We start from the raw sequence: 72089 nt of genomic DNA on the forward strand, positions 1-72089 counted from the left end.
GAACCCGCTCGCTGCATCCAATGATGTGAACCACTTTGACCCGGCGAGCCGTGGCATTATTTCCTCCATAGTAGGCAGTACGTACTTTTAACGTTTCACTGCCCGGTTCAGCCTCCTGAGGTCTGCACAGCAGCGGACCTCCCTCTTATTGGGTTTTTAACACAAGCACCATAGCAGCGCACCATTCTGTTGGCTGGGTAACCTTTTCAATTGTGCCTTCATTTTCCATGCGCTGCAGTTCTCTCTTAACCAGTGGCACTAGAGGCAAAGGTATTCGCTTGGCTGTATGTACTGCATATGGCTGCGCGTCTTCCTGTATGGCTATTTTCACCGGCTCTGTCTTCAGCAGTCCACTTGTTCCGAAAAGGCCGCTGACTTCCTCCACCCGCTTCACTAGGCCCATCGCTAGAGCCTCAGGGTGGCCTAGTAGGGCGTTGCTTTCTCCTCTTATGACGTACACAGCAAAGGAATACTGTTTCCCCTTGTAGCTGGTGGTGGCCTGAAACAGTCATACACAGCTGAGGTTTCCCTCTGGGCTTATGACGTATGTGTCAGGAAGTTGCAATCTTTTTTTTTCAGCGTTTTGAAAGTCCCTTGGCTGATAACTATAGCATCGGCTCCCGTGTCAATTTTGAAAGTTACTGGCATGTCACATATCGTCAAACTAGTCCAGTCATCTTGGCTTTTCTTACTGCCCACCACTCCTAGGAAGTATAGCTGTTTGACTTCTGTAATTTTTCTTACTGCTTTTGAGTGGCATGCCCGCTCCCAATGTCCCTTTTTATGACGTTTATGGCACTTACTTTTCAATGCAGGGCACTTTCTCTCATCAGGGTGTTGAGGCTTGCCGCATCTTCCCACATTCCTTCACTTTGTGGGTTGCGGGGCTGCTGCTTCCATAACGCTGCCCGCCCTTTTTCTTTTGATGGCCTTCCCACCGTCGAACAACATTAACGTTAGCCAGTTGGGCCTCTGGTTGGTTGGATTGGAGACTAACCTGTTTAGTTATCTCCTCCGCCTGACGCACCTGTTCAATGACTTGTGTCAGCGTTAAGTCCTCCATGAGTTGGAACCGCCGTGAGAGCTCTTTGTCCTTTATGCCCACCACCAGGCGATCTCTGAAGTGCTCGTCTCTCTTATCCCTGAACTCGCGGCGTTCAGCCAGCTCGTACAAATGCCCGGATGTACATCTCCGCCGTTTCCCCTGGCTGCCGGCTCCGTTGGTAAAAACATGCTCTTTCATGTATGACGTTACGGCGACGAACGAAGTAGTCGTCAGACTGTTTCATAACGACGTCATAATCCTTCTGTGCCTCCGCTGTTAAGCCGAAGGAACTGAATATCTCTTCAGCCTCGCTTCCCATGGAATAAATCAGCGAACTCACTTGTATCTCCCCGTCGTCCTTATGCAGCTTCGCAGCGAGCCTGAAGCGCGAAACTCTTTTGTCTCCACCCCGGCCATTCTGCGGGGCAGTCAAACTTGAACTCGCTGGGCGGGTTAAACTTCGGCACGGCTTCACGTTGCACTGATATGCAGACTACTTCGACGCCATGTAATGTCCGTAGAAGCGTCTTCTCCACATAAAGAATACTTTCCGAATAGAACGAGCCGACTCCGTGAGCTCTTTTTAACACGTGTAACTTTTACTGCTGTGAGGCATGTTTTTACCCGGCACACTCCACTTCCGTCTACCGCAACAACTAACAGACATGCGCACTTCGCGTCATGGTAATAGACAGTACAAGTACAACAGTGACACCTACTGGTCATATTACTTTCACCTATCACAATTACGAGTTGAGAGAACTGTTTTTTGGGCTGCCGGGATGGGAGCCCACATTTTATAAATATGAAAGAGTCTCCGTAGAGTTTCCTTGAGAAACCACGTGAACGGCGAGGATTCGCATTCTCAGCCACCGGCGTGCAAATAACACAACTTGGACGTGTCGTACAATGCTTACGCAGAAGGTGATTTTTTAGCGGTTCCGTTGTCGTCACGTAATCGCTGGGTTTCTGAGAATAAGAATGGCCTACATGCAACCCGAAAAATAGTTTTATCAGTGCTTTATAACGTCTTAGTACTGATTCATAACACATTAATTAACGAGTTGATTAATACTATTGTAACCGGTTATTTTTTTTGCCCGGTGCGGGATTCGATACGGGGTGTACTGCACCACAAGGCGACATCACTAACCACTCGGCTAAAGGGTCAGACCCGTTAGCTAAGGAATAACGTGTCTTATTAGTAGTTTACAGTCGTCAGCCTCCCCGGAAGCGCGCCCTCGCGCTTTGTTATTCCCGCACTCCGAGGAGACCTCTGAGGATCTGCACACTTCCGGATCCCACCGCTGCCACCAATGTAACCGGTTATTTTTTTGCCCGGTGCGGGATTCGATACGAGGTGTACTGCGCCACAAGGCGACATCACTAACCGCTCGGCTAAAGGGTCGGACCTGTTAGCTAGGGGCTAACGTGTCTTATCAGCAGTTTAAACTACACTGTACTGTACGTATACTGGTACGCTCTGTCATGTCCATCTACCTCAGGTATGTATGGAAGTAACCTGCTAGCATCTATTTCAGCATCTCTGATATATTCTCTGCACCACTACGCCTTATCACCTCTTATTTCGCCTGTATATATGTCAGCCCTTGTGTATATATCTGAATATTGTTGTGTTGTAGTGTTGTTAAGTACACCGAGAGACCCACGAAACCGGAGTCACAATCCATGTAGTGCAAACCTACATGGCCAATAAACATGAAACTGATTCTGAGTTATTAGCGATCCCCCCTTCCCCATTTTCTCCGGCCAATTACCCCACTCTTCCAGTTGCTGCTCCACCCCCTCTGCCGATCCGTAGAGGGCTGCAGACCACCACATGCCTCCTCCCATAGATGTGGAGGTGCCAGTCGCCGCTTCTTTTCACCTGACAGCGAGGAGTTTCGCCAGGGGGACGTAGCGCGTGGGAGGATCACGCTATTCCCCCCAGTTTCCCCATCCCTCCGAACAGACGCCCCGACCGACCAGAGGAGGCGCTAGTGCAGCGACCAGGACACATACCCACATCCGGCGTCCCACCCGCAGACACCGCCAGTTGTTTCTGTAGGGACGCCCCACCAAGCCGGATGTAACACTTGATTCGAACCAGCGACCCCCGTGTTGGTCGACAACGGAATAGACCGCTACGCTACCCGGACGCCTCGTTATTAGCAACTCCTAAAGGAGTTATTAACCAGTTATGGACCTTTTATAAAGCCTTATTGGAAAGTGGTGCCAGCATGAAGTAGCGAAGCGTTTCTTTGCTGCTACTGATTCGGACACCTCGGTGCCTTTTGGTCGCTACACTGTGAAACCAGAGGTCATTCTGCAAATGGAGGAACGACTAACATTTGCAAGAGCGGTGAAATGAGACAACGACCCTTTCCCCCTATTGCTCATTGAATATGGCAGTCCCTCGTTCAACACACTCCCGTCAGGGGATCCTGGCGTGGAAAAGTTTGAGAACACCCCCCCCCCCCACTGTGAGGAGGCGAGAAATAAGCAGGCTGACGACATCATACACCGATGGCACCTCGACAAACCAAACTCCTGAACCCCTGTAGTTCACTAGTCTGACAAAACAAGCTCCTCATCTGCTCTTTCCATTTGACAGTCCATGTGTTGGCTGAAAGCAGGACAGAAAGGAGAGCGAGAGAGAGACTGAAAGAGAGAGGGGGGGGCTTCTCAGACGGATGGGGGGGGGGGGTTGCTGTCATATTTTCGAGGCAGTCGACTGCATAGGTTTGTTCGCGTGAGGCAACCACAACACACTGCAACAGGATGATGTGGCGTGAGGAGAACATAGAAACCAGGAGAGAGAGGGATGGCATGACACACAGAGAGAGAGAGAGAGAGAGAGAGAGAGAGAGAGAGAGAGAGAGAGAGAGAGAGAGCTGCTGGACGCTGATCCTAATTAAAACAGAGACGCATTACACTGCAGCTGCCACCATTTCAGCATGTACACACACACACACGCACGCACACACACACACACAAACTTGTTTGATTTATTTCCCTTCAGCCAGTATAGACTACTGTGCTTCTCCGTTTACAGAATGGACACCTGCTATCTTCCTCTGGCAGCCAATACAGCTCTGAGACTCTGTGCGCGTGCGTGCGTGCGTGTGCGTGCATGTATGAGTGCATGTGTTTAAAGTGCACATCTGTGTTTCTGCTGCAAAATCCTGCATCCTGTCTGCATATTTCAGTTTTCTTACCTCATAGGAGGGTTGATTACATCTCACACGATTCCTGCTCCGGTAACTCGTTGTCAGTCTGCCTTTCTTTCTTTTCTTTTTTTTAAATGAGTTGCATCTTCGTCAAAATATCTTCCTGTTCTTCCTCCCCCCCCCTCCTTCCTCCTCTCTGTGTCACATTGGTGGCTCTCTTAAGATTCCTGAAATATCACCTCCCTAGCGCTGCCTCCTCTATCTGGAGCTGAGGAGAAATTGGCACAGACTGATTCTCTCTCTCTCTCTCTCTCTCTCTCTCGCTCTCTCCAGCTGAAGGGGAGATGAGGTGTATTCAGCAGCAGAGTCTCTTTCCCCTTCTTTCTGCCCTTTGCCTTTCCCTTTTTTTAATGATATTCCCTCCTACCTCCCCCCCCCGGTCCTTTTTCCCTTTGTCACATGATGACATGATGATGGAAACCAGTTGTTTTGTTGTGGCTCTCCGTTAAGTTGCCTTTGGCCTGTGTGTGACCATATCACCCTCACACTCTTCTGCCGGCTCCTGCAGATGTGAGATCCATCCCAACGCCGTCCTCCGTGTCGGCTCATCATGTCATGGCCTTGTCCCGCTGCAGCGAGCAACGCAGAACTTCCTAAAAAAAAATAAAGTGGAAACGTTATTTGACAGTTCCTCTCTTTTCCTGTAGGGAACTACGTATCTCTGCTGCCGGTATCCTGCAGTATTCATATACTGTGTGTTTTATCTTGTTTACAGCCACTGTTCAATGCTATGTTCAGTTTCACCCTACGTGCATTTTCCCCACCTATCAAGGCGCAATAACCAAGTCGTGCAATGATATATGCAACGGGATCTGTGCAATTTAGCTCCAAGATCCGGACTATTTTATTGATAGAATCTGTGCTGAACTGTTTACTGCTGTCTCCTATCTTGTTCACATCCGCTATTTAATTCAAGGACATATTCACTTTCATCCTCTTTACGCTCCTGCACCAAGGGCAATTGCTAACTTGTGCAATAATCTATGCGACAGGATCTGTGCAATTTAATAACAGGATTTGTGCAATCTTATTTCCTACTGTGTGTAAAACTGCACGCCTCACAGGAAGTCGTCTCCTCATAGATTACTTATAGCACATCCCTGCTCTGTCATTTTCTATTCATGTTCTTACTTTTCTCCCTTGTTATTAGTGTTTGATATCTATGTAGAGCAATGTACCGAGTCACATTCCTCGGATGCGACTGATGTGATGATACCTGATGACTATGAAACGACGCTCGGCCTTCAGTTCAACCCTGAACACAAAACCTCTAAAAAGAGCCGACACTCTTTTACTTCTACCTGTGTTGTCTAAATTTTCAGTTGAATGTTGAGATTCTATTTGGTTCTATTGGCAGATTGTTCATAGCAATCCTAACGGACCGTGCAACCGTTTCGGGTTCAGTGATGTTCTTATTTTCTCCTTAGCTGTGCAACACGCAATATTGTAACGTGCATGGATAAGTAGACACGTTGGTCCTTGAATAACGCGTCGGACCCTTTAGTCGACTGGTTAACGTTGTCGCTTGTGGATTGGGAGACACGGGTTCGCGTCCCGGCTGTGGTGGTTCCCGGACTGCCCCCTGAATTCGCTGCAATATTAAATGGCTTCCAGAATAGCGTCTGTTTTCAATAATGGAAAAAAATCACCTTAAAAACCAGGAACCTTCACTCTAATTCAACTAGCACCACAGTTGAGAACAGAAGATGCAGTATAGACACACAGAGAGACACAATATCAGGAAAACGTGCTCTTCCACTGTTGTGGCTGCTGAAAACTGGAAGAAAGAGCTCTCTGTTTCTGTTTTGGCCGCTGCTTTTCAATCTAAATCACCCTCTAGGATGGCCATTGTCAACAGTAGGGGATTGCGGCGTGGGCAATTTATGTATGAAAGGGTTTTAGGCAAGAGATTCACTGTCACTCTCTTGTATTGGGTAGTGAGTGATTCCTAACCAACAGGCTCAAACAAGAGGCAGTAATGGATTGAGATAATATGTGGCTGACTGAATCCCTTGTTTTAAAGACAGGATGGGACAGGACAAGAAAGGACAGGAGACACTGATAGATATAGCCCGGCTAGCTCAGTCGGTAGAGCATGAGACTCTTAATCTCAGGGTCGTGGGTTCGAGCCCCACGTTGGGCGCAGACTGTTTTTTTGTTTTGCTTTGTTTTTTTGCATGGCCCGGTGGTTAGCACTGTTGCCTCATAGCAAGAATGTCCTGGGTTCGAACCCCAGACCATCCCAGTTTTGTAGTTTTCTTTAACTCTGGCTTGCAGCCCCGAAATGTGCCCAGACATATTTCGTGCACCATTATACTCCTGGCCTCTCAAAAAAAAAAAAAAACTAAAATTAAGCCCAAGATCATTGAGTGCGCCAATCAAAATGTTATAAAATGCTTCAGCGCTGCTGTCAGGCAATTCATAAAATTTCACAAAGCGCTCTACTGTGTCGCCCTTTTCTGTGACATACCGCAGTGGCAAAGAGAACGGGTCTATTCTTGCTACATCAATGGTCGAGTCGACAATAACCGAAGAGAACTTAGCTGTCTTGCCCTCTTGTATAATAGCACTGAGGGTCTCACTGGCGAGTGCCTCCATAAGTCTGTTTTGTGAGTGGTTGCAGATGTATGTCAGCGGGTGATTTCAGGTGATTTTCCAAAATCGAATCGTACTGTGCCAATAATTTCAGGAGCTCTATAAAGTTTCCTTCGTTCGCATGCTGGGCTCCCAAACCCGCGTACTCTCGGAGGCCACTAAAAGCAAGACCCTGTCGGACCAGAAACAGCGTCACATTGTGGTGATACACAATTGAGGGTATATTCACCAGGGGCTGCTGCTCCTTTAAAGCGAACGTTCAGCGTGCTGACGTAGGCACTGCTTAGAGTTTCCGGGGTGGAGCCATGTTTGCAGCAGCCTCGCGGTTAGCTGGTTGCCACGAGAGATTGCGCTGTGTCGGTGTCGTTTTGTGTGGCGAGTAAACGGAGTTGACTCGACTCGATCTCTCCGTCTCCTCATTCCTGCACTCCCACAACATCAGCTAACCTGTGGAGGATTCTCCTATTCTTCTCCACCTGTTCTCCTTCTGCTTTTAATAGTTCTGCAATCACCGCGTTGTCTTAGTGATACGATACTTGACCATTAAATATTGTAACGTGCATGGATGAGTAGACACGCTGGGCCGTGACTGAGAGGTGGGACCCTTTAGTCGACTGGTTAACGTTGTCGCTTAGGGCGTGGAAAACACGGGTTCGCGTCCCGGCTGTGGAGGTGCCCGCGGCTGCCCCCCCCCCCGAAATTGCTACAATATGTTCGTTCTGCTTCACGGTGGGCTTTTGATTTTTCATGTTTATCAATTTTCTCTATTCCTTTTCTATATGACGACAAGCCCAGAGTTGGGTCACCCCAAACTCTCCCCGCACAGTCACTGGATTTATTCCCAAATCTAGAAGAACAGCAGCAAAACACGCGGTGGGCAGTAGGTGAGTAAACTAGCCATGCTCGCTGGATAGAAGAATTTCCTACCTGACGATTGTAGCAGTACGGGTTGAATCGTCGCTGCTCCTGGTCGTAAGGAAACTGGTCAAATCCGTCTTTTCAGTCCAGGCTGACAAGAACCATGTTGAATAACGGCCCGGATTACATCAGGGTTGAGTGGCTGATTTTTTTAAAAGATGTGGGTCGGTCGGATAGTCTCCAGGCGGCAGAATGCTAACGAGTTGAGTTGGTCGTTGTGCGTCAGGAGTGTCACAGCCTAGCGGCACTAGATGGGCTGCTGCTGGGCTGGAGCTCTCCTCACTCCTTTGGTTCTGTTCACCTTCACCCTCTCGTTAAACGTCCATATGTGTGTCGGCAGTGTCCAGTAAATCCACGGGGTTTGGGGGAATTTTAATTTTTTAAAATTATTGACAGCATCAGTGGGCCTCTGAGCATTATGGGGCCTGGGGCCTGGGGCTGCCCCCCCCCCCGCTACTGTTCCATGCAGAAGACAAATTTCATTGTAACCGTACAACTGTACAATGACAAAATAAATTGGCTTTCGTTATAGAGAGATGGTTAGACCAATCGATACATAGATAGCTTGTTAACTATGGCCCGGCTAGCTCAGTCGGTAGAGCATGAGACTCTTAATTTCAGGGTCGTGGGTTCGACCCTCACGTTGGGCGCAGAAAGCTTTTTGCACGGCCCAGTGTTTAGCACTGTTGCCTCACATCAAGAAGGTCTTGCGTTCCAACCCCAGGCCATCCCAGGCCCTTTCTGTGTGGAGTTTGCATATTCTCCCCGTGTCAGCGTGGGTTTCTTCCGGGTGCTCCGGTTTCCTCCCACCATCCAAAAGACATGCATGTTAGGGTTAAAACTCCTTTCTGTGCCCCTGACCAAGGCAATGGAAATAAGAACTGGAGTTCGTCCCCGGGTTCTGCAACTGTCCACTGCTCCTATGTAATAGAATGGGTTACATTGAAAAGACAAATTCCATTGTAAACGTACAGCTCTACAAGATCAAAATAAAGTGTCTTTTTTTCTAGATAGCTAGCTAGCTAGTCAAATGTAGCCCGGCTAGCTCAGTCGGTAGAGCATGAGACTCTTAATCTCAGGGTCGTGGGTTCGAGCCCCACGTTGGGCGCAGAACTCATTTTGCACAGCCCAGTGGTTAGCACCTCTGCCTCACAGCAAAAACGTCCTGTGTTCGAACCCCAGGCCATCCCAGGTCCTTTCTGTGTGGGGTTTGCACGTTCTTCCTGTGTCTACATCAGTTTCCTCCTGGTGCTCCGGTGTCCTCCCACTGACATGCATGTTAGGGTTAATACTCCTGTCTGTGCCCCTGACCAAGGCAACGTAAATAAGAACTGAAGTTAGGCCCCGGGTGCTGCAACTGCCCATTGCTCATAGGATGGGTTACATGCACAAGACAAATTTCATTGTAACCGTACAACTCTCTACTACTACTTTCGGCTGCTCCCATTAGGGGTCGCCACAGAGGATCACTCGTTTCCATTTCTTCCTGTCCTCTGCATCTGCCTCTGTCACACGCACCTTTATGTCCTCCCTCACCACATCCATAAACCTCCTCTTTGGCCTTCCTCTTTTCCTCTTCCCTGGCAGCTCCATATTCAGCATCCTTCTCCCAATATACCCAGCATCTCTCCTCCACACATGTCCAAGCCACCTCAGTCTTGCCTCTCCTGCTTTGTCTCCAAACCGTCCAACCTGAGCGGTCCCGCTAATATAATTGTTCCTAATCCTGTCCTTCTTCGTTACTCCCAATGCAAATCTTAACATCTTCAACTCTTCCACCTCCAGCTCCGCCTCCTGTCTTTTCGTCAGTGCCACAATCTCCAAACCATATGACATAGCTGGTCTCACAACCATCTTGTAAACCTTACCTCTAAGTCTTGCTGTTACCCTTCTTTTTGAAAAAAACATTTTTCTGATTTTTTTCCCCTTTTTCTCCCAATTTAGTGGCCAATCGAGCCCTATTTTAGTTTAAACACCCACCTTCGTACTACTTGTTTTCGCCAACAGCATCTCTCCGGCCGACAGTCTTGAAAGAGACGCCTCCTCACTCCGCGAATTCAGGCCGAACCACTGATTCCCCCACACACACACATTCATATGACGAACACAAGCCAATTCTGCCCCCTCCCGAAGACAGTTTTGCCAATTATTGCTGCTTAATGGAGTCCGGCCATAGTCGGATCTGACTCTTCATCCTCTTCATAGCTGCCCTCACTTCCTCCTTGCTAATCCACTGCACTTCCTGATCCACTATCCCCACATCATCCAACCTTCTCTCTTTCTCTTATTTTCTTCATTCATCAGTCCCTCAAAATACTCTTGCCACCTTCTCAGCACACACTTTTCGCTTACTAGCACATTTCTATCTCTATCCTTGATCTCCCTAACTTGCTGCACATCGTTCCCAGCTCGGTCCCTATGTCTACCCAATCGGTACAAGTCCTTTTCGCTTTCCTTAGTGTCTAACCTCTCATACAACTCACCATACGCCATTTCCTTTGTCGCTTCCCTCTTTGCTTTATGCTGCATCTCCTTGAACTTCTTTCTTTCTTTCTTTCTTTCTTTCTTTCTTTCTTTCTTTCTTTCTTTCTTTCTTTCTTTCTTTCTTTCTTTCTTTCTTTCTTTCTTTCTTTCTTTCTTTCTTTCTTCTCTCTCTTTCTTTCTTTCTTTCTTTCTAGCTAGCTAGCTAGTTAGATAGTCAGATATAGCCTGGCTAGCTCAGTCGGTAGAGCATGAGACTCTTAATCTCAGGGTCGTGGGTTCGAGCCCCACGTTGGGCGCAGAACGCTTTTTACAAGGCCTGGTGGTTAGCACTGTTGCCACTCAGCAAGAAGGTCTTGGGTTCGAACCCCAGACCGTCCCAGGCACTTTATGTGTGGAGTTTGCATGTTGTCCTCATGTCTGCGTGGGTTTACTCCGGGTGTTCCGGTTTCCTCCCACCAGAGGTGGACTGGGAAGGAAAAAATATCCCTGGACTTTTTGACTCAGACCGGCCAACCAGCTCCCCCAGTGATACACCAAGACCTACACAAACTACTCCACACTATATGTAAACGAGATTACTAAACAATATTTATAACAATAACTTTAGTAAAATAGATGTAAAACAGAACAAGGGGAACGTGTTGCTCTTAGGAGGAGGCTGGTTAAAAGGAGCACATTTTGGCACAATGGCACTGGTAGCAAGGTGGCAAGGATCTCTGGAACCATCTGACCAGTAAGAACAATAATACAGGAAGAAATGTGGTGGTGAAAAGACTGGTGAGTACGTAAGTCATAGAATAAAATAAAAACAAACACACTTCCTACCTCCTTAAATTAGAAATCTATGCAGCAGGTCACTTCTCTCAGCAACGCCAACCAGGTCACTGTCCAGGGCCATTAACACGTCTCGCTCAGTAGCCATGAGCATAAAGGCCTCCAGGTGTTTTTGAGATAGAGCGCTCCTGAGCCTACTCTTGATTAATTTCAGAGTAGAGAAGCTCCACTCGCAAGCTACCTGGGTTACTTACAGGGTAAGTAGGAAATTGTAAGCATACTCAGATGTGGTATGCATTGGTCAATAGGTTGTACTGACTAAGAATAGAGTAGCAACACACTGGACAGTCCTTGCAACATTAGCAGCTCTTGCTCACCATCTCCACCTCGTCTTCATTTCCTTCAGGTCCACGCGCCTCCATAGTCCTGGTTGTGTATTCTTCAAATCCCTATGTTTTAACCTAGTCCACTGATCTGCCAGATTCATGAGCTCACACTGTAAATTGGCCGCCGTTGCTCTGCAATCAAATTTGATCAAGCATTTGCTTACCTCTCGAAGGGCTGTCTGTGGAAGGCCACGGGCACTGGATGTTAGCTCACTAAACTTTTTAGGGTCCAGAAGAGCCAGGTCGTCATGCAAAGTGCCATTACTCAGAAATTGCCGATGGATGCTATCATTAGCTTTATCTGTATTTATTATTTTTTTATGTCCCTTCCGATTCAGGCTGTGATTGGTCAGTTCATGAAAAGTGACAATGGCAAGCGCTTCTTTCAACAAAAGTCACCCAATAGCTAAAAAGCCAGCTAGCCAAACCCAAAGCTTTGCTTATCTTATCCATACTGTCTTCTGTCTTACATCTTTAGCTGCAAAACATTGACTAACAGTTAAACTGGCATCGTTGGGCTTCATGGGCTGCTCTCTGTTGCCAGTGCCTTCAAGCTCCCTAGGCCGAGATGAATGACGGGAAGTGGCGCCAAATGAATGATTTGTTATTCAAAAATATTTGGCTGCATCAACCTCAAGGGACTTCAACCTCTTTGTCCGCTTTTCAGCACCACATGTTTTTTCTATTTTTGTTTGTCCATCTTCCTCCACTCCACTGTTTATCCAAATGTCAACTCTTAACAGACAAGGGAAAGGGTGGGACCCAGGAAACGTTAGAATGGACCGGACCAAAAGTAACTGGCTAGGAGAGGCTGACAGATTTAATACCCAACCTCAGTGGGCCGGCAGCCCACTCGCCTGCGCCAGTCAGGCACAGCAACTTGGTTATTTTTATTTAAGCGGGGGCTGGGGTTATTTATATTTTGTGTTGCATCGACCCCAATTGTCCAGCGGCCCACCGGGACAACTCCCTGTGCTCCATATGGCCCGTCTACCATTGCCCCCCACCATAAAAAAGACCTGCTGTCTGTGCCCCTGACCAAGGCAACGGAACTAAGAACATGATATGGTCCCTGGGTGCTGCAGCTGCCCACTGCTCCTATGAAATAGCATGTTGTCCCATGCAGAAGACAAATCTCATTGTAACCGTACAATTGTACAAGACAAAATAGAGTGCCTTTGTTTCTAGTTATCTAGCTAGCTAGCTAGATAGACAGACTGATGGCTAGACCGATTCATAGATAGATAGTTTGATAGCTGTAGCCCGGCTAGCTCAGTCGGTAGAGCATGAGACTCTTAATCTCAGGGTCGTGGGTTCGAGCCCCACGTTGGGCGCGGCATGCTTTTTGCACGGCGCAGTGGTTAGCACTGTTGCCTCACAGCAACAAGTTCCTGGGTTCGAACGCCAGACCATCCGAGTTCCTTTCTGTGTGGAGTTTGCATGTTCGCCCTGTGCCTACGTCAGTTTCCTCCAGGTGCTCCGTTTTCCTCCCACCGACATGCATGTTAGGGTTAAGACTCCTGTCTGTGCCCCTGACCAAGACAACGGAAATAAGAACTGGAGTTGATCCCCGGGTGCTGCAACGGCCCACTGTTCGTATACAAATAAGATACTATGTTACATGCACAAGATACATTTCATTGTAATTGTTCAACTCTCTGCTACTACTACTTTCGGTTCCATCTCTTCCTGTCCTCTGCATCTTCCTCTGTCACACCAGCCACTTGCATGTCCTCCCTCACCACATCCATAAACCTCCTCTTTGACCTTCCTCTTTTCCTCTTCCCTAGCAGCTCCATGTTCAGCATCCTTCTCCCAATATACCCAGCATCTCTCCTCCACACATGTCCAAGCCACTTCAACCTTGCCTCTCTTGCTTTGTCTCCAAACCGTCCAACCTGAGCGGTCCCGCTAATATAATTGTTCCTAATGCTGTCCTTCTTCTTTACTCCCAATACAAATCTTAGCATCTTCAACTCTGTCACCTCCAGCTCCGCCTCCTGTCTTTTCGGCAGTGTCACGGTCTCCAAACCATATAACATAGCTGGTCTCACAACCCTCTTGTAAACCTTCCCTTTAACTCTTGCTGGTACCCTTCTGTCGCAAATCAGTCCTGACACTCTTCTCCACCCATTCCACCCTGCCTGCACTCTCTTCTTCACCTCGCTTCTGCACTCCCAATTACTTTGGAAAGTTGACCCCAACTCATACGCCTTCTTCACCTCTATCACTGCATCCTCACCATTCCAATGTCCTCCCTCTTATTAACGCATAGCTATTCAGTCTTGCTCCTACTGACTTTCATTCCTCTTCTCTCCATTGCATACCGCCACCTTTCCAGGTCCTCCTCAACCTGCACCCTACAGTTGCTACAGATCACAATTTCACCCGCAAACATCACCGTCCATGAAGACTCCTGCCTGATCTCGTCCGTCAACCTGTCCATCACCATTGCAAACAAGTAACGGCTCAGAGCCGATCCTTGATGTAATCCCACCTCCACCTTGAACCCATCTGTCATTCCAACCACACACCTCACCATTGTCACACTTCCCTCATACATATTCTGCACCACGCCTACATACTTCTGTGCAACTCCTGACCTCCTCATACAATACCACACCTCCTCTCTCGGCACTCTGTCATAAGCTTTCTCTAAATTCACAAAGACACAATACAACTCTTTCTGGTCTTCTCTATACTTCTCAATCAACATTCTCAAAGCAACCATCGCATCTGTGGTGCTCTTTCTTGGCATGAAACCATACTGCTGCTCACTATTCGTCACCTGTCCTCTTAACCTAGCTTCTATTACTCTTTCCCATATCTTCATGCTGTGTTTGATCAACTTTATACCTCTGTAGTTGCTACAGTTTTGCACATCGCCTTTGTTCTTGAAAATCGGTACCAGTATGCTTCTTCTCCACTCCTCAGGCATCCTCTCACTTTCCAAGCTTGTGTTAAACAATCTAGTTAAAAACTCCACTGCCATCTCTCCTAAACATCTCCATGCCTCCACAGGTATGTTATCAGGACCAACTGCCTTTCCAATCTTCATCCTCTTCATAGCTGCCCTCACTTCCTCCTTGCTAATCCACTGCACTTCCTGCTTCACTATCCCCACATCATCCAACCTTCTCTCTCTCTCTCTCTCTCTCTCTCTCTCTCTCTCTCTCTCTCTCTCTCTCTCTCTCTCTCTCTCTCTCTCTCAATTTCTTCATTCATCAGCCCCTCAAAGTACTCCTTCCACATGCTCAACGCATTCTCCTCGCTTACCAGCACATTTCCATCTCTATCCTTAATCGCCTTAACCTGCTGCACATCCTTCCCAGCTGGTCCCTCTATTTAGCCAATCGCTACAAGTCCTTTTCTCCTTCCTTAGTGTCTAACCTCTCATACAACTCACTATATGCCTTTTCCTTTGCCACCGCTCTATTCACTTTACGCTGCATCTCCTTGAACTCCTGTCGGCTTTCTTCCTTTGTTTCTTTGTTTCTTTCTTTCTCTTTTATTTTTTCTTTGTTTCTTTGTTTCTTTCTAGATACATATACGTATATATATATATATATATATATATATATATATATACACACACACACGCACACACACACACACACACACACACATACATACATACATACATACACACACACATATATATATACATAGATACATACATACATACACACATTATACACTGCTCAAAAAAATAAAGGGAACACCTAAAAACACAATATAGACCTCGATGAATGAAATATTTCAGCTGAAAATCTTTATTTATTAGACAGAGGAATGTGTTTAGAGCAAAATAACCTAAGAATGATCAATGGAAATCAAAATCATTAGCCCATTAAGGTCTGGATTCAGAATCATACTCAAAATCAAAGTGGAAAATGAGAACATAAGCTGATCCAACTTCTGTGGAAATTCTTCAAGACGATTCAAAATGAGGCTCAGTAGTGTGTGTGTCCTCCACGTGCCTGTATGCACTCCCTACAACGTCTGGGCATGCTCCTGATGAGACGATGGATGGTCTCCTGAGGGATCTCCTCCCAGACCTGGATCAGGGCATCGGTCAACTCCTGGACAGTCTGTGGTGCGACATCGCGTTGGCGGATGGTACGAGACATGATGTCCCAGAGCTGCTCGATTGGATTCAGGTCTGGGGAACGTGCAGGCCAGTCCATAGCATCTATGCCCTCGACATACAGGAACTGCTGACACACTCTGGACACATGAGGACGAGCATTGTCATGCATGAGCAGGAACCCAGGGCCCACTGCACCAGCATATGGTCTGACAATGGGTCTGAGGATCTCATCCCGGTACCTAATGGCAGTCATGGTACCTCTGGCTAGCACGTAGAGGTCTGTGCGGCCCTCCAAGGATATGCCTCCCCAGACCATCACTGACCCACCGCCAAACCGGTCATGCTGGAGGATGTTGCAGGCAGCAGAACGTTCTCCACAGCGTCTCCAGACTCTCTCACGTCTATCACATGTGTTCAGTGTGAACCTGCTCTCATCTGTGAAGAGCACAGGGCGCCAATGGCGAATCTGCCAACCAAGATGTTCTCTGGCAAAGGTCAATCGGGCTGCACGGTGTTGGGCTGTGAGCACAGGCCCCAATTGTGGACGTCGGGCCCTCATACCATCCTCATGCATTCTGTTTCTCACTGTTTGAGCAGAAACCTGCACATTAGTGGCCTGTTGAAGGTCGTTTTGTAGGGCTCTGGCAGTGCTCCTCCTGTTCCTCCTTGCACAAAGGACCAGATAGCGGTCCTGCTGCGGGGTTGTTGTCCTCCTGCAGCCCCCTCCACATCTCCTGGTGTACTGGCCTGTCTCCTGGTACCTCCTCCATGCTCTGGACACTGTGCTGGGAGACACATCAAATCTTCTTGCCACAGTACGCATTGATGTGCCATCCTGGATGAGCTGCACTACCTGAGCAACTTCTGTAGGTTGCAGATACCGCCTCATGCCACCTCTAGTGGTGAGGGCACTAGCAAAATGAAAAACTAACCAAAGATCGGCCAGAAAAGATGAGGACAGGCAAATGGTCTGTGGCCACCACCTGCAAATCCATTCCTTTTATAGGGGTTGTCTTGCAAATTGTCTAATTTCCACCAGGTGGAAATTAGACAATTTACCAACAGGTGAAATTGATTCACAAATCAGTGTTGCTTCCTAACTGGACAGGTTGATATCTCAAAAGTGTGATTGACTTGGAGCTACATTGCATTGCTTATGTGTTCCCTTTATTTTTTTGAGCAGTGTATATATACACATACATACATACATGCATACACTTGCTTGCACTTGCACTTGCTGGTTGTCCATCGTGCCCAATGATGACCATCTTCTTCTATTTGTGGGTCCTTTGAGGACTCAGATAGCAGAAGATACCTGCGCAGAGATGGTTTTTAAACTGGCATGGGGGGTGCGCTTCTCCCAACGCCACATGACTTGATTGTAGAGGAGATGGTTCCGATGGCAAGGGGGATCCCTAGACGACCGGCACCTCCACACAACTGCAGGGGGCTGCTGGAAATCCAGTTTTTCGGAAACCGCCTCGAAGCGTGCCGCCACAGCTTGCTTTACTGTTGGGGTAAGCTCCCTTAGCCTTATGTCTTCCCAGACTCACCCACAAGGCAGCGGGGCAGTGGTTGATAGGTGCCAGGGCATGTCCACCAGGGTGGGCCTGCACACCATATCTCTGGGGCCCACTGCTGCTCCGAGATCCCCTGCCAAGTTAGCCTGGGGCCGCAAGACCCCAGTTACCATGTGTGGCCACGGGGAGGCCTGGTAGGAGTCTTGGTGAAGGAGAGGCTATGTACTGGCAAGGGAAGGCTTACACGCTAGCATGCTTCCCTATTCACCACAAAGGCTAGCCAGCGGCAGCAAGCTAAGGGCAGGAGGGACACAAGCAGGTTGGAAGAACACATGCACCTTCCCTCCAACTACACACTGCTGCACTAGACGCATCACAACACCCTGTGTGTATGTACACACACACACACATACATGCATACACACACACACACACACACACACACACACACACATATATATATATATATATATATATATATATATATATATATAGGTAGATAGACTGACTCATAGGCAGTTACTCTGATGGGTGTAGCTCGGCTTACTCAGTCGGTAGAGCACGAGACTGCAGCGCCATGGGTTTGAGCCCCATTTTGGGCGCAGAATGCTTTTTGCACTGCCCAGTGGTTAGCGCTGATGCCTCATAGCAAGAAGGTCCTAGGTTTGAACTGCAGACCGTCCCAGATATTTTCTGTGTGGAGTTTGCATGTTCTCCCCATGTCTGCGTGGATTTACTCGGGGTGCTCCGGTTTCCTCCCACCAGGGGTGGACTAGGAATTAAAAGTAGCCCACCAACTCCCTCAGTGATACACCGCCATCTACACAAACCACTCCACACTTTATGTAAACAAGATTACTAAACAATATTTATAACAATAACTTTAGTAAAATACATGTAAAATAGAGTAAGGGGGACGTGTTGCTCTTAGGAGGAGGCTGGCTAGAAGGAGCACATTTTGGCACAATGGCACTGGCAGCCAGGTGACAAGGATCCCTGACCAGTAAAAGAAATAATACAGGAAGAAATGTGGTGGTGAAAAGACTGGTGAGCAATCAAGTCATAGCATAAAATAAAAATAAACTTATTTCCTACCTCCTTAAATTAGCAATTCCTGCAGTAGCTCAGGGTACAGGGTAAGCAGGAAATTGTAAGCATACCCAGATGTGGTATGCATTGGTCAATAGGTTGTACTGACTAAGAATAGAGTAGCAACACACTGGACAGTCCTTGCAACATTAGCAGCTCTTGCTCACCATCTCCACCTCGTCTCCATTTCCTTCAGGTCCCCTCAAAGTACTCCTTCCACATGCTCAACGCATTCTCCTCGCTTACCAGCACATTTCCATCTCTATCCTTAATCGCCTTAACCTGCTGCACATCCTTCCCAGCTGGTCCCTCTATTTAGCCAATCGCTACAAGTCCTTTTCTCCTTCCTTAGTGTCTAACCACTTTACGCTGCATCTCCTTGAACTCCTGTCGGCTTTCTTCCTTTGTTTCTTTGTTTCTTTCTTTCTCTTTTATTTTTTCTTTGTTTCTTTGTTTCTTTCTAGATACATATACGTATATATATATATATATATATATACACACACACACACACACACACGCACACACACACACACACATACATACATACACACACACATATACACTACCGTTCAAAAGTTTGGGATCACATTGAAATGTCTATATTTTTGAAGGAAAAGCACTGTACTTTTCAATGAAGATAACTTTAAACTAGTCTTAACTTTAAAGAAATACACTCTATACATTGCTAATGTGGTAAATGACTATTCTAGCTGCAAATGTCTGGTTTTTGGTGCAATATCTACATAGGTGTATAGAGGCCCATTTCAAGCAACTATCACTCCAGTGTTCTAATGGTACAATGTGTTTGCTCATTGGCTCAGAAGGCTAATTGATGATTAGAAAACCCTTGTGCAATCATGTTCACACATCTGAAAACAGATTAGCTCGTTACAGAAGCTACAAAACTGACCTTCCTTTGAGCAGATTGAGTTTCTGGAGCATCACATTTGTGGGGTCAATTAAACGCTCAAAATGGCCAGAAAAAGAGAACTTTCATCTGAAACTCGACAGTCTATTCTTGTTCTTAGAAATGAAGGCTATTCCATGCGAGAAATTGCTAAGAAATTGAAGATTTCCTACACCGGTGTGTACTACTCCCTTCAGAGGACAGCACAAACAGGCTCTAACCAGAGTAGAAAAAGAAGTGGGAGGCCGCGTTGCACAACTGAGCAAGAAGATAAGCACATTAGAGTCTCTAGTTTGAGAAACAGACGCCTCACAGGTCCCCAACTGGCATCTTCATTAAATAGTACCCGCAAAACACCAGTGTCAACATCTACAGTGAAGAGGCGGCTGCGGGATTCTGGGCTTCAGGGCAGAGTGGCAAAGAAAAAGCCATATCTGAGACTGACCAATAAAAGAAAAAGATTAAGATGGGCAAAAGAACACAGACATTGGACAGAGGAAGACTGGAAAAAAGTGTTGTGGACGGATGAATCCAAGTTTGAGGTGTTTGGATCACAAAGAAGAACGTTTGTGAGACGCAGAACAAATGAAAAGATGCTGGAAGAATGCCTGACGCCATCTGTTAAGCATGGTGGAGGTAATGTGATGGTCTGGGGTTGCTTTGGTGCTGGTAAGGGGGGAGATTTGTACAGGGTAAAAGGGATTCTGAATAAGGAAGGCTATCACTCCATTTTGCAACGCCATGCCATACCCAGTGGACAGCGCTTGATTGGAGCCAATTTCATCCTACAACAGGACAATGACCCTAAACACACCTCCAAATTGTGCAAGAACTATTTAGAGCAGAAGCAGGCAGCTGGTATTCTATCGGTAATGGAGTGGCCAGCGCAGTCACCAGATCTGAACCCCATTGAGCTGTTGTGGGAGCAGCTTGACCGTATGGTACGCAAGAAGTACCCATCCAACCAATCCAACTTGTGGGAGCTGCTTCTGGAAGCGTGGGGTGCAATTTCTCCAGATTACCTCAACAAATTAACAGCTAGAATGCCAAAGGTCTGCAATGCTGTAATTGCTGCAAATGGAGGATTCTTTGACGAAAGCAAAGTTTGATGTAAAAAAAATCTTATTTCAAATACAAATCATTATTTCTAACCTTGTCAATGTCTTGACTCTATTTTCTATTCATTTCACAACATATGGTGGTGAATAAGTGTGACTTTTCATGGAAAACACAAAATTGTTTGGGTGATCCCAAACTTTTGAACGGTAGTTTATATATATACATAGATACATACATACATACACACATTATACACTGCTCAAAAAAATAAAGGGAACACCTAAAAACACAATATAGACCTCGATGAATGAAATATTTCAGCTGAAAATCTTTATTTATTAGACAGAGGAATGTGTTTAGAGCAAAATAACCTAAGAATGATCAATGGAAATCAAAATCATTAGCCCATTAAGGTCTGGATTCAGAATCATACTCAAAATCAAAGTGGAAAATGAGAACATAAGCTGATCCAACTTCTGTGGAAATTCTTCAAGACGATTCAAAATGAGGCTCAGTAGTGTGTGTGGCCTCCACGTGCCTGTATGCACTCCCTACAACGTCTGGGCATGCTCCTGATGAGACGATGGATGGTCTCCTGAGGGATCTCCTCCCAGACCTGGATCAGGGCATCGGTCAGCTCCTGGACAGTCTGTGGTGCGACATCGCGTTGGCGGATGGTACGAGACATGATGTCCCAGAGGTGCTCGATTGGATTCAGGTCTGGGGAACATGCAGGCCAGTCCATAGCATCTATGCCCTCGACATACAGGAACTGCTGACACACTCTGGCCACATGAGGACGAGCATTGTCATGCATGAGCAGGAACCCAGGGCCCACTGCACCAGCATATGGTCTGACAATGGGTCTGAGGATCTCATCCCGGTACCTAATGGCAGTCATGGTACCTCTGGCTAGCACGTAGAGGTCTGTGCGGCCCTCCAAGGATATGCCTCCCCAGACCATCACTGACCCACCGCCAAACCGGTCATGCTGGAGGATGTTGCAGGCAGCACAACGTTCTCCACAGCGTCTCCAGACTCTCTCACGTCTGTCACATGTGTTCAGTGTGAACCTGCTCTCATCTGTGAAGAGCACAGGGCGCCAATGGCGAATCTGCCAACCAAGATGTTCTCTGGCAAAGGTCAATCGGGCTGCACGGTGTTGGGCTGTGAGCACAGGCCCCAATTGTGGACGTCGGGCCCTCATACCATCCTCATGCATTCTGTTTCTCACTGTTTGAGCAGAAACCTGCACATTAGTGGCCTGTTGAAGGTCGTTTTGTAGGGCTCTGGCAGTGCTCCTCCTGTTCCTCCTTGCACAAAGGACCAGATAGCGGTCCTGCTGCGGGGTTGTTGTCCTCCTGCAGCCCCCTCCACATCTCCTGGTGTACTGGCCTGTCTCCTGGTACCTCCTCCATGCTCTGGACACTGTGCTGGGAGACACATCAAATCTTCTTGCCACAGTACGCATTGATGTGCCATCCTGGATGAGCTGCACTACCTGAGCAACTTCTGTAGGTTGCAGATACCGCCTCATGCCACCTCTAGTGGTGAGGGCACTAGCAAAATGAAAAACTAACCAAAGATCGGCCAGAAAAGATGAGGACAGGCAAATGGTCTGTGGCCACCACCTGCAAATCCATTCCTTTTATAGGGGTTGTCTTGCAAATTGTCTAATTTCCACCTGGTGGAAATTAGACAATTTACCAACAGATGAAATTGATTCACAAATCAGTGTTGCTTCCTAACTGGACAGGTTGATATCTCAAAAGTGTGATTGACTTGGAGCTACATTGCATTGCTTATGTGTTCCCTTTATTTTTTTGAGCAGTGTATATATACACATACATACATACATGCATACACTTGCTTGCACTTGCACTTGCTGGTTGTCCATCGTGCCCAATGATGACCATCTTCTTCTATTTGTGGGTCCTTTGAGGACTCAGATAGCAGAAGATACCTGCGCAGAGATGGTTTTTAAACTGGCATGGGGGGTGCGCTTCTCCCAACGCCACATGACTTGATTGTAGAGGAGATGGTTCCGATGGCAAGGGGGATCCCTAGACGACCGGCACCTCCACACAACTGCAGGGGGCTGCTGGAAATCCAGTTTTTCGGAAACCGCCTCGAAGCGTGCCGCCACAGCTTGCTTTACTGTTGGGGTAAGCTCCCTTAGCCTTATGTCTTCCCAGACTCACCCACAAGGCAGCGGGGCAGTGGTTGATAGGGGCCAGGGCATGTCCACCAGGGTGAGCCTGCACACCATATCTCTGGGGCCCACTGCTGCTCCGAGATCCCCTGCCAAGTTAGCCTGGGGCCGCAAGACCCCAGTTACCATGTGTGGCCACGGGGAGGCCTGGTAGGAGTCTTGGTGAAGGAGAGGCTATGTACTGGCAAGGGAAGGCTTACACGCTAGCATGCTTCCCTATTCACCACAAAGGCTAGCCAGCGGCAGCAAGCTAAGGGCAGGAGGGACACAAGCAGGTTGGAAGAACACATGCACCTTCCCTCCAACTACACACTGCTGCACTAGATGCATCACAACACCCTGTGTGTATGTACACACACACACACATACATGCATACACACACACACACACACACATATATATATATATAGGTAGATAGACTGACTCATAGGCAGTTACTCTGATGGGTGTAGCTCGGCTTGCTCAGTCGGTAGAGCACGAGACTGCAGCGCCATGGGTTTGAGCCCCATTTTGGGCGCAGAATGCTTTTTGCACTGCCCAGTGGTTAGCGCTGATGCCTCATAGCAAGAAGGTCCTAGGTTTGAACCGCAGACCGTCCCAGATATTTTCTGTGTGGAGTTTGCATGTTCTCCCCATGTCTGCGTGGATTTACTCGGGGTGCTCCGGTTTCCTCCCACCAGGGGTGGACTAGGAATTAAAAGTAGCCCACCAACTCCCTCAGTGATACACCGCCATCTACACAAACCACTCCACACTTTATGTAAACAAGATTACTAAACAATATTTATAACAATAACTTTAGTAAAATACATGTAAAATAGAGTAAGGGGGACGTGTTGCTCTTAGGAGGAGGCTGGCTAGAAGGAGCACATTTTGGCACAATGGCACTGGCAGCCAGGTGACAAGGATCCCTGACCAGTAAAAGAAATAATACAGGAAGAAATGTGGTGGTGAAAAGACTGGTGAGCAATCAAGTCATAGCATAAAATAAAAATAAACTTATTTCCTACCTCCTTAAATTAGCAATTCCTGCAGTAGCTCCCTTCTCTCAGCAACGTAATCTATAAGCAGGTCACTGTCCAGGGCCATTAAAACATCTCGCTCAGTAGCCATAACCCTAAAAGCCTTGAGATAGAGTGTTCCTGAGCCTACTCTTGATGAATTTCAGAGTAGAGAAGCTCCGCTCGCAAGCTACCTGGGTTACTTACAGGGTAAGCAGGAAATTGTAAGCATACCCAGATGTGGTATGCACTGGTCAATAGGTTGTACTGACTAATAATAGAGTAGCAACACACTGGACAGTCCTTGCAACATTAGCAGCTCTTGCTCACCATCTCCACCTCGTCTCCATTTCCTTCAGGTCCTCGAGCTTCCATAGTCCTGTTTGTGTATTCTTCAAATATTCCCTATTGTTTTAACCTAGGCCACTCATCTGCCAGACCCGTTACCTCACTCTTTAAATTGGCCACCATTGCTCTGCTATCAAAGTTGATCAAACATTTGCTTAGTTCTTGAAGGGCTGTCTGTGAAAGGCCACTTGCACTGGATGTTAGCTCACTAAACTTTTTAGGGTCCAGAAGAGTCATGTGGTCATACAAAGTGCCATTACTCAGAAAATAATAAGGGATGCTATCTGTTTCTGATTCGGGTCCACCATTATTTTCATCAAGCAGGAAACCGCTAACGTTATAGCAGTAGTGTAACCGGTTATTTTTTCGCCCGGTGCGGGATTCGAAACGACGTGTACTGCGCCACAAGGCGACATCGCTAACCGCTCGGCTAAAGGGTCAGACCCGTTAGCTAGGGGCTAACGTGTCTTATTAGTAGTTTACAGTCGTCACCCTCCCCGGATGCGCGCCCTCGCGCTTTGTTATTCCCGCGCTCCGAAGAGACTTCTGAGGATCTGCACACTTCCGGGTCCCACCACTGCCACCAATGTAACCGGTTATTTTCTTGCCCGGTGCGGGATTCGATACGGGGTATACTGCGCCACAAGGCGACATCACTAACCGCTCGGCTAAAGGGGCAGATCCGTTAGCTAGGGGCTAACGTGTCTTATTAGTAGTTTACAGTAGCATTAACGGTCAGACGCTCATCTTGTTTGGATGAAGAGGCCCGAGAGAAAAAAATGTGAAATGGGAGCACAGGATGCCGTTAAATTTCTTTTAGCTTCCCTTTCTTTGCGCTTCTGTGCACCAGATTTGTGTTTTTTGTCCATTTTCACTTATAGTTCAGAGTCAGACGGTTAATGCAGTTAGCTAGCACAGGTTCATGTCAGCACAACTGGATATGGCCTATGCAACAGTTGTGTAAAGCAACGCGAATTCAAAACATAACAATAACATGAAATATAGGCCTACATACATGTTTTTTAATTACGTTTTTGTAAATAAATTAAAGTGAATTTAAAAATAATTAAAGACATATATTTTTTTTAAATTATATAATTTTTTAAAATTATTGACAGCATCAGTGGGCCTTTGAGCATTATGGGGCCTGGGGCCTAGGGCTGCCCCCCCCCGCTACTGTTCCATGCAGAAGACAAGATTTCATTGTAACCGTACAACTGTACAATGACAAAATAAATTGGCTTTCGTTATAGAGAGAGGGTTAGACCGATGGTTAGAGCAACCGATACATAGATAGCTTGTTAGCTATGGCCCGGCTAGCTCAGTCGGTAGAGCATGAGACTCTTAATCTCAGGGTCGTGGGTTCGAGCCCCACGTTGGGCGCGGCATGCTTTCTGCACGGCGCAGTGGTTAGCACTGTTGCCTCACAGCAACAAGTTCCTGTGTTCGAACGCCAGACCATCCGAGTTCTTTTCTGTGTGGAGTTTGCATGTTCGCCCTGTGCCTACGTCAGTTTCCTCCAGGTGCTCCGTTTTCCTTCCACCGACATGCATGTTAGGGTTAACACTCCTGTCTGTGCCCCTGAGCAAGGCAATGGAAAGAATAACTGGAGTTCGTCCCCGGGTTCTGCAACTGTCCACTGCTCCTATGCAATAGAATGGGTTACATGGAAAAGACAAATTCCATTGTAAATGTACAGCTCTACAAGATCAAAATAAAGTGGCTTTTTTGTATATAGCTAGCTAGCTAGCTAGCTGAAGAAATGTAACCCGGCTAGCTCAGTCGGTAGAGCATGAGACTCTTAATCCCAGGGTCGTGGGCTCGAGCCCCACGTTGGGCGCAGAACTCATATTGCACAGCCCAGTGGTTAGCACCTCTGCCTCACAGCAAAAACGTCCTGGGTTCGAACCCCAGGCCATCCCAGGTCCTTTCTGTGTGGGGTTTGCACGTTCTTCCTGTGTCTACATCAGTTTCCTCCTGGTGCTCCGGTGTCCTCCCACTGACATGCATGTTAGGGTTAATACTCCTGTCTGTGCCCCTGACCAAGGCAACGTAAATAAGAACTGGAGTTAGGCCCCGGGTGCTGCAACTGCCCATTGCTCATAGGATGGGTTACATGCACAAGACAAATTTCATTGTAACCGTACAACTCTCTACTACTACTACTTTCGGCTGCTCCCATTAGGGGTCGCCACAGAGGATCACTCGTTTCCATTTCTTCCTGTCCTCTGCATCTGCCTCTGTCACACGCACCTTTATGTCCTCCCTCACCACATCCATAAACCTCCTCTTTGGCCTTCCTCTTTTCCTCTTCCCTGGCAGCTCCATATTCAGCATCCTTCTCCCAATATACCCAGCATCTCTCCTCCACACATGTCCAAGCCACCTCAGTCTTGCCTCTCCTGCTTTGTCTCCAAACCGTCCAACCTGAGCGGTCCCTCTAATATACTCGTTCCTAATCCTGTCCTTCTTCGTCACTCCCAATGCAAATCTTAACATCTTCAACTCTTCCACCTCCAGCTCCGCCTCCTGTCTTTTCGTCAGTGCCACAGTCTCCAAACCATATAACATAGCTGGTCTCACAACCATCTTGTAAACCTTACCTCTAAGTCTTGCTGTTACCCTTCTTTTTGAAAAAAACATTTTTCTGATTTTTTTCCCCTTTTTCTCCCAATTTAGTGGCCAATCGAGCCCTATTTTAGTTTAAACACCCACCCTCGTACTACTTGTTTTCGCCAACTGCATCTCTCCGGCCGACAGTCTCGAAAGAGACGCCTCCTCACTCCGCGAATTCAGGCCGAACCACTGATTCCCCCACACACACACATTCATATGACGAACACAAGCCAATTCTGCCCCCTCCCGAAGACAGTTTTGCCAATTATTGCTGCTTAATGGAGTCCGGCCATAGTCGGATCTGACTCTCCATCCTCTTCATAGCTGCCCTCACTTCCTCCTTGCTAATCCACTGCACTTCCTGATCCACTATCCCCACATCATCCAACCTTCTCTCTTTCTCTTATTTTCTTCATTCATCAGTCCCTCAAAATACTATTGCCACCTTCTCAGCACACACGTTTCGCTTACTAGCACATTTCTATCTCTATCCTTGATCTCCCTAACTTGCTGCACATCGTTCCCATCTCGGTCCCTACGTCTACCCAGTCGGTACAAGTCCTTTTCGCTTTCCTTAGTGTCTAACCTCTCATACAACTCACCATACGCCATTTCCTTTGTCACTTCCCTCTTTGCTTTATGCTGCATCTCCTTGAACTCCTTTCTTTCTTTCTTTCTTTCTTTCTTTCTTTCTTTCTTTCTTTCTTTCTTTCTTTCTTTCTTTCTTTCTTTCTTTCTTTCTTGCTTTCTTTCTTGCTTTCTTTCTTGCTTTCTTGATAGCTAGCTAGTTAGGTAACCAGATATAGCCCGGCTAGCTCAGTCGGTAGAGCATGAGACTCTTAATCTCAGGGTCGTGGGTTCGAGCCCCACGTTGGGCGCAGAACGCTTTTTGCATGGCCTGGTGGTTAGCACTTTTGCCACTCAGCAAGAAGGTCGTGGGTTCGAACCCCAGACCGTCCCAGGCGCTTTATGTGTGGAGTTTGCATGTTGTCCTCATGTCTGCGTGGGTTTACTCCGGGTGTTCCGGTTTCCTCCCACCAGAGGTGGACTGGGAATGACAAAATATCCCTGGGCTTTTTGACTCAGACTGGCCAACCAGCTCCCCCAGTGATACACCAAGACCTACACAAACCACTCCACACTATATGTAAACGAGATTACTAAACAATATTTATAACAATAACTTTAGTAAAATAGATGTAAAACAGAACAAGGGGAACGTGTTGCTCTTAGGAGGAGGCTGGTTAAAAGGAGCACATTTTGGCACAATGGCACTGGTAGCAAGGTGGCAAGGATCTCTGGAACCATCTGACCAGTAAAAGCGTTAATACAGGAAGAAATGTGGTGGTGAAAAGACTGGTGAGTACGTAAGTCATAGAATAAAATAAAAATAAACACACTTCCTACCTCCTTAAATTAGAAATCTATGCAGCAGGTCACTTCTCTCTGCAACGCCAACCAGGTCACTGTCCAGGGCCATTAACACGTCTCGCTCAGTAGCCATGAGCATAAAAGCCTCCAGGTGTTTTTGAGATAGAGCGCTCCTGAGCCTACTCTTGATTAATTTCAGAGTAGAGAAGCTCCGCTCGCAAGCTACCTGGGTTACTTACAGGGTAAGTAGGAAATTGTAAGCATACCCAGATGTGGTATGCATTGGTCAATAGGTTGTACTGACTAAGAATAGAGTAGCAACACACTGGACAGTCCTTGCAACATTAGCAGCTCTTGCTCACCATCTCCACCTCGTCTTCATTTCCTTCAGGTCCACGCGCCTCCAGAGTCCTGGTTGTGTATTCTTCAAATCCCTATTGTTTTAACCTAGTCCACTGATCTGCCAGATTCATGAGCTCACACTGTAAATTGGCCGCCGTTGCTGTGCAATCAAATTTGATCAAGCATTTGCTTACCTCTCGAAGGGCTGTCTGTGGAAGGCCACGGGCACTGGATGTTAGCTCACTAAACTTTTTAGGGTCCAGAAGAGCCAGGTCGTCATGCAAAGTGCCATTACTCAGAAATTACCGATGGATGCTATCATTAGCTTTATCTGTATTTATTCTTTTTTTTATGTCCCGTCCGATTCAGGCTGCGATTGGTCAGTTCATGAAAAGTGACAATGGCAAGCGCTTCTTTCAACAAAAGGCACCCAACAGCTAAAAAGCCAGCTAGCCAAACCCAAAGCTTTGCTTATCTTATCCATACTGTCTTCTGTCTTACATCTTTAGCTGCAAAACATTGACTAACAGTTGAACTGGCATCGTTGGGCTTCATGGGCTGCTCTCTGTTGCCAGTGCCTTCAAGCTCCCTAGGCCGAGATGAATGACGGGAAGTGGCGCCAAATGAATGATTTGTTATTCAAAAATATTTGGCTGCATCAACCTCAAGGGACTTCAACCTCTTTGTCCGCTTTTCAGCACCACATGTTTTTTCTATTTTTGTTTGTCCATCTTCCTCCACTCCACAATTTATCCAAATGTCAACTCTTAACAGACAAGGGAAAGGGGTGGGACCCAGGAAACGTTAGAATGGACCGGACCAAAAGTAACTGGCTAGGAGAGGCTGACAGATTTAATACCCAACCTCAGTGGGCCGGCAGCCCACTCGCCTGCGCCAGTCAGGCACAGCAACTTGGTTATTCTTATTTAAGCGGGGGCTGGGGTTATTTATATTTTGTGTTGCATCGACCCCAATTGTCCAGCGGCCCACCGGGACAACTCCCTGTGCTCCATATGGCCCATCTACCATTGCCCCCCACCATAAAAAAGACCTGCTGTCTGTGCCCCTGACCAAGGCAACGGAACTAAGAACATGAGATGGTCCCTGGGTGCTGCAGCTGCCCACTGCTCCTATGAAATAGCATGTTGTCCCATGCAGAAGACAAATCTCATTGTAACCGTACAATTGTACAAGACAAAATAGAGTGCCTTTGTTTCTAGTTATCTAGCTAGCTAGCTAGCTAGACCGACTGATGGTTAGACCGATTCATAGATAGATAGTTTGATAGCTGTAGCCCGGCTAGCTCAGTCGGTAGAGCATGAGCCTCTTAATCTCAGGGTCGTGGGTTCGAGCCCCACGTTGGGCGCGGCATGCTTTTTGCACGGCGCAGTGGTTAGCACTGTTGCCTCACAGCAACAAGTTCCTGGGTTCGAACGCCAGACCATCCGAGTTCCTTTCTGTGTGGAGTTTGCATGTTCGCCCTGTGCCTACGTCAGTTTCCTCCAGGTGCTCCGTTTTCCTCCCACCGACATGCATGTTAGGGTTAAGACTCCTGTCTGTGCCCCTGACCAAGACAACGGAAATAAGAACTGGAGTTGATCCCCGGGTGCTGCAACGGCCCACTGTTCGTATACAAATAAGATACTATGTTACATGCACAAGATACATTTCATTGTAATTGTTCAACTCTCTGCTACTACTACTTTCGGTTCCATCTCTTCCTGTCCTCTGCATCTTCCTCTGTCACACCAGCCACTTGCATGTCCTCCCTCACCACATCCATAAACCTCCTCTTTGACCTTCCTCTTTTCCTCTTCCCTAGCAGCTCCATGTTCAGCATCCTTCTCCCAATATACCCAGCATCTCTCCTCCACACATGTCCAAGCCACTTCAACCTTGCCTCTCTTGCTTTGTCTCCAAACCGTCCAACCTGAGCGGTCCCGCTAATATAATTGTTCCTAATGCTGTCCTTCTTCTTTACTCCCAATACAAATCTTAGCATCTTCAACTCTGTCACCTCCAGCTCCGCCTCCTGTCTTTTCGGCAGTGTCACGGTCTCCAAACCATATAATATAGCTGGTCTCACAACCCTCTTGTAAACCTTCGCTTTAACTCTTGCTGGTACCCTTCTGTCGCAAATCACTCCTGACACTCTTCTCCACCCATTCCACCCTGCCTGCACTCTCTTCTTCACCTCGCTACTGCACTCCCAATTACTTTGGAAAGTTGACCCCAACTCATACGCCTTCTTCACCTCTATCACTGCACCCTCACCATTCCAATGTCCTCCCTCTTATTAACGCATAGCTATTCAGTCTTGCTCCTACTGACTTTCATTCCTCTTCTCTCCATTGCATACCGCCACCTTTCCAGGTCCTCCTCAACCTGCACCCTACAGTTGCAACAGATCACAATTTCACCCGCAAACATCACCGTCCATGAAGACTCCTGCCTGATCTCGTCCGTCAACCTGTCCATCACCATTGCAAACAAGAAACGGCTCAGAGCCGATCCTTGATGTAATCCCACCTCCACCTTGAACCCATCTGTCATTCCAACCACACACCTCACCATTGTCACACTTCCCTCATACATATCCTGCACCACTCCTACATACTTCTCTGCAACTCCTGACTTCCTCATACAATACCACACCTCCTCTCTCGGCACTCTGTCATAAGCTTTCTCTAAATTCACAAAGACACAATACAACTCTTTCTGGTCTTCTCTATACTTCTCAATCAACATTCTCAAAGCAAACATCGCATCTGTGGTGCTCTTTCTTGGCATGAAACCATACTGCTGCTCACTATTCGTCACCTCTCCTCTTAACCTAGCTTCTATTACTCTTTCCCAAAACTTCATGCTGTGTTTGATCAACTTTATACCTCTGTAGTTGCTACAGTTTTGCACATCGCCTTTGTTCTTGAAAATCGGTACCAGTATGCTTCTTCTCCACTCCTCAGGCATCCTCTCACTTTCCAAGCTTGTGTTAAACAATCTAGTTAAAAACTCCACTGCCATCTCTGCCTCCACAGGTATGTTATCAGGACCAACTGCCTTTCCAATCTTCATCCTCTTTATAGCTGCCCTCACTTCCTCCTTGCTAATCCACTGCACTTCCTGCTTCACTATCCCCACATCATCCAACCTTCTCTCTCTCTCTCTCTCTCTCTCTCTCTCTCTCTCTCTCTCTCTCTCTCTCTCTCTCTCTCTCTCTCTCTCTCTCTCTCTCTCTCTCTCTCTCTCTCTCTCTCTCTCAATTTCTTCATTCATCAGCCCCTCAAAGTACTCCTTCCACATTCTCAACGCATTCTCCTCGCTTACCAGCACATTTCCATCTCTATCCTTAATCGCCTTAACCTGCTGCACATCCTTCCCAGCTGGTCCCTCTATTTAGCCAATCGCTACAAGTCCTTTTCTCCTTCCTTAGTGTCTAACCTCTCATACAACTCACTATATGCCTTTTCCTTTGCCACCGCTCTATTCACTTTACGCTGCATCTCCTTGAACTCCTGTCGGCTTTCTTCCTTTGTTTCTTTGTTTCTTTGTTTCTTTGTTTCTTTTATTTTTTCTTTGTTTCTTTGTTTCTTTGTTTCTTTTATTTTTTCTTTGTTTCTTTGTTTCTTTCTAGATACATATGTATATATACACACACACACACACACACACACACATACATACATACATACATACATACATACACACACACACACATATATATATACACATAGATACATACATACATACATACATACATACACACATTATACACTGCTCAAAAAAATAAAGGGAACACCTAAAAACACAATATAGACCTCGATGAATGAAATATTTCAGCTGAAAATCTTTATTTATTAGACAGAGGAATGTGTTTAGAGCAAAATAACCTAAGAATGATCAATGGAAATCAAAATCATTAGCCCATTAAGGTCTGGATTCAGAATCATACTCAAAATCAAAGTGGAAAAATGAGAACATAGGCTGATCCAACTTCTGTGGAAATTCCTCAAGACGATTCAAAATGAGGCTCAGTAGTGTGTGTGTCCTCCACGTGCCTGTATGCACTCCCTACAACGTCTGGGCATGCTCCTGATGAGACGATGGATGGTCTCCTGAGGGATCTCCTCCCAGACCTGGATCAGGGCATCGGTCAGCTCCTGGACAGTCTGTGGTGCGACATCGCGTTGGCGGATGGTACGAGACATGATGTCCCAGAGGTGCTCGATTGGATTCAGGTCTGGGGAACGTGCAGGCCAGTCCATAGCATCAATGCCCTCGACATACAGGAACTGCTGACACACTCTGGCCACATGAGGACGAGCATTGTCATGCATGAGCAGGAACCCAGGGCCCACTGCACCAGCATATGGTCTGACAATGGGTCTGAGGATCTCATCCCGGTACCTAATGGCAGTCATGGTACCTCTGGCTTGCACGTAGAGGTCTGTGCGGCCCTCCAAGGATATGCCTCCCCAGACCATCACTGACCCACCGCCAAACCGGTCATGCTGGAGGATGTTGCAGGCAGCACAACGTTCTCCACAGCGTCTCCAGACTCTCTCACGTCTGTCACATGTGTTCAGTGTGAACCTGCTCTCATCTGTGAAGAGCACAGGGCGCCAATGGCGAATCTGCCAACCAAGATGTTCTCTGGCAAAGGTCAATCGGGCTGCGGTGTTGGGCTGTGAGCACAGGCCCCAATTGTGGACGTCGGGCCCTCATACCATCCTCATGCATTCTGTTTCTCACTGTTTGAGCAGAAACCTGCACATTAGTGGCCTGTTGAAGGTCGTTTTGTAGGGCTCCGGCAGTGCTCCTCCTGTTCCTCCTTGCACAAAGGACCAGATAGCGGTCCTGCTGCGGGGTTGTTGTCCTTCTGCAGCCCCCTCCACATCTCCTGGTGTACTGGCCTGTCTCCTGGTACCTCCTCCATGCTCTGGACACTGTGCTGGGAGACACATCAAATCTTCTTGCCACAGTACGCATTGATGTGCCATCCTGGATGAGCTGCACTACCTGAGCAACTTCTGTAGGTTGCAGATACCGCCTCATGCCACCTCTAGTGGTGAGGGCACTAGCAAAATGAAAAACTAACCAAAGATCGGCCAGAAAAGATGAGGACAGGCAAATGGTCTGTGGCCACCACCTGCAAATCCATTCCTTTTATAGGGGTTGTCTTGCAAATTGTCTAATTTCCACCTGGTGGAAATTAGACAATTTACCAACAGATGAAATTGATTCACAAATCAGTGTTGCTTCCTATCTGGACAGGTTGATATCTCAAAAGTGTGATTGACTTGGAGCTACATTGCATTGCTTATGTGTTCCCTTTATTTTTTTTGAGCAGTGTATATATACACATACATACATACATGCATACACTTGCTTGCACTTGCACTTGCTGGTTGTCCATCTTGCCCGATGATGACCATCTTCTTCTATTTGTGGGTCCTTTGAGGACTCAGATAGCAGAAGATACCTGCGCAGAGATGGTTTTTAAACTGGCATGGGGGGTGCGCTTCTCCCAACGCCACATGACTTGATTGTAGAGGAGATGGTTCCGATGGCAAGGGGGATCCCTAGACGACCGGCACCTCCACACAACTGCAGGGGGCTGCTGGAAATCCAGTTTTTCGGAAACCGCCTCGAAGCGTGCCGCCACAGCTTGCTTTACTGTTGGGGTAAGCTCCCTTAGCCTTATGTCTTCCCAGACTCACCAACAAGGCAGCGGGGCAGTGGTTGATAGGTGCCAGGGCGTGTCCACCAGGGTGGGCCTGCACACCATATCTCTGGGGCCCACTGCTGCTCCGAGATCCCCTGCCAAGTTAGCCTGGGGCCGCAAGACCCCAGTTACCATGTGTGGCCACGGGGAGGCCTGGTAGGAGTCTTGGTGAAGGAGAGGCTATGTACTGGCAAGGGAAGGCTTACACGCTAGCATGCTTCCCTATTCGCCACAAAGGCTAGCCAGCGGCAGCAAGCTAAGGGCAGGAAGGACACAAGCAGGTTGGAAGAACACATGCACCTTCCCTCCAACTACACACTGCTGCACTAGACGCATCACAACACCCTGTGTGTATGTACACACACACACACATACATGCATACACACACACACACACACACACACACACACATATATATATAGGTAGATAGACTGACTCATAGGCAGTTACTCTGATGGGTGTAGCTCGGCTTGCTCAGTCGGTAGAGCATGAGACTGCAGCGCCATGGGTTTGAGCCCCATTTTGGGCGCAGAATGCTTTTTGCACTGCCCAGTGGTTAGCGCTGATGCCTCATAGCAAGAAGGTCCTAGGTTTGAACCGCAGACCGTCCCAGATATTTTCTGTGTGGAGTTTGCATGTTCTCCCCATGTCTGCGTGGATTTACTCGGGGTGCTCCGGTTTCCTCCCACCAGGGGTGGACTAGGAATTAAAAGTAGCCCACCAACTCCCTCAGTGATACACCGCCATCTACACAAACCACTCCACACTTTATGTAAACAAGATTACTAAACAATATTTATAACAATAACTTTAGTAAAATACATGTAAAATAGAGTAAGGGGGACGTGTTGCTCTTAGGAGGAGGCTGGCTAGAAGGAGCACATTTTGGCACAATGGCACTGGCAGCCAGGTGACAAGGATCCCTGACCAGTAAAAGAAATAATACAGGAAGAAATGTGGTGGTGAAAAGACTGGTGAGCAATCAAGTCATAGCATAAAATAAAAATAAACTTATTTCCTACCTCCTTAAATTAGCAATTCCTGCAGTAGCTCCCTTCTCTCAGCAACGTAATCTATAAGCAGGTCACTGTCCAGGGCCATTAAAACATCTCGCTCAGTAGCCATAACCCTAAAAGCCTTGAGATAGAGTGTTCCTGAGCCTACTCTTGATGAATTTCAGAGTAGAGAAGCTCCGCTCGCAAGCTACCTGGGTTACTTACAGGGTAAGCAGGAAATTGTAAGCATACCCAGATGTGGTATGCATTGGTCAATAGGTTGTACTGACTAATAATAGAGTAGCAACACACTGGACAGTCCTTGCAACATTAGCAGCTCTTGCTCACCATCTCCACCTCGTCTCCATTTCCTTCAGGTCCTCGAGCTTCCATAGTCCTGTTTGTGTATTCTTCAAATATTCCCTATTGTTTTAACCTAGGCCACTGATCTGCCAGACCCGTTACCTCACTCTTTAAATTGGCCACCATTGCTCTGCTATCAAAGTTAATCAAACATTTGCTTAGTTCTTGAAGGGCTGTCTGTGAAAGGCCACTTGCACTGGATGTTAGCTCACTAAACTTTTTAGGGTCCAGAAGAGTCATGTGGTCATACAAAGTGCCATTACTCAGAAAATAATAAGGGATGCTATCTGTTTCTGATTCGGGTCCACCATTATTTTCATCAAGCAGGAAACCGCTAACGTTATAGCAGTAGTGTAACCGGTTATTTTTTTGCCCGGTGCGGGATTCGATACGGGGTGTTCTGCGCCACAAGGCGACATCGCTAACCGCTCGGCTAAAGGTTCAGACCCGTTAGCTAGGGGCTAACGTGTCCTATTAGTAGTTTACAGTCGTCACCCTCCCCGGAAGCGCGCCCTCGCGCTTTGTTATTCCCGCGCTCCGAAGAGACTTCTGAGGATCTGCACGCTTCCGGGTCCCACCGCTGCCACCAATGTAACCGGTTATTTTCTTGCCCGGTGCGGGATTCGATACGGGGTATACTGCGCCACAAGGCGACATCACTAACCGCTCGGCTAAAGGGGCAGATCCGTTAGCTAGGGGCTAACGTGTCTTATTAGTAGTTTACAGTAGCATTAACGGTCAGACGCTCATCTTGTTTGGATGAAGAGGCCCGAGAGAAAAAAATGTGAAATGGGAGCACAGGATGCCGTTAAATTTCGTTTAGCTTCCCTTTCTTTGCGCTTCTGTGCACCAGATTTGTGTTTTTTGTCCATTTTCACTTATAGTTCAGAGTCAGACGGTTAATGCAGTTAGCTAGCACAGGTTCATGTCAGCACAACTGGATATGGCCTATGCAACAGTTGTATAAAGCAACGCGAATTCAAAACATAACAATAATATGAAATATAGGCCTACATACATGTTTTTTTAATTACGTTTTTGTAAATAAATTAAAGTGAATTTAAAAATAATTAAAGACATATATTTTTTTAAAATTATATAATTTTTTAAAATTATTGACAGCATCAGTGGGCCTTTGAGCATTATGGGGCCTGGGGCCTAGGGCTGCCCCCCCCCCCCCCCCGCTACTGTTCCATGCAGAAGACAAGATTTCATTGTAACCGTACAACTGTACAATGACAAAAAAAATCGGCTTTCGTTATAGAGAGAGGGTTAGACCGATGGTTAGAGCAACCGATACATAGATAGCTTGTTAGCTATGGCCCGGCTAGCTCAGTCGGTAGAGCATGAAACTCTTAATCTCAGGGTCGTGGGTTCGAGCCCCACGTTGGGCGCGGCATGCTTTCTGCACGGCGCAGTGGTTAGCACTGTTGCTTCACAGCTACAAGTTCCTGTGTTCGAACGCCAGACCATCCGAGTTCCTTTCTGTGTGGAGTTTGCATGTTCGCCCTGTGCCTACGTCAGTTTCCTCCAGGTGCTCCGTTTTCCTCCCACCGACATGCATGTTAGGGTTAACACTCCTGTCTGTGCCCCTGAGCAAGGCAATGGAAAGAATAACTGGAGTTCGTCCCCGGGTTCTGCAACTGTCCACTGCTCCTATGCAATAGAATGGGTTACATGGAAAAGACAAATTCCATTGTAAATGTACAGCTCTACAAGATCAAAATAAAGTGGCTTTTTTTGTAGATAGCTAGCTAGCTAGCTAGCTGAAGAAATGTAGCCCCGGCTAGCTCAGTCGGTAGAGCATAAGACTCTTAATCCCAGGGTCGTGGGCTCGAGCCCCACGTTGGGCGCAGAACTCATATTGCACAGCCCAGTGGTTAGCACCTCTGCCTCACAGCAAAAACGTCCTGGGTTCGAACCCCAGGCCATCCCAGGTCCTTTCTGTGTGGGGTTTGCACGTTCTTCCTGTGTCTACATCAGTTTCCTCCTGGTGCTCCGGTGTCCTCCCACTGACATGCATGTTAGGGTTAATACTCCTGTCTGTGCCCCTGACCAAGGCAACGTAAATAAGAACTGGAGTTAGGCCCCGGGTGCTGCAACTGCCCATTGCTCATAGGATGGGTTACATGCACAAGACAAATTTCATTGTAACCGTACAACTCTCTACTACTACTACTTTCGGCTGCTCCCATTAGGGGTCGCCACAGAGGATCACTCGTTTCCATTTCTTCCTGTCCTCTGCATCTGCCTCTGTCACACGCACCTTTATGTCCTCCCTCACCACATCCATAAACCTCCTCTTTGGCCTTCCTCTTTTCCTCTTCCCTGGCAGCTCCATATTCAGCATCCTTCTCCCAATATACCCAGCATCTCTCCTCCACACATGTCCAAGCCACCTCAGTCTTGCCTCTCCTGCTTTGTCTCCAAACCGTCCAACCTGAGCGGTCCCTCTAATATACTCGTTCCTAATCCTGTCCTTCTTCGTCACTCCCAATGCAAATCTTAACATCTTCAACTCTTCCACCTCCAGCTCCGCCTCCTGTCTTTTCGTCAGTGCCACAGTCTCCAAACCATATAACATAGCTGGTCTCACAACCATCTTGTAAACCTTACCTCTAAGTCTTGCTGTTACCCTTCTTTTTGAAAAAAACATTTTTCTGATTTTTTCCCCTTTTTCTCCCAATTTAGTGGCCAATCGAGCCCTATTTTAGTTTAAACACCCACCCTCGTACTACTTGTTTTCGCCAACTGCATCTCTCCGGCCGACAGTCTCGAAAGAGACGCCTCCTCACTCCGCGAATTCAGGCCGAACCACTGATTCCCCCACACACACACATTCATATGACGAACACAAGCCAATTCTGCCCCCTCCCGAAGACAGTTTTGCCAATTATTGCTGCTTAATGGAGTCCGGCCATAGTCGGATCTGACTCTTCATCCTCTTCATAGCTGCCCTCACTTCCTCCTTGCTAATCCACTGCACTTCCTGATCCACTATCCCCACATCATCCAACCTTCTCTCTTTCTCTTATTTTCTTCATTCATCAGTCCCTCAAAATACTATTGCCACCTTCTCAGCACACACGTTTCGCTTACTAGCACATTTCTATCTCTATCCTTGATCTCCCTAACTTGCTGCACATCGTTCCCATCTCGGTCCCTATGTCTACCCAGTCGGTACAAGTCCTTTTCGCTTTCCTTAGTGTCTAACCTCTCATACAACTCACCATACGCCATTTCCTTTGTCACTTCCCTCTTTGCTTTATGCTGCATCTCCTTGAACTCCTTTCTTTCTTTCTTTCTTTCTTTCTTTCTTTCTTTCTTTCTTTCTTTCTTTCTTTCTTTCTTTCTTTCTTTCTTTCTTTCTTTCTTTCGTTCTTTCTTTCTTTCTTTCTTTCTTGGTACCTAGCTAGTTAGGTAACCAGATATAGCCCGGCTAGCTCAGTCGGTAGAGCATGAGACTCTTAATCTCAGGGTCGTGGGTTCGAGCCCCACGTTGGGCGCAGAACGCTTTTTGCATGGCCTGGTGGTTAGCACTGTTGCCACTCAGCAAGAAGGTCTTGGGTTCGAACCCCAGACCGTCCCAGGCGCTTTATGTGTGGAGTTTGCATGTTGTCCTCATGTCTGCGTGGGTTTACTCCGGGTGTTCCGGTTTCCTCCCACCAGAGGTGGACTGGGAATGACAAAATATCCCTGGGCTTTTTGACTCAGACTGGCCAACCAGCTCCCCCAGTGATACACCAAGACCTACACAAACCACTCCACACTATATGTAAACGAGATTACTAAACAATACTTATAACAATAACTTTAGTAAAATAGATTTAAAACAGAACAAGGGGAACGTGTTGCTCTTAGGAGGAGGCTGGTTAAAAGGAGCACATTTTGGCACAATGGCACTGGTAGCAAGGTGGCAAGGATCTCTGGAACCATCTGACCAGTAAGAGCAATAATACAGGAAGAAATGTGGTGGTGAAAAGACTGGTGAGTACGTAAGTCATAGAATAAAATAAAAATAAACACACTTCCTACCTCCTTAAATTAGAAATCTATGCAGCAGGTCACTTCTCTCAGCAACGCCAACCAGGTCACTGTCCAGGGCCATTAACACGTCTCGCTCAGTAGCCATGAGCATAAAAGCCTCCAGGTGTTTTTGAGATAGAGCGCTCCTGAGCCTACTCTTGATTAATTTCAGAGTAGAGAAGCTCCACTCGCAAGCTACCTGGGTTACTTACAGGGTAAGTAGGAAATTGTAAGCATACCCAGATGTGGTATGCATTGGTCAATAGGTTGTACTGACTAAGAATAGAGTAGCAACACACTGGACAGTCCTTGCAACATTAGCAGCTCTTGCTCACCATCTCCACCTCGTCTTCATTTCCTTCAGGTCCACGCGCCTCCAGAGTCCTGGTTGTGTATTCTTCAAATCCCTATTGTTTTAACCTAGTCCACTGATCTGCCAGATTCATGAGCTCACACTGTAAATTGGCCGCCGTTGCTGTGCAATCAAATTTGATCAAGCATTTGCTTACCTCTCGAAGGGCTGTCTGTGGAAGGCCACGGGCACTGGATGTTAGCTCACTAAACTTTTTAGGGTCCAGAAGAGCCAGGTCGTCATGCAAAGTGCCATTACTCAGAAATTGCCGATGGATGCTATCATTAGCTTTATCTGTATTTATTATTTTTTTATGTCCCTTCCGATTCAGGCTGTGATTGGTCAGTTCATGAAAAGTGACAATGGCAAGCGCTTCTTTCAACAAAAGTCACCCAATAGCTAAAAAGCCAGCTAGCCAAACCCAAAGCTTTGCTTATCTTATCCATACTGTCTTCTGTCTTACATCTTTAGCTGCAAAACATTGACTAACAGTTGAACTGGCATCGTTGGGCTTCATGGGCTGCTCTCTGTTGCCAGTGCCTTCAAGCTCCCTAGGCCGAGATGAATGACGGGAAGTGGCGCCAAATGAATGATTTGTTATTCAAAAATATTTGGCTGCATCAACCTCAAGGGACTTCAACCTCTTTGTCCGCTTTTCAGCACCACATGTTTTTTCTATTTTTGTTTGTCCATCTTCCTCCACTCCACTGTTTATCCAAATGTCAACTCTTAACAGACAAGGGAAAGGGTGGGACCCAGGAAACGTTAGAATGGACCGGACCAAAAGTAACTGGCTAGGAGAGGCTGACAGATTTAATACCCAACCTCAGTGGGCCGGCAGCCCACTCGCCTGCGCCAGTCAGGCACAGCAACTTGGTTATTTTTATTTAAGCGGGGGCTGGGGTTATTTATATTTTGTGTTGCATCGACCCCAATTGTCCAGCGGCCCACCGGGACAACTCCCTGTGCTCCATATGGCCAGTCTACCATTGCCCCCCACCATAAAAAAGACCTGCTGTCTGTGCCCCTGACCAAGGCAACGGAACTAAGAACATGAGATGGTCCCCGGGTGCTGCAGCTGCCCACTGCTCCTATGAAATAGCATGTTGTCCCATGCAGAAGACAAATCTCATTGTAACCGTACAATTGTACAAGACAAAATAGAGTGCCTTTGTTTCTAGTTATCTAGCTAGCTAGCTAGATAGACAGACTGATGGCTAGACCGATTCATAGATAGATAGTTTGATAGCTGTAGCCCGGCTAGCTCAGTCGGTAGAGCATGAGACTCTTAATCTCAGGGTCGTGGGTTCGAGCCCCACGTTGGGCGCGGCATGCTTTTTGCACGGCGCAGTGGTTAGCACTGTTGCCTCACAGCAACAAGTTCCTGGGTTCGAACGCCAGACCATCCGAGTTCCTCTCTGTGTGGAGTTTGCATGTTCGCCCTGTGCCTACGTCAGTTTCCTCCAGGTGCTCCGTTTTCCTCCCACCGACATGCATGTTAGGGTTAAGACTCCTGTCTGTGCCCCTGACCAAGACAACGGAAATAAGAACTGGAGTTGATCCCCGGGTGCTGCAACGGCCCACTGTTCGTATACAAATAAGATACTATGTTACATGCACAAGATACATTTCATTGTAATTGTTCAACTCTCTGCTACTACTACTTTCGGTTCCATCTCTTCCTGTCCTCTGCATCTTCCTCTGTCACACCAGCCACTTGCATGTCCTCCTCCACAACATCCATAAACCTCCTCTTTGACCTTCCTCTTTTCCTCTTCCCTAGCAGCTTCATGTTCAGCATCCTTCTCCCAATATACCCAGCATCTCTCCTCCACACATGTCCAAGCCACTTCAACCTTCCCTCTCTTGCTTTGTCTCCAAACCGTCCAACCTGAGCAGTCCCGCTAATATAATTGTTCCTAATGCTGTCCTTCTTCTTTACTCCCAATACAAATCTTAGCATCTTCAACTCTGCCACCTCCAGCTCCACCTCCTGTCTTTTCGGCAGTGTCACGGTCTCCAAACCATATAACATAGCTGGTCTCACAACCCTCTTGTAAACCTTCGCTTTAACTCTTGCTGGTACCCTTCTGTCGCAAATCACTCCTGACACTCTTCTCCACCCATTCCACCCTGCCTGCACTCTCTTCTTCACCTCGCTTCTGCACTCCCAATTACTTTGGAAAGTTGACCCCAACTCATACGCCTTCTTCACCTCTATCCTTGCATCCTCACCATTCCAATGTCCTCCCTCTTATTAACGCATAGCTATTCAGTCTTGCTCCTACTGACTTTCATTCCTCTTCTCTCCATTGCATACCGCCGCCTCTCCAGGTCCTCCTCAACCTGCACCCTACTGTTGCTACAGATCACAATTTCATCCGCAAACATCACCGTCCATGAAGACTCCTGCCTGATCTCGTCCGTCAACCTGTCCATCACCATTGTAAACAAGAAACGGCTCAGAGCCGATCCTTGATGTAATCCCACCTCCACCTTGAACCCATCTGTCATTCCAACCGCACACCTCACCATTGTCACACTTCCCTCATACATATCCTGCACCACTCCTACATGCTTCTCTGCAACTCCCAACTTCCTCATACAATACCACACCTCCTCTCTCGGCACCCTGTCATATACTTTCTCTAAATTCACAAAGACACAATGTAACTCTTTCTGGTCTTCTCTATACTTCTCAATCAACATTCTCAAAGCAAACATCGCATCTGTGGTGCTATTTCTTGGCATGAAACCATACTGCTGCTCGCTATTCGTCACCTGTCCTCTTAACCTAGCTTCTATTACTCTTTCCCAAATCCTCATGCTGTGTTTGATCAACTTTATACCTCTGTAGTTGCTGCAGTTTTGCACATCGCCTTTGTTCTTGAAAATCGGTACCAGTATGCTTCTTCTCCACTCCTCAGGCATCCTCTCACTTTCCAAGCTTGTGTTAAACAATCTAGTTAAAAACTCCACTGCCATCTCTCCTAAACATCTCCATGCCTCCACAGGTATGTTATCAGGACCAACTGCCTTTCCAATCTTCATCCTCTTCATAGCTGCCCTCACTTCCTCCTTGCTAATCCACCGCACTTCCTGATTCACTATCCCCACATCATCCAACCTTCTCTCTCTCTCTCTCTCTCTCTCTCTCTCTCTCTCTCTCTCTCTCTCTCTCTCTCTCTCTCTCTCTCTCCATTCATCAGCCCCTCAAAGTACTCCTTCCACATTCTCCTCGCTTACCAGCACATTTCCATCTCTATCCTTAATCGCCTTAACCTGCTGCACATCCTTCCCAGCTGGTCCCTCTATTTAGCCAATCGCTACAAGTCCTTTTCTCCTTCCTTAGTGTCTAACCTCTCATACAACTCACTATATGCCTTTTCCTTTGCCACCGCTCTATTCAGTTTACGCTGTCTCTCCTTGAACTCCTGTCGGCTTTCTTTCTAGACACACACACACACACACACACACACACACACACACACACACACACACACACACACACACACACACACACACACACACACACACACACACACTGTAGCGAATTCGGGGGACAACTTAACCACAGGAACTGCCGCGGCCGGGACGCGAACCTGTATCGCCCGTATGGAGTTCGCATGTTCTACCCGTGTCTGCGTGCGTTTACTCCGGGTCTGGAAATGAAAAGTAGCCCTGGGCTTTTTGACTCAGACTGGCCCACCAACCCTCCAGTGATACACCACCTCCTACACAAATCACACCACACTTTATGTAAACAAGGTTACTGAGCAATATTTATAACAATAACGTTGGTAAAATAGAACAAGGAGAACGTGTTGTTCTTAGGTAGAGGCTGGCTAGAAGGAGCACATTTTGGCACAATGACACTGGCAGCAAGGTGGCAACACTCTCTAGAACCATCTGACCAGTAAAAGAAATAATACAGGAAGAAATGTCTTGGTGAAGACTGGTGAGTAGGCAAGTCATAAAATAAAATAAAAATAAAAATATTTCCTACCTCCTTAAATTAGCAGTTAAATTTGTCAAGCGGCCCACCGGGAAAACTCCCGGTGCTCCAGATGGCCAGTCCGCCATTGTCTTCCAGCGTCAAAAAGACATGCATGTTAGGATTAATAGTCCTGTCTGTGCCCCTGACCAAGGCAACAGAAAGAAGAACTGGAGTTGATCCCCGGGTGCTGCAGCTGCCCTCTGCTCCTATACAATAGGATGGGTTAAATGTAGAGAACACATTTCATTGTAACCTTGCAATTGTACAATGGCAAAATAAAGTGGCTTTCTTTCTAGCTAGCTAGCTAGCTAGCATGTTATCTACATCACAACTTTGATTTGGATAAAAGCGTCTGCCAAGCGAAAGTGAGGTGTAACAACTAATGGATTCTGAGACCACCATGAACTTAATTCATCCCTCATTAAAATTAGCTGTGTATCTACTTGGTAAATGAAGTTGTGCTTTGTATATTATAATATACAAATTATAAAAGTAAACCCCCTGGGTGGCAAATTTGCAAATCCCTTGAGATCAATCTGCTAAGGAACACGGTAACGAATGTATTATACTGAAAATGAATATTTCATTAAAATTAAGTGTCCAAGTGCTGCAAGGTAAAGGGTAGTTGAAATCGGCTAAATCTGAGCTTTTAACCTCTGAGATGGCATAAAACAGAGGGCGGATTTGCATCGCCGCCTAATTGTTTATGGGTGTAGCGTGATGCTCCACTTTGTGCCATTTTCATTTCCACTACCTTGGATGACGGTCTACCTCTCACACGACTTCCATCCTGCTGCTTCAGGCTGTGTGCTCCTCGGGACGCTCTAAGTCCACAATCCTAACTATGTAAAATGGCTTATCAGAAATGATGTCACACAGTGTCGCAATATAGGAGACTCTGGTTAAAGTGATGAACGGATTTATAGAAACATCCTTTGATCAGTGGTGAAAAATGTCCAAATGTCTAAGCAGGCTTCAACATCTCTTCAGTAACACTAGAAAAAAAAATCTGCATGCAGAAACAGCTACACACACACACACATATATATATATATATATATATATATATATATATATATATATATATATATATATATATATATATATATATATATATACACACACTACCGTTCAAAAGTTTGGGATCACCCAAACAATTTTGTGTTTTCCATGAAAAGTCACACTTATTCACCACCATATGTTGTGAAATGAATAGAAAATAGAGTCAAGACATTGACAAGGTTAGAAATAATGATTTGTATTTGAAATAAGATTTTTTTTACATCAAACTTTGCTTTCGTCAAAGAATCCTCCATTTGCAGCAATTACAGCATTGCAGACCTTTGGCATTCTAGCTGTTAATTTGTTGAGGTAATCTGGAGAAATTGCACCCCACGTTTCCAGAAGCAGCTCCCACAAGTTGGATTGGTTGGATGGGCACTTCTTTGAGCAGATTGAGTTTCTGGAGCATCACATTTGTGGGGTCAATTAAACGCTCAAAATGGCCAGAAAAAGAGAACTTTCATCTGAAACTCGACAGTCTATTCTTGTTCTTAGAAATGAAGGCTATTCCATGCGAGAAATTGCTAAGAAATTGAAGATTTCCTACACCGGTGTGTACTACTCCCTTCAGAGGACAGCACAAACAGGCTCTAACCAGAGTAGAAAAAGAAGTGGGAGGCCGCGTTGCACAACTGAGCAAGAAGATAAGTACATTAGAGTCTCTAGTTTGAGAAACAGACGCCTCACAGGCCCCCAACTGGCATCTTCATTAAATAGTACCTGTTAGAGCCTGTTTGTGCTGTCCTCTGAAGGGAGTAGTACACACCGGTGTAGGAAATCTTCAATTTCTTAGCAATTTCTCGCATGGAATAGCCTTCATTTCTAAGAACAAGAATAGACTGTCGAGTTTCAGATGAAAGTTCTCTTTTTCTGGCCATTTTGAGCGTTTAATTGACCCCACAAATGTGATGCTCCAGAAACTCAATCTGCTCAAAGAAGTGCCCATCCAACCAATCCAACTTGTGGGAGCTGCTTCTGGAAGCGTGGGGTGCAATTTCTCCAGATTACCTCAACAAATTAACAGCTAGAATGCCAAAGGTCTGCAATGCTGTAATTGCTGCAAATGGAGGATTCTTTGACGAAAGCAAAGTTTGATGTAAAAAAAATCTTATTTCAAATACAAATCATTATTTCTAACCTTGTCAATGTCTTGACTCTATTTTCTATTCATTTCACAACATATGGTGGTGAATAAGTGTGACTTTTCATGGAAAACACGAAATTGTTTGGGTGATCCCAAACTTTTGAACGGTAGTGTATATATATATACATAGAATCCAGTTAGTCAAGTAAACTCTCTATGAGACAGTACAAGTCTGTTTCATACAATAAGCAATGCTGATGACTGCTATATATATAGCAGCAAACTCGGGGGTAATCTGTGAGACCGACGCCACACCCGGGACGCGAACCCATATTTCCCACTCCGCAAGCGACAACGTTAACCAGTCGACTAAAAGGCCGGACCCGTTAGTCAAGGAACAACGTATCTACTTATCCATGCACGTTACACTATATATATATATATATATATATATATATATATATATATATGTGTGTGTGTGTGTGTGTACACATACACTACTTTCGGCTGCTCCCGTTAGGGGTCACCACAGCGGATCATCCGATATATATATATATCTATGTAACCGGTTAATTTCTTGCCCGGTGCGGGATTCGATACAGCGTGTACTGCACCACAAGGCGACGTCACTAACCGCTCGGCTAAAGGATCAGACCCGTTAGTTAGGGGCTAACGTGTCTTATTAGTAGTTTACATATATATATATATATATATATATATATAAATATATATATATATATATATATATAAATATATATATATATATATATATAAATATATATATATATATCGGGGCTTTTTTCGGAAACCGTCAATGGTGTTGATAAAAGTGCTCAACAAACGAGGAGCGGAATATTAATATAGATGTACAAGCTTGTTTCGTGCGTCGCGCACTCATGCATTGAAAGTTCTTTTTCCTACATCTGTATTGATATATAACTGTGTGCGTGTGTGTGTGTGTGTGTGCGTGTGTGTGAGTTACACTTAATCGCCGGCAGAGGGTGATGTTGCATTGTCGGCAGGTATTTTCCTTTCTGGAGTGGTTCGGAAATCGGAGTCTTTTGTCCCTCCGTGGCTACTGTAGAGCCATTTCCGCTTTGTGTGACAAGGTAAGCGTTGGTATCCGTTGCTCGCCCGCATAAATTGGTTTTTAAAAATCTGTCAAGAGCCCATCACTGTTAGATTATATACGCGATGGCTGTTTTACATGTGTTTTATGCAACAGAGCGGATTTTTGTTTAAAAATGGAAGTTGGAAAAGTGCCATTTGATATTTTATTGCGTCGTACGGTTGAGCTAAAACAATGCATTGGTTAACATGATAAAATGTTAGCAGGCTAAGTAGGTGTAACGGGGGCAGTCCTATGCTGTTCTCTGCTGGTCAGCCTGCTGCACGCCCGTCACTTCCATCATCAGCTCTGCGTTGTGTTCTATTTTCGGTGGGGTCCCAGGTGTTATGGGGGGCCCTCAGTCTCTCATCATCATCATCATCATCATAATCAAGGAAGGAGGGGGGACACACAGGACTCTATTTGGCTCACCTTGCCATTTATTTTGGTTTCAAACCCTTCGACAACCGTCCAGTCCTCCAGCGGGAGCGGTGTTTCTTACGGACGTGGGGGTCGAAGTTCAACCACTGCCCGGACTCCACTCGTGTGCGTTAGAAGTAGAAACCGTCCACGGGACTCCAATGTAAGAAAGGATAAACAAGTATTTTATCCCACAGCTTGCAGTATCTTCTTACAGGGATACTCAAGGTTACGTTCTCCTCAACCCGCAAAACTGTCCCACGGTAAGAAACACGCGTGGCTCGGCTCGATTGCTGCTTGAGACTCCTCCCACAAAACAAAAATGGCCTCTCCCGCGTTCCGCCTTCCGTGTACCCATAAGACCTCTCTCTTAAAACGACAGTACACGTATATGACGGTCGTTGTAAAACACATAAAAGTAAATAATGACATAAAATAAAATGTAGTAAACACAAATAACAGCACACAGACAGGATTTGGTGATATTTCATACTCAAACAAAATAAAATAAAAACATTAATTTTAACCTGGTTACATTCACCCCTCCTGAAATTCACCAACATCCTGACAGCAGGATAAAAAGAGAAAGAGGAAAGGAAAAGCCCATCACTGACTACTGGCACAAGTGAAAAGAAGGACCTAGTCCTCCAGTCAACTTAGGAGCTACCTCGGTTACGAGGTCCAGAAAATAATGAGGTTGATCAAGTCTCAGAATTCCCTTAGATCAATGTGACGCCTGATACGCCACACCATGCACTTGGCCCAAAACAACCCTGTCTGATAGACACCTAATAACTCACATTAAACTAGTTTGAATGACTCCAACCTCCATCAAAGTTCAAACCCTCACACTCCGTAGAAATGGCATCTGAGCCATAGATTCTATTAACCTGTTCACTGACCTCACCACCCTCCCTGTGCGTGTCCTAACCCGACCATCGCTCTCTACTTGTGTGCGTGAGACAGTGCGAGCTGCAACATCTGTATCGAGTGAGGGTGGTGCCCCTGTGTGCGAATCAGTGTGAGATATAACACCTACATCGAGTGAGTGTGATGCCTCTATGTGTGGTGCATGTGTGTTGTGTGGTGCGTGTGTGTTGGGTGGAGACTGAGCAGTGGCCCCCACAGGACTGACTACCAGACTAGACGGAATGAACTCTTCCGCTTCTGCCCACTCAGATCTAGGTGAGTCTCCAAGTGATGAGACTGCTAGCCCCACTGCATCCCCTGAGACCGTCAGGCCATCTGCACTGTCCTCCTCATTGGACCCTGCGCAGTCAAGCAACTGACTGGTTGTACTGGACTCCTCACCCTGATCTAACTCAGGGAGGGGCAAGAAGTTGACCTCCAACAAACGGTTCCTGTGCACCACCCTGGTGTGCCCCTCTGCATCCTGAATCTTGTAGACGTGGATATTGGGGTTGACACCGACAACCGTGTACACTCCGTTCTCCCATTTGTCAGCCAACTTTCTCTTCCCTCGCTCACTCTGGTTCGCAACCAAAACACGATCCCCGACAGACAGGACAGTGCCCTTGGCATGTCTGTTGTACTGTCGCGCCTGATGCTGCTGCTCAGCCGTGGAGTGCTTCTGAGCGATCTCCATTGCACTCCTTAGACAGGAAAGCAGAGACTGAGCATAAGAGTCATAATCAACAACGTGAGGGTCATGCAAAACCTGCCTGAACATAACATCCACCGGCAGTCTTGGGACACGCCCATACATCAGGAAGAAAGGCGCGTAACCCGTGGTCTCGTGAACAGTGGCATTGTACGCGAGCGTGAGAGAATGGATCTGCTGAGGCCACTGTTGCTTCTGCTGAAGCGGAAGGGAACGGAGCATATTCCCCATCGTGCGATTAAACCGCTCTGTCCCGCCATTACCCATAGGATGGTAGGCCGTCGTGTGGGACTTCGCTACACCCGCCAACCTGAGAAGCTCTGCAATCAGGTTGCTCTCAAAGTTTGTGCCCTGGTCAGAATGTATTCTCTCCGGAAACCCGTAAACACAGAATACATGATCCCAGAGTTTCTTGGCGACCTGCTTCGCTGTCTGATTGGCGCAGGGGAATGCGTGAGCAAGCTTAGTGAAGTGGTCAGTAACCACTAGGACATCGACCGACCGCTGCTTACTGTCCTCAGCGGACCAGAAATCCATACACACAAGCTGCATCGGTGCGGAGGTTTTAATGCTCTCCAGGGGCGCGCAAGCAGCTGGCTCTGGGGTCTTCCCAAACACACATCTCCGACAGCATCTGACATATGCTCTGATATCCCTCTCCATGTCAGGCCAATAAAAACGCTGCCTTGCAAGAGAGAGAGTACGGTCCTGGCCCTGATGACCAGCGTGATCGTGGATGCCAGACAGTGCCTTGTCTTTCAGACTCAGAGGTAAAACATACTGAGACCTCCTCTGCTTGGACACTGGGTCCTTTGTCACCCTGTACAAGACACCATCATTGACTTCCAACTTCTCCCACTGTTTCAGCAGCCTGAGGACCTTCTGGTCAGCACCATGCCTCTCACGCCTCGATGGCCGCTTCCGAACAGCGATAAAGGGCAACACCTTGGAGATGCAGGGGTCCTGCTCCTGACTCAACCTGAGCTCCTCGGTGGATAACATTGGCAGTGTATCCTGACCACCCGACAGATGCTGAACGTGCTGGACCAAACTGAGTGCTGTGAATACTGATGCATCAGGCCAGTCACATTTGGCTTGACAAAAAGCCCTGACCTCAGCTGCATCACAAGCAAACCCAGATCGCGCACTACTCAGTGTTTGGGACTGGCAACTGAGTCTGAAAACATCCTGCACAGAGTCCCCCTCAACCCCGTCGGCTTCCTGAACAAGGGCCGGGTAGGGCTCCCTAAGTAGCCTCTGACTGACGGGCTTGGAAAAAGGGTCGCGACTCAATGCATCCGCCACCACGTTTTTCTTCCCTGGCAGGTGTTTGAGATCGAAGGTGTAAGACGCCAACTTAGACACCCAGCGGATCTCACACGCGTCAAGCTTCGGCTTCGTTAGGAGATAAGTCAGCGGATTATTATCTGTCCAAACGGTGAAGCTTTGACCCTTCAGCCAGTGGCTGAACTTTTCACAAACACTCCACTTCAGCGCCATGAACTCCAGTCTATGAGCTGGATACTTCCGCTGTGAGGCACTGAGGGACTTGCTTGCAAAACCAACAGGTCTGGCCTTGGACTCTCCTCGGGGCACTTGAGACAGCACCGCGCCGAGTCCGTCCAAAGACGCATCGACCGACAAAATGAAAGGCACCTCAAAGTCTGGATGGGCAAGCACCACACACTCCAGTAACATCGTCTTCAACAGATCAAATGCTTCCCCACATTCCACCGACCAGTCTGCGGAGGTAAGCTTACGGAAGCTGCCATGGGGCTTCTTATCCTTAGCCGACCTCCCCCTCCTCTTTTGTCCAGCTGTAAGGGCGAACAGGGGCTTAGCCACGGAGGAGCAGTTCGGGAGGAAATGCTGGTAGTAAAATACCATACCAAGGAAAGATTTGATCCTACGAACAGAAGGCGTGCACCCATCACCTTCCATGAGATCCTGCACTGTCATGTTGGAAATGACCTCTACTTTGGAGGGATCGACAGACACACCTCCGCCATCAACCACGTGGCCCAAAAACCGCACCCGCTTCTGCAGCAGATGACACTTCTTCGGAGCCAGTTTCAAGTTGTTCTCCCTCAACCTCTGAAACACAGTGCGGAGCCTCGACAGAGCCTCAACCTCTGACGGCGCGAAGACAAGAAGATCATCAAGATAGCACAAAAGCTTCGTGAAGTTCAGATCCCCAAAGATCCCAATCATCATTCTCATGAAGGCTGCAGGGCTATTACAAAGGCCCTGTGGCATGCGATTGTATTCATGCAACCCAAGGGGAGTCGTGAAAGCAGTGTACTTCTTGTCATCTTCATGCATTGGGATGTTGAAGAAGCCAGAGGTGAGGTCCATCGTACTAAAGAGGCAGTTACCACCCAGCGCGGCAAGACAGTCCGACTGGTGTGGCAAGGGATGAGCGTCTTTCAAGGTCCGAGCATTCAGCCATCTGAAATCAGTGCAGATCCGAAGCCCGCCATCCTTCTTCCATACCATAACCAGCGGTGAAGCGTATGCGCTCGAGGACTTCCGGATAATCCCTTTCTCCTCCATATCAGTGAGAACCTGTCTCAACTTCTGATAGTGGGCTGGGGGAACCCTCCTGTAGGGCAAGCGAAAGGGGCGCTCATCCACCAGATGGATGCGATGTGTGTATCCTGTGACCTCGCCACAGTCCAGAGAGTCCCTGGAGAAGATGTCATGGTACTCGGTGAGCAGCTGAGTGAGCTGGGACTTGCATGCCTCACTAACCTGACAGGAGCTGAGGTCAATGTCACTGAGTCCGAGCTCTGACAAACTCCTAGCCGGCTGGACAGGGGGACAGGCACTATCTGTGGCGTTGGACTCATGCCTCCCTGCAACTGATTGCAGTCCCTGGAAAACATTAAAGTCCTCAATCGCCAAGCATGGAAACACATCAGCCAACTTGCAGTTCCTTTTCAGTGTGATGGCTTTGTCAGATGGATTGACAACAGTCATGGGTACCCACCTATCACCCCAGAGCGGTGTGACAAGTCGACCTACGAGGACACTGCGTGGCATGGCCTTGGAGTCTGTCGGCTCCACAACAACAGTGCTTCCAGCTGACATAGGCACCTTAGCAGGAAGTCTGCCCCAGACTAAGTGCTCGTGCCTCGGTAAGAGTGTCACGGCCTGGGTGAGCTTAACAGTACCTATCTTCTCAGGAACTGCACCACCCCTCCAGCGCTCTACATTCGTGAACATGGACAAGAACTGTTCAACGTCAGGACTAGACGGATGTTCCTGTCTGGACGCGATGTCCCAGTACTCAGTACCACTCTTGAGTACATGGGCCACATGTTTAATGACGTTTGTGCCGACTATCAGATCATCATGCTGACCGGGCACGACCAGAGTGGGTATGACAAAGGAAACACCATAAAGCTGCATGTTGAGGTCATAAAAACCATCAGGCCTAGTCTCCAGACCACCGCAGCCAATCAAGACAATGTTCTCTTCAGGCTGCTGCTTCTCAGGTAAAACACCCCCAGAGCGGAGCTTCTCTACTGCATTTTCACTGATACTGCATGACATAGAGCCAGTATCCAACATGCCATTAAGCTGCACACTCTGGTTGATAAGAACAGGAGCATAGAACAAGTCACTGAAAGCCTGAATCCTCTGTGTCGCCTGAATGACCATACGCGAACCCTGAGGTGCTTTGGCACACTTGTCTTCATACAAGTGAGCCAGGTCGGAGACATCAGTGAGGGATACATCTACATTACCCACACCATCCCTCTCTAGGTGTGGGTTTAGTAGTTTAACGGACGAGACTGACGACCAGCTCTTCCACCAGGCTGAGAACGGAGCTGGTTGGGCGGCTGAGGGTGAGGACAGTCCCTCTTCCAATGACCAGGAGACAAACAGTTTATACATCGGTTCTCCCGGCTGCAGTGGGAAAATGTGGAGTGATCCGGAGACTTACAAACCCTGCACAACCTCTGCGGTGCGTCTGACACCTGCCCTGCGGCGCTAGCTGGCGGTTGAGTCTGCGTCGGTGTCCGGACTGCAGCGCTAACTGGAACCTGAGTCTGCATTTTGACCAAACGGTCTAGCAAGCTCACCAAACTCCTCATATAATCATCACCGCCAGAGACAGGTGCAGGAGACGGTGTAGGAGACCTTGCACAAAATGGTATAGGAGATGACGCATGAGCCGGGACGGGAGATAGCACCACCGGCACGGTCGTGTTCAAGTCGGGAGCCATGTCGACTACAGGGACATGAACCTGTGAATGGAACCTACGCTCTACCGCGCCTGCTTCACGTTGTCCACCTGCAGCAACACGGGACTTCCTCTCCAGCATGTGCTCATCAAGCCTCTCCTGGATCTCGCTAGCAGACCATTTCCCTGCGGACTTGAACTTAAAAACATTGGCAAGAGACTGATCTGGACAGTGTTTGATAAACATCATGCTTACCTCGTGGCTTGGCTCTTCAATACTACGGCCCTGCCACTTCAAGCATTCGTCAGCCACCTCCACTGTCTTATTAAGCCTAATCCAATACTCCATAGCGTCCTCACCTGGCTTGGGCAGCGTACTGTAAAAGTCCGCCAGGGGCATGCTCGAGTATGTGAAGTCACTAAAGTGTTGCTTCAGTACATCAAAAATAATGTGGGGGTTCGCTATGTGGTCGACAGATGTGTTGCGCAGCTTTATCCTCACCACGTCCCCTGCTTTCCCCATAAGCTTAGCTAGAATCTCATGTGACTGCTCACTAACTGGAATGGCTCGCTTCCTCAAATACAAAGTCATAAGGCTCTCCCACTCATGAACTGTAAACTTATCAGAGCTATCGCCCCTGAAAATAGGAGGCTCCCTAGCGTCTGTCTGCATTACTACTCTAACACTAGGAGCTGTCTCCGAACACGGTTCAGCAGACCTAGCACTGTCTGTGTGTGTGTTTCTAAGCATTTGTGTTTCCTGCAGCTTAGCAGTGATTGACTCTCCTATCTTCTCTGCTAACCGAGTAATGAGCATGGCTAACTCACCCACTGGCTGCTCGCTGTTACCCAGCACAGCCCCTTCGCTGATAACTGGCCTGGCCCATTCTACGTAGCGTGTGGAGGTGAACTGAGGAGTGCCAAATGTGGTCGGGTCTCTAGGTCCTGGTGCTCTGGTGTCTGGTTCCCCGCCCTCTAAGAGCTGCCCGAAACTCCTACCTACACCTAGCCGTAAACCCCCACCCACATCTAACTGGTACCCCCTCTCCATAGCACACTGGCGATCCAAAAGATCCTGATCAGCAATGTTACCCCCACCTACGTACGAACCACCCTCTGCCATGTTCCTACCTCTAACACTCAGATAAAATAAAAAATAAAATAAAAAAGTGAAAAGCTCAATTCATTTAAATAATTGAATCTAGAAATCACTAAGAGATTGAAACAATCACACACAATCAACAAATTCACCAATAGATTAATCACATATGCACATATCCAGTAGTTTAGATCAATAGATTATTCACACGAGTCCTTCAATCACATCAACATTAACCTTTTTTTTTTCGTGTGTTTTTCTTCCTTCAGTATATACAAATGTCCTGTTCACAAGCCCAGTCCATGGTAACCACAGCTATGACTGTTCAGTGTCCACACAGCTCAACTCCAGTCCACTGTAACATGAGTGTACAGTCTATAGAAATACCTGAGGACGTCTGGGGCTTGATGACGACAGCAGCCTCCCGCGGCGAGCAACTGCTGTCACTCTCAGAATCCAGGAGGGTCACGGCACCAATGTAACGGGGGCAGTCCTATGCTGTTCTCTGCTGGTCAGCCTGCTGCACGCCCGTCACTTCCATCATCAGCTCTGCGTTGTGTTCTATTTTCGGTGGGGTCCCAGGTGTTATGGGGGGCCCTCAGTCTCTCATCATCATCATCATCATCATAATCAAGGAAGGAGGGGGGACACACAGGACTCTATTTGGCTCACCTTGCCATTTATTTTGGTTTCAAACCCTTCGACAACCGTCCAGTCCTCCAGCGGGAGCGGTGTTTCTTACGGACGTGGGGGTCGAAGTTCAACCACTGCCCGGACTCCACTCGTGTGCGTTAGAAGTAGAAACCGTCCACGGGACTCCAATGTAAGAAAGGATAAACAAGTATTTTATCCCACAGCTTGCAGTATCTTCTTACAGGGATACTCAAGGTTACGTTCTCCTCAACCCGCAAAACTGTCCCACGGTAAGAAACACGCGTGGCTCGGCTCGATTGCTGCTTGAGACTCCTCCCACAAAACAAAAATGGCCTCTCCCGCGTTCCGCCTTCCGTGTACCCATAAGACCTCTCTCTTAAAACGACAGTACACGTATATGACGGTCGTTGTAAAACACATAAAAGTAAATAATGACATAAAATAAAATGTAGTAAACACAAATAACAGCACACAGACAGGATTTGGTGATATTTCATACTCAAACAAAATAAAATAAAAACATTAATTTTAACCTGGTTACATAGGCGATTGCTTTGTTGATTAATGACATTTTCCACATGGATTGAGCATTTCTTTGAATGTTTTGTTTATTTTTGTGGTCTCAGAAACTTACGAGGTCCGTTTTGTGTTACGAGCTGCCTGTAAGCTGCGAGTGGTGTGCGAGAAAGCTAAACGTGCAGCAAGCCCGCTCTGCCTCAACCGCCGTCAGGCCTCCTGTCTCCCGCATGTACAACCGTCTTCTCCCCGCCCCCTCCGCCCCGGAATCAGTATACGTTATAATATAACACCACGCAGACTGGTCAAGGGTTGTCCGGGCCGACTGACAGAAGAATAGGGTTACATATTGTAACGAAATGTAACGATCACGGACCAATAGGCTCGGTAGCCCTTGGCTAAAGGGTCCGCCAAGGGCTACCGAGCCTATTCATCCGTGATCGTTACAATATATCTACTCATATATTTTCGTAATGTGTGTGTGAGTGTGTGTGTGTGTTAGTGTAGATAGCGGGACCGAAAACTAAAGCACTTATGATCCTAATTCTTTTTGGAGGTGGTAGGTATTGTCTCAGAGAGTAAGGGAAAAATCCCAGAAAATTAAAATTATGCATAAACATGCAAAATATGAGTTTTTCTAAAAATGGCTAAAAACCACTTTTCTCGGCATGTCAGATGATTCTGAGCGTCTTTGATTTTTTCACCTATATAAAAAAAATTTTTTTGGGACAAATGTTTTGGCATTATGCAAAATAAATGCATTTTTGCAAAAATGCACTTATGCTCCTAATTTTTTTTGGAGGTGGTAGGTATTGTTCCAGAGAGGACCAGAAAAATAGCAGAAAAGTAAAATATAATTATAATAATTATGCATAATTATGCAAAATATGCATTTTCTAAAAATGGCTAAAAACCACTTTTCTCGGCATTTCAGAGTATTCTGAGCATTTGGGGGGAGGGAGTTGCAGTGGGGGGGGGGGGTAAACCACTTTTCTCGGCATTTCAGATGATGATGAAGAGGAGGGAGATTTAGACGGGTAGATAACCAAACCGCTACATTGTAGTGGGGTTCTTCTAGTGTATATATATAAAAGACAGTTGACTCAAGTAAGTTCCTTATGAGACAGCACAAGCCTGTTTCGTGCCATAAGCAATCATCAGCTGTCATAAAGCGACTCGGGAAAGGACATACCATTTACTGCCTCGTCATGCACATCACGTGCACAACGTCCAATGGGGAAGGGAGAGGTGCGACATTCAAAAATTCAAAAACGTGATCGCTAACGGTGCAATGGGGGAGGGGGGTTGGTATTTGTCTATTGGCATGATTTATTTATAATTACAAAACAGGTGCTTATGTCTATGTCTGCAACTGGTCATCGAAAACATGAACGATCAAATCTTGAAAAAAAGTCCCCGTAAACCAATGGAAAAACAAGGACCAAGTATTAGAATGGTTTAAGATGTCCAGAAGAACTGCAAATTTATATGTTTTGATATCTGCGAGTTCTACCCCTCCATAAGCAAAGACTTACTAGCCAAAGCCATTGATTTTGCCGCAAAACACAGTGATATCGGAGCAAGACATAGGCGTTACATACCAGGCGAAGGAATCACTTTTGTACCACAATGGAAACCCATGGCAGAAAAAAGGTAATAGCAAATTTGATGTAACCATGGGCAGCTTCGACGGGGCGGAAACTTCTGAACTAATTGCAATATGTTTGTTATCTCAACTACAAGACTTAGACAACAATGTCGGACTCTAGTATAGGGATGATGGGCTAGCAAGTTGTAGCAAAACACCAAGAGAGGTCGAGCAAATTAAGAAAAAAATATGCAAAATATTCTCAATGGGCTAAAAATCACATTTGACGATGGGCTAAAAATCACAATTGACGCAAACGAAAAAACAAATTTGACTTTCTGGACATCTCAATGGACCATAGGAACGGCACATACAAGCCGTACATATTTCCATAGAGAAAGCAACCACCTACCCTTCATCTTGAAGAACATCCCAGAAAGCATTAATAAAAGACTCTCAAAATTATCATCTAATGAGTCCATCTTCAATGAAGCTGCACCCCCATACCAAGATGCGTTACGAAAGAGCGGCTACAATTTTAAGCTCAAATACAACCCACCAGTAAACACTGACTGCCAGCAAATCAACAAACACAGCAGAAGACAAAACATCACCTGCTACAACCCTCCCTACAGTGGTACCGTGGCCACAAACATCAGTAAGCAGTTTTTTTTTTTACTTTTGGATAAGTGCTTTACCCAGGACCATCGACTGAGGAAGATATTCAGTAGGAACACCATCAAAATTAGTTACAGCTGCATGCCCAACATTCAACAAATAATATCGTCCCACAACACAAGAATCATCAACAAATCAATGACACCTTCATCACAAACGGACACCCTCAACTGCAACTGCCATGTGAACGACTCATGCCCCCTCGAAAGAAAATGCCAGATGAAAGGAGTTATCTACCAAGCTACGGTGACAAGAAATGACAACGGCAAAATAGAGACATACGTCGGTCTAACAGAGGGAATATTCAAAAAGCGGTTTAATGCACACGTGTAGCTTTAGAAACGACCGTTTAAAGAATGTAACATCTTTAAGCCGTTATATTTGGTTATATTGGCGGACAGAAACAATTATTCAACCACCTAGAAAATCCTCTCAAAGAACAAAGCATATTCAGCTAGTAGCAAAATGTGAAATCTATGTCTAACTGACAAATATTTTATCATTTGAAAACCAGAAATGTCAACATTGAATAACAGGAATGAATTGGCCAGCAGTTGCAGACATAGATAAAAGCATCTATTTGTAAATATAAATAAATCATGACAATAGACAAATACCCCCCCCCCCATTGGACGGCTAGCGATCACGTGTTTTTGAGTTTTTGAATGTCGCACCTCTCCCTTCCCCATTGGACGTATATATATACGTATCTATACATATCTATATATATCTATATATAAACTGCATGCAGATACAGCTGTATAATTATATAAACAGCTGTATATAAATACAGAAAAAACTGCATGCAGATACAGCTGTATGTATATAGCTGTATCTGCATGCATGTTTTTTCTGTACTGTAAGGAGAGGCAACCCCCCCCCCCCCCAAAAAACCTCCCTGTAGACTTTGCTATCATTTTATTCTCCTTAGGCTCATTTAAGGTGTTAGCATAAATGACGCTGTTGTAAATTGTTCAGTTGTACTTTAAATCATTAGCTCTATTTCAATTAGCTGTAACGAAGGTAAGCACCGTGGTGGGGGGTGGGGAGGAACCTCGGCGGGGGCGTGTGTGTTCATCACTCCAGTCATCGAAGTTGTTTGTCTTAACAAGGATATTATAAACACTCAAGTTGTGTTTATTTGTATTAGTCCAACAGTTGCTTGTGTCTCGTGTAACAGTTAACGTGTTGATTAGGGACCCACTGCCTGTCTGTCTGCATGAGGGCTGAATTTGCATTCAGCACTCTGGGTAACGCCCGTGTATTGTAGTAGTGGTAGAGATGATGTCTGTATGTGTGTGCGTGTACGTGTGTAGTTGAAAGAGTGTATTTTGGGGGAAACTAACTAACTATACAGGAGGATGATGGGGGGGGGGTAATCAATAAGGGCACATGAGAAACAGACAGTGTGATGGCCAAGAGCAGCTAGTCGAACTGAAAGCATGAAGGTCTTCTTTTGGCTTTGGGGAACTTATTATGAGTGTGAGTGTGAGTGTGTGTGTGTGTGTGTGTGTGTGTGTGTGTGTGTGTGTGTGTGTGTGTGTGTGTGTGTGTGTGTGTGTGTGTGTGTGTGTGTGTGTGTGTGTGTGTGTGTGTGTGTGTTCTGTTCTTCTATATTTGTGAGAACCTATTTGAGTTTTTAATCTGAACAGGGAGGATATTTTGGCCAGTCTTCACTTCTTCAGTGGTCGGTTTTTGGGTTAGGACTTGGGTTTAGGGTTAAGGTTAGAATTGGGATTAGGTTCATGTTAAGGTAAGGGCTAAGGTAAGGGCTAAGGTAAGGGTTAAGGTAAGGGTTAAGGTAAGGTATGTTGTTCTGATGGTTAAGATCAGTGTTAAGGTCCTCACAAATATAGCAAAAATATACATGTGTGTATTTATGAATGTGTGTGCACGTGTGTGTGTATGTGTGTATGTGTGAAGTACCCCTGACTGCTATTCTATCTGTACGTGTGTGTGTGTGTTTGTGCGCGCGTGTGTGTGAAGTACACCTGACTGCTATTCTATCTAATGACTTTTGTCTTCATTTGGTTGATTCATTCAAGATCACACACACACACACACACACACACAGACACACACACACGCACACACACAGGTGCATCCATGCGCACTGTCGACTGAAAGAAGGCAGCGAGGATAAGTGGAAGAGTGTTGAAAGCGAGGGAGAGGGGAGGTCGCCATAGCAACACTGGGAGGTTGTCGCTTTTATTGGAGAAGGAGAAACGCCACTCTGCCTCCTCCCTCTCCCCCGTGTGTCTCTCTCTCTGTTTCCCCTTCCGTCTCACCTCTTCCACGTGTATCCATGTCATCCCCTGTGAGCACAGAGGCGATGTTACATCTCGGGATATATTTCTAAAGTTCGGTGCGAGGTTTGGTGACGGTGTTGTTTTCTTGTCCGGATGGGCACTTTGCTGTTTCGCTGCAGTCGGTGACATCAGTGCCCCGTAGTTTAAGACATGGGTCGGTACATTCAGGTCCATGCTTGATAGATCCGGTCATCTGTGTCTGTGGGGAAAGGGGGTGGAGTATAGATGTGTAGATGTGTGTCTCATCTCGCACAGGTGAGGACCTCTCACCAAACTGACATATTGTGTTGCATACAAAACATCGTTATATACACAAAATGTCCAGTTGAACTGGTTTCATACATATATAAACAGAACCTGTTATAGTGGGGTATACAAACAGTAATCAATCCCTGTTCCAATTAATTCTTACCCAGTCTTCATACGCCCATTAGCCCGGTTATTCCTCCCACCCGATCCCACCCACTTGTCACAAGAGAAAAACACCAAGTGAAAGGCAAGTAGGTACACTCGTTATACCTATTAACATCTGCCACCCCAAAAGAGGATGTAAATCACAGCGGTTAGTTGATCAGCATTGTGTGTGTGTGTGTGTGTGTGGGGGGGGTGATAAACTGTCACTGCTTGGACGATGAAGGACGGCTGTGCAGTTTGAGTGAGTCTGTGTGTGTGTGTGTGTGTGTGTGTGTGTGTGTGTGTGTGTGTGTGTGTGTGTGTGTGTGTGTGTGTGTGTGTGTGTGTTCTCAGCTTTCAATGGGTCGAAGTACTGAAACAAGGTTAATTGTTATTATGAGTCTCCTATAAACCGTCGTCACAGCTAAACACGAGCTCGTCGCTTGGTCAGTCGAGGAATGTGATTTATTTAATCAGATAAAGATTATAAAGTCACGCATGCACTCTCTCCCTATATCTCTGTTATACACACACACACACGGTGCATGATCCATAAGAGACACGAGTCACTTGATGCATGGTTCATGGTGTGTTGCATTTATAACAGGATACTCGTGACTGATACAAGGTGACATGCTACAGTGTAGCGTTGCTCTGCCGGCTCCGCGTGTGAAGAGCTGAAAACTATTTCATGCTGCTCGCAGGCGCACGATCCCCAGCTGGACCGGGGAGGATCAAGGACTTATAGCTCCCCTCCTACATCATAGTTAAATGTGGTTTTGTGTGCGTGTGCGTGTGTGCGCGCGTGTGCGCGCTTAAACACGGCTGAGAGAAACCGGGAGGAAATGATTGAGAATTTGCTGCCATGGCGACAAGCCCGGCAGTATCTAATAGCAACGCATTGCTGAAAAGCCTGCAGAGAAAAAAAATAAAAAATAGAGGAAGACAGAAAGAGAGAGAGAGAGAGAGAGAGAGAGAGAGAGAGAGAGAGAGAGAGAGAGAGAGAGAGAGAGAGATCTACAAACACAGGCTGACAAACACTAATAAGTATGCGTCACAGGCGCCGTATAAGAGATGGGCGGTAAATCATTTCCCACTGTAGTGTTTATGTGCTGGTGTGATGTGCAACACGTGCGCTTTGATCCCGGGAGTGTTACTTTGTGTCGATGTCGGCTGTGTGACGCAAGCCTCTGGAGGAAGATGGCAGCTAACTGGGTCTGAGGAGGGGGGGGGGGGCACACGGTTATCAGAGGTTGTTGTCGCATTTTGTTTACCCTGCCCGGAATATCGATTGAGCACAACTCTCAGAGGGCAATGCAAATGAAACCTTCAGTCCAGTACGCCATGAATAATCGAGCCACTGAGAAAATTAGTAGGAACGATGAGCCTTATTATCAAACTGCCCGCCGACCTGATAAAATTTGAGATAAAGAGATTAATTGTTGTTGTTTTTTTTGGTGTGTGTGTTTGATTAGGAACTGGTAGGTGTAATGAAGTGACTACATATTAGCTCTCATGTGACTTAAAGCTACATTATGTCAGATTTCCATATTAAAATGTCTAGAAATGGCTGTTATATACTGTAGCGACCGGAGGAGGCGGTCACCGGGCTGACGGCTATGCGCTGGGGAAGCACAAGGGATTCTGGGACTGTTAGGCTCATGTTCAGATCGCTGTTTTATTAATATTGTGTTCATGTTCTGATTACACTGGACAACATATATTTTGCTTACTGAACACTTTTGGGTGTATTTCGCTGATTTTGAGCCGCTGATCAGTAAAATCACCCTAAAATGTTCCTATCAACATACCGTTTTGTAGATATTTTGTCATTTCCCGTCATATTTTAAGTCTACTCGTTTAGTGCCCACAAAGCAAGATGTTTTGGTCAGTCCAAGCATGCCTGGGCCGGTTAGATGCTGGCAGACTGGCTATAAAAGCTGCTCACATTTACAGATGCTGTGTGGACACATGTTGATCCACATGTTCTTCAGGCAGTAGCATAGTGAGTAAGTAACTTAACAATAGGATTTATTGTCTTCAGGAAGATTTAATGCAGCAGGAATGTCTCGTCAATGTTGCAGCAGCTGCGATACATCCCGTTAGATCTGTGGCGAGTATACACCAGAGATGTAACAGGCTCAAAGACGCACCAGGACTGCGCTTATTAGGAAAGCTTATGAGCTCTACTCCGGATGTAAAATTGGTGATGGAGAGAAACACTGGGCTCCTCACTTTTGTTGTGCAACATGTGAAGTCAACCTGAGAGCCTGGCTCAGAGGTACGCGGAAGTCAATGCCATTCGCAGTCCCAATGATATAGTGAGAACAGAAAGACCACGTGACAGACTGTTACTTCTGTTTGACCAATGTATCTGGCTTCTCTACTACTACTACTACTTTCGACCGTTCCCGTTAGGGGGCGCCACAGCGGATCATCCGTTTCCGTCTCTTCCTGTCCTCTGCATCTTCCTCTGTCACACCAGCCACTTGCATGTCCTCCCTCACCACATCCATAAACCTCCTCTTTGGCTCTCCTCTTCCCTGGCAGCTCCATATTCAGCATCCTTCTCACAATATACCCATCGTCTCTCCTCCAGACATGTCCAAACCATCTCAATCTTTCTCTTGTTTTGTCTCCAAACCGTCCAACCTGAGCTGTCCCTCTAATATACTCGTTCCTAATCCTGTCCTTTGTCACTCCCCATGCAAATCTTAACATCTTCAACTCTGCCACCTCCAGCTCCGCCTCCTGTCTTTTCGTCTGTGCCACTGTCTCCAGACTATACAGCATAGCTGGTCTGACAACCATTTTGTAAACCTTCCCTTTAACTCTTGCTGGTACCCTTCTGTCGCAAATCACTCGTGATACTCTTCCTCACCCACTCCACCCTGCCTGTACTCTCTTCTTCACCTCTCCTGCACTCCCGGTTACTTTTTACAGTTGACCCCAAGTATTTAAAATTGGCTTCTCTACTAAAAACAAGAAATCTATTGAATACCCCAATCTGCCTTCAGCCATGAGACCAGTGCCGCACGATGACAGTTTAACAGTACCGAAGCCACCAGAGACATACAGCCTACATGAGGCAGATGAAGAGGCCACAATGCATGAACCAGATTTGGAAAACAACACTGATCCAGATGTTGACCCCTTTATGCCTGGTTATCCTCATCTGATAACACAACCAGAATTAAATGACCTTGTCAGGGACTTAGATTTGTCAAAAGCTAGAGCAGAACTACTTGGTTCAAGATTGCAAGGATGGGATTTGCTGTCACCAGGTACCAAACATTTCTATCTTTCGGAACCGTCAAGAACATTTGACAAACTTCTTTACGCGGGTTGACAACCTCTGTTTCTGCACTGACATTGATGGATGGTTCATGCCTTTGGGTTGTGTGCATGACCCACAACAATAGCGTCTTTTTATAGATTTGTCAAAGTTAAGCCTGAAAGCTGTCCTGTTACACAGTGGCAATGTCCACCCTTCAGTACCCATTGGCTATGCAGTACACATGAAAGAAACCTATGGAACTGTTGTTGAAACACATACAGTACAACAATTACAACTGGAGCATCTGTGGTGATCTAAAAGTACTGGCAGTGCTACTAGGAATGCAGCTCGGATATACAAAGTACTGTTGTTTCCTTTGTGAATGGGATGGCCGTGCTAAAGAGTCACATTACATCGAAAAGAACTGGCCGCTTCATAAACATTTAGTTCCAGGGCAAAAAAAAAGTGTGGCGTATAAACCACTTGTCGACCCAACAAAGATATTTCTGCCTCCTCTTCATATAAAACTCGGATTGATGAAACATTTTGTGAAAGCAGTGAACAAAGAAGGTGGTGGATTTCGCTATTTGAGACAGATGTTTCCAAGAATAACTGATGCCAAGATTAAGGAAGGCATTTTTGTTGGTCCACAAATCAGACAGGTCATCAGTGACAGGGAGTTAGAAGATCTGCTAGTGGGGCCAGAGAAAATGCCATGGAAGGCGTGTAAGGAGGCTGTTGAGAATTTTCTTGGCAACTGCAGAGAACCAAACTACATTGAGTTGCTTGACAACATGCTTAAAGCATAAAAACCATGAAGGGCAACATGTCAATCAAAATTCATTTTCTGCATTCACACTTGAACTTCTTCCCTGCTGATCTTGGTGCAGTCAGAGACGAACATGGTGAAAGGTTTCACAAGGACACTGCGACCATGGAAACGAGGTATCAGGGCAACTGGAATCCATCAATGCTGGCCGACTATTGTTGGACACCCGATTTGACTGTAATCCCTTTGTTGAATATAAGTTATCATCGCACGTCTGTCCCAAATATATGGGCTAGTAGGGGCCTACTAAACCTACTAGTGCAGGGCTCCAGACTAACCCTTTCCACTAGGAGCACTGGTGCTCCTTTTTTTTTCTTTTTCTTTTTTTTTAATGACAAGATATGTGATTCACTTTTTTTTTGTTTTAACTCAAACAATGTTTATTATATGTTTTTATAGGCTCTCGCATCCCTGCGACCCTGAGAGCAGGATAAGTGTTTTGGATAATGGATGGATGGATGGGTCTCTTTGTTTAGCTGCGAGTTACATGCAGAACCTATGAGATGATCAAGTAATCAAACTTTTAAGAATGCAGCGTGGGAGATACATTTTTGGTCAGTAAAGTTTTGGGGGAAAAAACGTTGATAGCGAACCTCAAAGCCCATGCCTGATAACAGGCCTTCTGTGCCTACGGGGCTCCACCAACACCGGCTCACTTAAATAACTGGGTGATAACCGTCTCCTGAACCTACTAGTAGGTTTAGTAGGCCCCTACTAGCCCATATATTTGGGACAGATGTGTGATGATAACTCCTATTCGACAGACTGTAACAGTCAAATCGGGTGGTTGGACACTGGTATGAGATGCACCAGATGCTGAGTACAAACGAAAATAAGCTGCAAATTTTATTTTTTTGGGGGGGGGGGGCTTTTTTCCTCCCTAATTGTACTGAGCAATGGTGGACTGGCCATCTGGAGCACCGGGGGTTTTCCCAGTAGGCTGCTTGACAATTGGGGTCGATGCAACACAAAATATAAATAACCCCAGCCCCCACTTAAATAAAAATAACCAAGTGTTGTGTGTCTGGCTGGCCCAGGCGAGGGGGCTGCTGGTCCACTGCGGTTGGGTATTAAATCTGTCAGCCTGTCTCTCTCCCAGCCAGTTACTTTTGGTCCGGTCCATTCTAATGTTTCCTGGGTCCCGTCCCTTTCCTGTTTCTGTTAAGTGGCGACATTTGGGTAGATAGTGGAGTGGAGCAAGATGGACAAACAAAAAAAGAAAATATGTAGTTATTTCTTTTACTGGTCAGATGGTTCCAGAGATTCTTGTCAGCTTGCTGCCAGTGCCATTGTGCCAAAATGTGCTCCTTCTAGCCAGCCTCCTCCTAAGAGCAACACATTCTCCTTGTTCTATTTACATCTATTTTACTAAAGTTATTGTTACAAATAATGTTCAATAATCTTGTTTACATAAAGTGTGGTATAGTTTGTGGGTGGTGGTGTATTGCTGGGGGGGGGGGGTGGTCCAGGGCCATATTTCATTCCCAGCTCGCCCCTGGTACTGGGCCAATTACCCTATTTTCTGAGACGTCTTGGTTGCCCCCCCACCACCTCTGCCGAGCCACGGGAGGCTGCAGACTACCACTTGCCTCCTCCGATACATGTGGAGTCGCCAGCCGCTTCTTTTTACCTGACAGTGAGGAGTTTCGCCAGGGGGACGTAGCACGTGGGAGGATCAAGCTATTCCCCCAGTTCCCCCCTGAACAGGTGCCCCGGCTGACCAAAGGAGGCGCTAGTGCAGCGACCAGGACACATACATCCGGCTTCCCACCCGCAGACACGGCCATTTGCGTCTGTAGGGACGCCTGACCAAGCCGGAGGTAACACGGGGATTCGAACCGGCGATCCCCGTGTTGGTAGGCAACGGAATACACCGCTACGCCACCTGGACGCCAGCTGCTCAGTTGAATTAACACAATGTGCCAGCGTCATTATGCGATTAAACATGTTAAATTCAATAAAAAATTATGTTAATGTTTCTCCAACTTCCTGTGTGATACAGCAAATCTGACATTATTTCTGTGTTCAGCTTGACATTGTCTTTCATCATCTAATGTTTTTTTTCAGGGAGCAAAACACTGTTGTCCTGTGTTTTTGTTTGGATGTTCGACACAGACTGCGTAGACGACCATTTTACTGACTGACTGTAGGGCCGTGACTAAGACCTGTTCAGTAAGGACCTTGTTACGGGAGGCCATTGTTTGGCAACCGTTGGGGAGGGGCAGACTGAAGGAGCACCCTTGGGGGCGTGCGGTGAATGGGACACAGGAGCTGCCATTCTAATGGAATCTTTGCCTCTTGGACTAAACCAGCTAATTTCACTAATTAGTTCTCCTACCTGGCTGAAGTGTTGTGCTAATTAGAATTAGCTGGTTTAGTGCATGGGTGGAGCAAATACATGGTTAGTACTTCTGCTTTCTGAAGCGGAGTTTTCCACCTCTGTTAAGCGCCTGTGTGTGTGTGTGTGTGTGTGTGTGTTGAGTGAAAGCTGGTAACAGGTCTATCTTTATTTGTTGGTTTCTTTTTCATGGTTGCCATGGTGAAGGAGAGCAACGGAGCGAGACGGAGGGAGGGAGAGAGAGAGAGAATGTTGATGTTTGGCTCAGGAAGACCTTGATTGTAACTTTACATTTTGTAAAGCAATAAATAAAATGAATGAATTAAAAAAAACAAGTCAATACGGAAACAACCATCAGAGCCATTTTTGTTTCAACAGAACCACGTTTGGTTTGGACCTGCGGGTTATCGGGCTTTTGTTCGGTTGTCGCGCTACATTGTCACCATTCTAAGTGTTTGGTAACGCTGCAGGGGGAAGTCAGATGGGTGACATTTTAAAGAGGGGCATCTGGCGTTGAGCTGCACACACTTTAACCCTCAGATATTTTACACAAAATGGCTGTGGACTCTAAATAGACGTTTCACTCCCCCGTGTGGACAAATGTGTTAATGTGGCCTAACTCGAGAGGTTTTCCACCTGTGGTTCAGGACCCCACAAGGGGGTCCCAGCGGAGGGCCAGGTGGGTCGTGGGATGCCCACAATATAAACACTGTGTTTGGCGACTGAGATAAAGGGCACATTTTTTTTGTGACCAAGAAAAGATTTTTTTTTCATCTAAATGAAAAGGAAAGAAAAAAATCATTTTGATACTTTTGATTTAAAGCAAACAATCGTGATTCTAAAATGTCTCTAAAAATAATGTTCAGTAACCAGCCTGGTCTGTTTTGTTTGACATTAGCAGGCCATGAATGAAGATTGAAGGGGGGGGGGATACTGCATTGATGCACATTATAGAAAGAATCGTTAAATATGTCACGGGAATCGGATCAGATTGATTGCCGAGTACAACATACAAGGAATTTGTCTTATTTTGCTGCACAAATTCTTTGTTATGTCCCCAGCCAAAAAGTATCTCCCCAGATGGTTCACGAGATGAAGACTGGGGACTCCTGGCCTAGCTAAACTCATTGTCAATATGGTGCCTTGCAGAAGTATTCAACCCCCTTGACAGTCATCACTAATTTCTGGATTATAAACACTCACACATCTGTTCCTGAGCAATTTTATTTTGTGAACCCATAAGCTCTAACAGCATGTTCCCAAAGCCAAAATAAGGTATGCTTCACTGACTTTGTAAATACATTAAAAACTAAAATATAGTGCTTGCATAAGTATTCAACTCCAACATAAATACTTTGTAGACTACCTTTTTGCTACAATAACAGCCATGATTCTCTTGGGGTAAGTATGTACAAGCTTTGCACATTCTTCTGGAGTAATTTTTGCCCCGTTCTTCTTGGCAGAATTTGTGCAGTCTTGCAGGTTGGTGGGATGGCACTGCTGGACTGCAATTTTCAGTCTGTGCCACAAATTTTCAATGGGGTTGAGGTCCGGACTTTGACTTGGCCACTGCAAAACGTTCACCTTTTTGTTGCTGAGCCATGCCATTGTTGCTTTAGGCTTGTGCTTAGGATCATGGTTCTGCTGGAAGGTGACCCTTCTCCCAAGCTTCAGTTTTATGGCAGACTGTCACAGGTTTTTTTTCCAATCTTTCCTTGTATTTAGCTCCACCCATTCTTCCCTCAATTTGAAGAAGGTTCCCAGTGCCTGCAGATGAAAAGCAACCCCATAGCATTATGCTGCCGCCACCATGCTTCACTGTAGGGAGGTTGATTTTTAGGGCATGAGCAGTGTTAGGTTTGCTGCCACACATGCTTTGAGTTTTGGCCAAAAAGCTAAACGTTCGTGTCATCTGACCACAAACTCTTTACCCACATCCTAACTGGGCCTCTCTCATGCTTGGTAGCAGTTTTGAGCAACAGCTTCTTTCTTGCCACCCTCCCATACAGGCCAGATTTATGGAGAGCCCGCGATTTGGTTGACTCATGCACATTTACTCCAGTTTCAGCCGCTGAGGCCTCTGGAGCTCCCTCAAAGTGACTGCAGGATCATCTGTGGCCTTCCTCATCCGCCCACGTCTTGCTCGGACACTTAGCATTGAGGGACCGCCTGTCCCACAAAGCGTCTGGGTGGCGTGATACAGCTTCCACTTTCTGACAATGGCTCCAACAGTGTTCCGTGGGACATCCAAACACTCGGATGTTGTTTCGTGTCCCTTTCCTGCCTTCTGCGTTTTCATCACTTTGTCTCTTACTTCAGTATTATGCTCCTTTGTCTTCATTTTCTGATGGAGTTCACGCTCAGCTAATGAACTTTACACAGAGTGTTTTGGATACCCATGAACGAGACCATTACTTCAATATCTTACAGGTGCACACCCATTATGTCCGATTGTGTTTAACCTGAGTTAGTTTTAGGAATAATTTGTCATTTGTGTAAACTTTGAGCTTTCCGAGAACAAGGGGTCGAATACTTATGCCATCACCAATTTTAGTTTTTAATTTATCGATAAAAAGTCGGTGAAACGTAATTTATTTTGGCTTTGGAAACATGCTTTTAGAGCCTATGGGTTCACAAAAATAATATTGTTCGGGAACAGATGTGTGAGTATCTTTTATAATCCAGAAATTAGTGATGACTGTCAAGGGGGTTGAACAATTTTGCAAGGCACTGTATACAGGCTTATGTTGAGTAGGCTGGAAGCTGGTATGTCTAGACAGTTACACATAAAGCTGATACAATAAGGAAGAAGCAACCAGTCAGGGATTGATATGTAAATATAAATACAGTACGTGAGGCACAACCACTTGTGCAGACAAGCATGTCACTGAATTTAAAATCCATCCGTTTCATCCGTCCATTATCTAAGCCACTTATCCCAATTGGGGTCGCGGGGATGTTGGAGCCTATCCCAGCACTCATTGGGCGGCAGGCGGGGAGATACCCTGGGCAGGCCGCCAGGCCATCACAGGGCCCACACACACACACACTCGTTTCACTATCCTTGTGTGGACTCCTCATTGACTACATTCATTTCCTAGCCCTTATCCCTAACCTTAACCACGCAAACTACATGCCTAACCCTAACCCTTACCCTAACCTTAACCTAGCCCTAATGCTAACTTTAACCCTAATACCAAGTCCTAACCCTAAAATAGACCCTTTTCCTTGTGAGGACCTCTAAAATGGCCACACAAGGTAGGTGGTTTCTGGTTTTTCTATCCTAATGAGGACATTTCGTCCACATTAGGATAGTTAAACATGTACACACACACACACACACACACACACACACACACACACACCCTAGGGACAATTTAGTATGGCCGATTCACCTGACCTGCATATCTTTGGACTGTGGGAGGAAACTGAAGCACTCGGGGGAAACCCACGAAGACACGGGGAGAACATGCAAGCCTACCCCGGGGCTTGAACCCAGGACCTTCTTGCTGTGAGGCGACTGCGCACAGTGGCGCAGTGGTTAGAATTTAAATTGAATTTAAAATCCCATATATATATATATATATATATATATATATATGTGTGTGTGTGTGTGTTTTGTTTTTTTTTAGTTTGTTTTATCTACACCATTGATTGTTTCCTGGGGGAAAAAACGTTATATATATATATATATATATATATATATATATATATATATATATATATATATATATATATATATATATCGCCCTTGCGATATAGAGAGCAGAGTATGGATAAAAAAATATTAAAGAAAAAGATGAAAAAAATTCACCCATCCTTTTTTCTACTTATGATTATTATTACTTACACTTTTTGATAGTTGTTCATCTCGCTCCCAATTATAATCTCAATTATGAAGAGGTGAAACACCCTCTGGGTAAGTAAGTCTTATAATGGCAGACAACTGGATAATTTTGATTTTTTTTAAAAAAGCTTATTAGCTTGCAAACCTTTTCTATTTTTTCTTTTCTTCTTTCATTTCTACATAACTGTTGAAATATGTTGCTTTTATTATCCACTTATAAACTTGAATGGTTTTTAGTTTCGCTCTCCGTTGCTGATTCTAAAGCACTCGTTATCTGACTTTTTATTGTATAGATAAGGTTTATAATAATTGGTATAATTATTCCATATGTTAGGAATTCCTTATAACAATGGCTTTTTTGTATCAGCCGCAACTAAATTGGATAAATACCAAGTATTCTTTAGGTACCTAATGTTCCTTAATGCTAAGCAAACATTTGAAAGGTTGAAGAATTTGAAGTCCTCAGCGCGTTTCTAAACATCCCTTGTGTGCAGACCCAAGTCATCAAATGAGTCTGAGGAAAACATGAGTGTGGTAGATAAGAACTGGCTGCCAACGGATAAAATGGAGTCGGCAGTATTTGTTTTTTTGGACTTTAATCACCTCTCAACCGACGCGTCAAAATTTCCCCCTCAAGCTCGCCATTCTGCCTTTTTATTCACGTCCAAAATTCCCACGAGACACATCAACAGCCGAGTTAGTTCATCAGTCACTCAGCCAGTCAGTCAATCGACTTGATCAACAGGTGAAGTGGTCAAGGTGAATAGTGACAAGTTTCTACCGCTGTGGTTGTGACGTTAGCTAGAGTTGTGTAAGGGTATTGGCTATATTTGGAAAAGAAAAGAAAACAAGTCAAACGTAATCGAATGAATTAGAATTTAATTTTCTTCTGAGAGCAGGATAAGTGGTTTGCATAATGGCTGGATGGATGGATAATTTAATCTGCCATCAATCGGAGCTAAATTCCGTGTTGGGCATCCTGCAGATTGTACCTGCCCAGCTCAGGTGAGGTTAAAGCCAGCATATATATATATATATATATATATATATATATATATATATATATATATATATATATATATATATATATATATACACTACCGTTCAAAAGTTTGGGATCACCCAAACAATTTCGTGTTTTCCATGAAAAGTCACACTTATTCACCACCATATGTTGTGAAATGAATAGAAAATAGAGTCAAGACATTGACAAGGTTAGAAATAATGATTTGTATTTGAAATAAGATTTTTTTTACATCAAACTTTGCTTTCGTCAAAGAATCCTCCATTTGCAGCAATTACAGCATTGCAGACCTTTGGCATTCTAGCTGTTAATTTGTTGAGGTAATCTGGAGAAATTGCACCCCACGCTTCCAGAAGCAGCTCCCACAAGTTGGATTGGTTGGATGGGCACTTCTTTGAGCAGATTGAGTTTCTGGAGCATCACATTTGTGGGGTCAATTAAACGCTCAAAATGGCCAGAAAAAGAGAACTTTCATCTGAAACTCGACAGTCTATTCTTGTTCTTAGAAATGAAGGCTATTCCATGCGAGAAATTGCTAAGAAATTGAAGATTTCCTACACCGGTGTGTACTACTCCCTTCAGAGGACAGCACAAACAGGCTCT

At 46.2% G+C, this 72089-nt stretch overlaps 13 non-coding genes across 13 annotated transcripts; all 13 read left to right on the forward strand.

The window, feature by feature from the left end:
* The first annotated feature begins 6345 nt into the window (after positions 1-6345).
* Positions 6346-6418, forward strand: trnak-cuu (transfer RNA lysine (anticodon CUU)). Its single transcript has one exon. It is a non-coding gene; the product is annotated as a tRNA-Lys (tRNA).
* Positions 6419-8365: 1947 nt separating this feature from the next.
* trnak-cuu (transfer RNA lysine (anticodon CUU)) lies at positions 8366-8438 on the forward strand. The gene has a single exon. It is a non-coding gene; the product is annotated as a tRNA-Lys (tRNA).
* Positions 8439-8823: 385 nt separating this feature from the next.
* On the forward strand, positions 8824-8896 carry trnak-cuu (transfer RNA lysine (anticodon CUU)). Its single transcript has one exon. It is a non-coding gene; the product is annotated as a tRNA-Lys (tRNA).
* Positions 8897-10495: 1599 nt separating this feature from the next.
* trnak-cuu (transfer RNA lysine (anticodon CUU)) lies at positions 10496-10568 on the forward strand. Its single transcript has one exon. It is a non-coding gene; the product is annotated as a tRNA-Lys (tRNA).
* Positions 10569-12693: 2125 nt separating this feature from the next.
* Positions 12694-12766, forward strand: trnak-cuu (transfer RNA lysine (anticodon CUU)). Its single transcript has one exon. It is a non-coding gene; the product is annotated as a tRNA-Lys (tRNA).
* Positions 12767-24972: 12206 nt separating this feature from the next.
* Positions 24973-25045, forward strand: trnak-cuu (transfer RNA lysine (anticodon CUU)). Its single transcript has one exon. It is a non-coding gene; the product is annotated as a tRNA-Lys (tRNA).
* Positions 25046-25429: 384 nt separating this feature from the next.
* On the forward strand, positions 25430-25502 carry trnak-cuu (transfer RNA lysine (anticodon CUU)). Its single transcript has one exon. It is a non-coding gene; the product is annotated as a tRNA-Lys (tRNA).
* Positions 25503-27083: 1581 nt separating this feature from the next.
* Positions 27084-27156, forward strand: trnak-cuu (transfer RNA lysine (anticodon CUU)). The gene has a single exon. It is a non-coding gene; the product is annotated as a tRNA-Lys (tRNA).
* A 2128-nt stretch (positions 27157-29284) lies between these two features.
* On the forward strand, positions 29285-29357 carry trnak-cuu (transfer RNA lysine (anticodon CUU)). Its single transcript has one exon. It is a non-coding gene; the product is annotated as a tRNA-Lys (tRNA).
* A 7039-nt stretch (positions 29358-36396) lies between these two features.
* Positions 36397-36469, forward strand: trnak-cuu (transfer RNA lysine (anticodon CUU)). Its single transcript has one exon. It is a non-coding gene; the product is annotated as a tRNA-Lys (tRNA).
* Positions 36470-36854: 385 nt separating this feature from the next.
* trnak-cuu (transfer RNA lysine (anticodon CUU)) lies at positions 36855-36928 on the forward strand. The gene has a single exon. It is a non-coding gene; the product is annotated as a tRNA-Lys (tRNA).
* A 1580-nt stretch (positions 36929-38508) lies between these two features.
* trnak-cuu (transfer RNA lysine (anticodon CUU)) lies at positions 38509-38581 on the forward strand. The gene has a single exon. It is a non-coding gene; the product is annotated as a tRNA-Lys (tRNA).
* A 2126-nt stretch (positions 38582-40707) lies between these two features.
* On the forward strand, positions 40708-40780 carry trnak-cuu (transfer RNA lysine (anticodon CUU)). The gene has a single exon. It is a non-coding gene; the product is annotated as a tRNA-Lys (tRNA).
* The last annotated feature ends 31309 nt before the right edge of the window (positions 40781-72089 follow it).

The sequence above is a fragment of the Lampris incognitus genome, chromosome 2, assembly GCF_029633865.1.
Source record: "Lampris incognitus isolate fLamInc1 chromosome 2, fLamInc1.hap2, whole genome shotgun sequence".
Lineage (NCBI taxonomy): Eukaryota > Metazoa > Chordata > Actinopteri > Lampriformes > Lampridae > Lampris > Lampris incognitus.